General features: G+C 43.1%; 1 protein-coding gene across 1 annotated transcript; it reads right to left on the bottom strand.

The window, feature by feature from the left end:
* Positions 1–38,322: 38,322 nt before the first annotated feature.
* On the bottom strand, positions 38,323–65,268 carry mapkap1 (MAPK associated protein 1). The gene is made up of 12 exons (XM_084034442.1): positions 65,078–65,268; positions 62,612–63,111; positions 58,613–58,702; positions 55,845–55,993; positions 50,771–50,943; positions 50,465–50,641; positions 49,656–49,765; positions 48,125–48,232; positions 43,496–43,636; positions 42,193–42,330; positions 41,321–41,418; positions 38,323–40,583 (listed from the first exon to the last, which is right to left on the bottom strand). Exons 2-12 carry the CDS (start codon positions 62,892–62,894, stop codon positions 40,461–40,463), a joined length of 1,590 nt encoding a protein of 529 aa, XP_083890568.1. The 5' UTR covers positions 62,895–63,111; positions 65,078–65,268; the 3' UTR covers positions 38,323–40,460.
* Between the last annotated feature and the right edge of the window lie 6,821 nt (positions 65,269–72,089).

The raw sequence follows: 72,089 nt of genomic DNA, 5'->3' as shown, positions 1-72,089 counted from the left end.
CTTGGTTTTAAGGACATTACATTTGGACAATACACATCTTTTGAATATCACTCTTTTGTTTTCAGCAACCCTCCCATACTCTGTTTAACAGTTTACAGACCACCAAAACATTGCACTTCTTTTATTTCAGATTTTTCAGAACTTCTCACAATCATTCACACAAACTACGAGAGGGTCATTATCTCAGGTGATTTTGATTTTTTTTAGATCCCATTCCCACTTCCTTTATTAAAACATTTTATAGCTCTTTTAAGGATGAGTTACTTAACATTGTAAATTACTCTCTTCAGATGGGTGTTTTTCCTACAGCACTTAAGACTGCCACAGTCAACCCCCTTCTGAAGAGAAACAATTTAGATCCCTCCATACTAAATAATTACAGACCAGTATCCAATCTACCATTTTTAATCAAAATTTTAGAGAAACTTGTTTTTAATCAGTTAAATGATTTTATGATAACCCATGAAACCTATGAAATGTACCAATCAGGTTTTAGGACAAACCATAGTACTGAGACTAGTAAAAAATGTTAACGACCTCAGGTTAAATTTGGACAGGACAAAACCATCTATTTTAGTACTTCTTGATTTAAGTGCAGCCTTTGATACAGTGGACCATTTAATTCTTTTAGACAGACTTCGCAACCAGGTTGGAATCTCTGGTACTGTTCTTAACTGGTTTAAATCTTATCTTACTGACAGAACATTTTTCGTGAGTATGGAAGGATACTCATCTAAGAGCTACAAAATTACCTGTGGTGTCCCGCAAGGCTAAATTTTAGGTCCAACACTTTTTAACCTATACATGCTGCCACTTGGGAACGTCATCAGGAAGCACGGCATCAACTTCCACAGTTATGCTGATGACACACAGCTGTATATCGCCGTGTCTCCTGATGACCCAGGGCCAAACATTTTCTTCAGCTCAACCAGGACAAAACCGGAGGTCTGATTTATTGGTTCTGAAGCTCAAAGACAGATGATTAATACAAAATTGAATGCCCTGGCATTAAAACCGGCTAACCAAGTAAAAAACCTCGGTGTCATTTTCAATTCAGACCACAGTTTTAACCCACACATCAGAAACATAACTAAGACAGCTTTTTATCATCTAAAAAACATTGCCAGAGTGAGACCGTTCCTCTCCCAAGCCAGTACACAGACACTAATGCATGCTTTTATCACCTGCCGCATTGATTATTGCAACGCTCTACTTTCTGGTCTCCCAAAAAAGAACTTAGCTCAGTTACAACTTCTCCAAAACTCTGCAGCACGAGTGTTAACTAAGACCAGAAAGAGAGCACACATCACACCAATTTTAAAGTCTCTGCACTGGCTACCTGTCTGCTTCAGGATTGATTTTAAGATCCTTTTATTCATATTTAAAGCTCTTAATGGCCTTGGCCCAACCTATTTATCAGATTTGCTTTTGTCGTATGAACCCTCCAGGGCCCTCCGGTCCCCTGTTCACGGCCTTTTAACCATCCCAAAAGTGAGAACAAAAACTCACGGCGAGGCCGCCTTTCAAAACCGCGGTCCACGTTTGTGGAACAGCCTACCAGAGGACCTGAGGGCACTGGAGAATGTTGATACTTACCTACCTTTTTAGGCTGGCTTTTAGCTGAATTCTATTTATTTATTGTTTTTTATCCTGCTTAAACCTGGTTTTATTCTCTTTATATATTCACTTTCTATTCATTTATTTATTTTAATAATCTTGTTTTATCTTGTTTTACTTTATTTATGATTATTTATTTTCTGACTTTTAAACCTCTTTTTTTTTCTTCTTAGTTAGTTTTAGAGCTTTATTTTATTTATTTTACTGCCTCTAGTGTCTCCTCAGTGAAATACATAGATGATAGCGTTTCCTCAGTTCCTCGGTTCTGCAACACCTGTTGTTAATGCCCTGTTTCATTTATCACTATTTATTTATTTATTAGTACTCACTTGTGTGTCACGTGTGTGTGTGTAACTGTTGCTGCTGCTGCTTTTAATTTCTGTAAAGCACTTTGAGTTACATTAACATGTATGAAAAGCGCTCTACAAATAAAGTTTGATTGATTGATTGATTGATATGGCAGCTGAGACATTAACCTATTTTCTGCACTCCTAACTTCATGGCTGTCTTTTTTCCAAAGAGTGGTTCACCCTTTCCTTTTCCCTGCCTTGTTACCTATTGTGATTTCTAGTGTTGTAGTCAAGACCGAGACCAAGACATTACCGAGACCAGAGAGTACCGAGACCGAGACAAGACCAAGACTTTTAGAGGTCGAGACCGAGACAAGACCAAGACCATATATATCAAAGGAAAAACAACAAAATGGGAGTTTTTTAAAAATACATTTAATTTAAGTTTGCTCTTAAATAAATGCAACAACAAAAACAATATTTGTGCTGTTGTTTTCATAGCAGCACAATGAATGAAATAAATCTCAAGTCATAGCAAACGTGTCGTGTTTCACTTTTTTGAAAAAGTTCAAATTATCAAAACTGCATTGACCTGACAAGTCACAATAAACCTTTCATTTCAGAGAGAAAAAATTGAATTAAAAAGTAAAGAGTCGGTACCAGCTAAATTAAATGAGCTGTGTGAAAAAGATGACATTTCAGTAAGGTATTTTTTGTTAACATTCTTGAACATTGGTCTTTCCTTCATGAAATTACAACATTAATTAATCAGGAACAGTTGAACTAAAAATGATGTAATGCCAAGCCTGAACATCATGTGATAACAAATCACCCCTAAAAGTCTGAGCTCAACAATAACAGTAAACTCATAAAGGGCTTGTTGCTGAAGACCTCAAAGGTACAGTTTCTTTCCATTTAAGCTAAGATTTAAGAAGAGCTTGGTTGCATTTCAGAAACATGAGAAACTGCAGCATTCTGTGACCTAAACGTGCACGATGGGGTCTCATGATGATGCCTCCTCTACTAAAAACCCTCTCAACTGGTGCAGAGGATGCGGGTACTGACAGCACCTTCAGTGCCAAGTTGTGGAGTTGTGGGAATCTGTCTTGGTTTTTGTACCAGAAGACAAGTGCATTGTCAGTGTCAGTGTCCTGGATGGCATCAAAGTATTTGCTTATCTGTGTACTGATGCTTGAACCCTGGCCTGAGCTGCGCTTTTTGAGAGCTTTGTAGCGAGTAAGAAGGTGTGGGCATTTGGCTGGAGGTGAATCACTGGATGGATCTCCATCTGTGGCTCCGGCTTCGCACTCTTCACCCTCACTGTTCATCAAGTTCTCAACCTCAGAGATCAAAGTGTCTGAAAAATACAAGCAAATGAAAGAAAATTACTGAATTAGATAGAAAGAAACAGTGATACAGTGTCAGCAGGTATCAAATAATTAACTTAACAATATGTTGTTTAGAACAAGCTTATTCTCTAAAGGTGAATTACAAAGATGGTATCAGAGTTTTACAATATGAAATTAAAACCTAATAAATTCCACTACAAGGCTAAATTAGAATTTTGATGTAAAATGTACGTGTGTATAGCCTACCTGTCAGTTTTTTCTTCAGATCCTCTCTGAAGCTCTTGGTTGCTGGTGCATTTTGCCCATTTGCAACATCCAGATCCACCCAGTTTAATCCAAATTGTGGGTCAAGCATTGTTAGCCAAAAAGTACACATTGTGGCTGAACGGTTCCTCTCCCCCACTGTCTTCGGTCATGTTTGTTTTGGCAAAGATTCCACTGAATCTTCTCATCAGAGACTGACGGAGGGCCTTTACTATAGGCCGACACTGTATTCGTGTCTCCTCCATCTTCACAAGATGTGTATGCAAGTCCAGAACAGTTGGTACCACCATGCTAATGGTAACTGCCTTTTCACCCTCTGTCAGGTCTGTTGCCTCCGAGAACGGTGCGAGAATTGAGGTCAACTCCTTGAGCTGGTTCCACTCACGAGTGCTGAATACCACTTCTTCATAATCCTTGCTACACATTTCAGTCAGAGCTTTATGGTCCAGAGTTGTGAGGGCCTGCACTTGTTTGAAAGTGCTGTTCCACCGAGTGTTGTTTGCAGCTGGAATAGTCTTAGTAGAGTCTAATGCAGCCTCAAACTTGTCTCTGAACAATGCGCTGCTGTGCAACAGAGTTGAGAAGCGTGATGTTTTGGCAATGGCGCGAGAGATAGCTCTAACTTCCTTCATGCCGTCATTTACTACTAATTGCAGGGAATGAGCAAAACAAGAAATACGTTCACCTGATAACCAGGGTGGCTCTGTGTCTTCCATAGGATTCATGTCCTCCCACAGGTGCTCATCATCAAGGTTTTCCTCCTCACTCTCGCTGTCATCTGACTGCTGTTGTGGCATGCAAACTTTAAAAGCACACTTCATATTAGCAGCATTGTCTGTCACAATATAACTGATCTTCTGACGGATACCATATTCTTCAGTGATCTCCTCAAAGGCAGAGAAAATTCGCTCTCCGCTATGTTTGCCTGGGAAACGTCTACAGTCAAGCAGGAAGGATTCGAGGGCATAGCAATCCTTTGACTTGCTGCACAAATGAGCTGTTACTCCAAGGAAGGAGCGAAGCCTGCGATCAGACCAAATGTCAGTAGTTAAGGACACTGTTGATTTTGTCTTCAGCTTCTCCAAAACTGTCTCCTTAACTTGCTTTACCAAAACTGGTATATATTTTTCAGTAATTGTTCTTCTTGAGATTGGTGTGTACTTAGAATCCACAGTCTCAAGAAAGTGTTTAAAATGTTCATTTTCCACAAGGGACAGCGGCAGACAACACCCAATTATCACATCTTTGACAATGGCCTCACTGATGGCTTGCTGCCGTGGGGACTGTAGACTGTAGAGCTGCACTTTCAGGGCAAAGGAAGAGATAGTTGGCTGTGTCGCATCTGTCTGTTGTCCTGCCTTGTAGTCCAGGAACCTTAAATTTAGGGAAAATAAAATGATAAGGTGAAACAAACACCAAGAGAGAATTCTCTGAAATAATGGTTTAAGTTATGCAGAGAGAAAAGGTGTCAAAGTCTGTCAAATTTCCTAATTGATATGCAAATATTAAACAAAAAAATATGTAGATTTAAAAAAAGAAGAAGTGATTTCTCCACTTATAAGTACACTAGATTCAAATACTGTCCCCCCCTCCCTTTTTTCCCCAAAAAAGGTTAGTAAAGTAATTTAATTTATTTGCAGTTCAAATTTAATTAATTTAGTTGCTACCGGTATTTTAGTTTATTAATTTTGTTTGCCTTTAGATTTTCAATGCCATGTTAGGTGCTTTTTGATGAAAACTCTAAACAGGAAACAATACATAAATCTATATACATTGATCTATCTATCTATTAATAGACAGACAGAAATATAGATATATTTGTGCTTAGTACCAACACAACACACCATGCATCACTGTGATACTCATTCACTTTTTTATAAAATAAAATTAAACATCACTTTTAATTACTGCTTTTAAACTTCATGCATTAGCCTTACTTACCATGTTTTGAGTATATTGAATTAAGCTTTTTTATATATATACGTATATATTTATCAAACAAATATTAAATTATTTAACTGAGGAGTCTGTCACTCTAGTTTGTCTATTTTCTTTGACTGTTGTTTCTTAAAATTATCTGCCATAGCTATAGCTATTCGTTCAAAAATAATACACATAATGAAAACAGATTTAATGTGCAATTTGTTTTTGAAGCTAAATGCTATTGTAAGTTTGTAAGCTATACTTCTTTTGAAACAATGTGTTTTAAACCATTAATTTTCCCTGATTAATATTTCACCTATACATTAGGCTATTCCTCAATGCTTATTCTTTCTATACTAACACACACAACTCCAGTTTGACTTGACAAAGCCTCATGTCACACATTTTGGGGAAGAAATATGACCCATTTATTGATGTTGTTCTGTTATTGTGCTTTTGACAACAAAGCCATGCGAGTGAGCAAGCTAACTTAGCTGTAGCCTAATATAGTGCTTTGAAAATTAGCAAATAAATGCCTAAAATGACCATGGAAAGAGTTAAGCTTATTTTTTCGCTTATTTTCTCTGGATGGGGGAGTTGAAATTTACCAGACTTTTGATATAACGTGTAGCTAATGTTAAACTTTGCATGGCTAACTGTTATTAGCTAACCTGTCTCTATGTTTCCTCTCCAGGTGACGGTAAAAATTTGAAGTGGTCCCCGCCGTTTCAGTGAGGAGGACTTTACAAAATTTGCACACGGCTGAGTGCTTTCGTTTACCTTCTTGAATGAACTCCTTGTGGAGAGTGAAGCCAAATTTAATAATTGCCGAGTTGGCAGACATCTCTCAGCCGCCTTCCTCCTGTCGACTCCCATAGACTTTAAAAGAGGCGCCGTCTCCACGTGCGCAGGAAAAAAACAACAACACTCTGTGCGCAGGGGGTGTGTCACTCTCTCACACTGACACCGGGCAGGTTGCAGCTGCAGCTGGGGGAAATCGTTACACTACCAATGATTTTAAGTTATGATTAGCTGTTTTGAGAAGGTCCTTTTTCACTCTTATCAGTAAAGCATGGACAAAAAGCCTATCAGCAATGGTCTCGACCGGTCTCGTTCAAAAACGAGACCGAGACAAGACCGAGTAAAAATGCCGTCGATACCAAGACGAGACCAAGAACCTAAAAAAATGGTCTTGAGACCGGTCTCGAGACCAAGACCGATCTCGCGTACTACAACACTAGTGATTTCACACTTGAATGCTCCTTTAACTGGAAGTGACAAACTTGATGAATATCCAAGTTACAAGTATACAATACAAGTTTCCAGTGTTGTATAGTAACGAAGTAAAAATACTTCGTTACTTTACTTAAGTAGTATTTTTTTATATTTGTACTTTACTTTACTACTTCTATTTCTGACGACTTTTACTTTTACTTCACTACATTTTCCGAAAAAAATCAGTACTTTTACTCCGTTACATTTACCTGAGCATCCTCGTTACTCGTTACAAAATAAGAAGGAACGTGACAGCCAATGGACAATCTTTGTTTTGTTGTAGTGGGACTAGTAGCCAATGATGTTGGGAGATACAGACCGCAAGACGTTATCATTGGTTTACCCCGTTGTGCGGCGGATGAAATCAGCGGCCAAATTTCAAATTAATGGTCGCATTGTCATGCTAGTAGTAGTCTCAGACAAGTCGGGTCTCTAATGTTAGCCTACTTGAAGAGAAGGAGGAAGACAGAGAAGCAAAATGTCAGAGATGGAGGAGGTGACTGAATCGGTGACTGAACCTGCTGCTGAAACAACCAGCATAGTGTTACTGTCAATCAGGCCCGGAGTGGCTAATCGGGAGGACCGGGACAATTCCCGGTGGGCCGGTCTGACTTTTGGGCCGCGAGGGCCGGTGTTCAATTATTATTTTTATTTATTTTTGTGCCGGTGTTCAGTCATGGCACTGAGTGGAGTGGGTATCACGTGTATGCGTCGCGGGGATTCCCGCAGGTAAATAGACACAAGAACCCAGCCGAACTCTCGGCCCTGATGCCCCCAGACCATGGTGAAAAGCCCGCGGTCCTCACTAAAACACAGGCTTGCTCAGGTCCACAAGAGTCCACACAGGCGGACTCTCCGTCGAACGCGAAACGCCAAGACGCGCCGCACGCAAACCAGCCGGGAAACAGACAGCTGAACACGGCCGAACTATGGGCACTTGTGCCCACAAGGCTGTGTGAAAATACACGGAATTACAAGGCTTTAGAGAACAGTGCGCTATTGTATGCTTAACATGTAAAGTTATAATTACATTATTTTAATATAATAGGTCGTGATCTAAAGTGGGCCGGTATGAAACTCCAGGGCTGAAAATGAGTCCCACTCCGGCCCTGCTGTCAATAGACTTTAATGGTGAAGCAAAGAGTGTGTTGTTCCACGCAGTGAAACTATACAGTCGAGGATTACGTTTTTGTTTGTTTGTTTTTGTTTTTTACTGCCCCTCGGCCCCTGAGCGTCTCCGTGGTCTAACGTGAGTGGGCTTGGCCTCTGCTAGCCAAAAACTGAACTCCTGGGTTATTGAATGATCTGTCTGTCTTTTTCTGGTGTTATTGGAGACCGTACCTGTGTTTGGAGAGTCCGAGTTTTGATATAGCAAACCAGCTGATGATGACAGTCAGACTAATTTACATAGTGGTAGTGTTATTAATAAGTTAGCTTTTAAATCATGCAGCTGAAATCGCTATGTTTAGTATTACCTGTGGCCACGAAGGAGTGTGTGAGTGGGCAAATTTCTGATTGCGTTTTATTAACAGTACTTTTTACTTTTGATACTTAAGTACAGTAAATACAAGCTACTTTTTTACTTTTACTCAAGTAATATTCTAGCAGGCAACTTTCACTTTTACTTGAGTAATTTTCCAGTAAGGTACTTTTACTTTTACTCAAGTATGGCTTTTGGGTACTTTATACAACACTGCAAGTTTCTCTGTTCTTTCATCAGCAGTGTTGGTTATAGTTACTTTGGAAAGTAGTTAGTTAGGTTTCAACGTTTCCATCAATTAAAAGTAATCAGTTACGTAACAGCGTTACCTGTGAAGAAAAGTAACGCGTTAGAGTACTCAATGCGTTACCAAAAATTAAAAGCCGTTTGCAGCGCCTCGCACATGCTGCAACTTAACTGACACACACACAGCCTCCTTTAAATGCACCGACAAGTTGTGACAATGATGAATAACGTCAGTCATCCAACCAAATGAACTCTGCAGGATAACAATAAAGACAGTTAGCAATATGCCACATAGCGCTTTATTAATTTGTAATTTTTTTTTATCACACAACATATGAATCAAAATCCAGGTAGCCTATATGAGCACCAAACAAGATTAGGTAACTCCTGAAATTTTTTTAACCCGAATGCAGTTATGAAAGTGCGCTTACTTGTAAACACAATCTGAGGTAAACAGGTAGCAGATTCAGATCCATTTAGAAATTAACGATCCAGTCAACGATCTAACAGACATTTTAACAGCTGGATCTATGTTGAACAAAAAGGATAACAGGCCGAATAAAATCGCTCACTGGCACACAGGCAAATGACAAATAGCCTAATGGCCGAATTAAAATACTATTCAAGTGTCACAGGCCTAAATTCACTTTACCATCGTCCACTTACATTTACTCTTCAAAGTAGTGATTAAAACCTAGCAGAAGAAGATTTTCGAAACGTCTGTCCGACAGTCGATTTCTCCTGTGAGTAAGAACGAGACTCCACGGGTGCGCTGGAGGGTGGTGGCGTATTGAAGCGCTGACACAGGTAACGTAGGTCAGCAGCAGGGCACAGACGCATCACAGCGCTGCGCCTCCGCTGACACATCCGCAGGTGGCAAAATGTGTCTGACAAAAAGCAGGCTGCAGTCGGGATTTTCCTTTCCGTATTCGGAGAAAGTCTTAAAATAACGGATTACTTTTTTAAAAAAATAACAAAGTTACTGATTGTTTGACGCACGAAACTAACGCGTTACGTAACACGAAAAAAGTAATTAGAGTACTCTAACGCGTTACTTTGTAACGCGTTACCCACAACACTGTTCATCAGATATGAACAGCATTGTAACTTTGTAACGCGTTACCCACAACACTGTTCATCAGATATGAACAGCATTTTATCTTCTTTTTTTTTAATCTTTTCTGCTTTAAGTCTCTCTCATACATTTTCTCCCATCACATTACTTGTAGAACCAGAATCCACTAACATTTTCAAGTCTATTCCCCCCACACAAAAGGTAAGTCTCTTGTCAACAATGTTCACATTTTGTTTCTTTGATCCTTTTGAGCGGCATATTTTTGAGAAGTGATCTTTTCCATTGGTGGAGTTTGCATGTTCTCCCTGTGTTAGCGTGGGTTGTCTCTGGGTTCTCCGGCTTCCTCCCACAGTCCAAAGACATGCAGGATGGGGAAAGGTTAATCAATGACTCTAAATTTCGGTGTGAATATGAACGTGAATGATTATTTGTCTCTACATGTCGGCCCTGTGATAGACTGGTGTCCTGTCCAGGGTGTACCCTGCCTTCACCCAATGACAGCTGGGATCAGCTCCAGCCCCCCCCCCCCCCCCCTGCGACCCTGAAAACGGGATAAGAGGTAGACAGTGGATGGATGGATGGATCTTTTCCATTGCATATGTGAAATGCCTGTCCATGTGCAGGGCAGTTGGGATCTTTTCCCATGTGATCAGAGTGTTGTAGCCAATTTGTGTGTGTGTGTGTGTGTGAGTGAATGTGGGTGTGTCGGTGGTGAGGCACTGTGGTTGCTGTGGGTTACCTGCGCACCTGTGGACATGGGTGGTTGATTGGTCACAGAGGTTAGATGAGGGAGACACATTTCAGGAGTGACTGGGAAATCATGATCAGAGAAGCCACACAGTTTTTCAACCGTGTCTGTGTGTGATGGCTGAATGGGTTTTGTATCACAATGTAGTGTTTTTGTATGAGTTAATTTTAAGTCTATTGGCACCCGACCTTTTGTAGATGCCTTTTTAAAGATTTAATGATTAATAAAGTGTCAAACTCATTCCCCATGGAGGACCTCAATTTTGTAACACACCAGCATGAGTTGGAAACAACTTCAGATTCCCTCAAGTGGCCTTTTTGTAGTTAGATTGCCACTACATTTTGTTGAAAAACTTGTTGAAAAAGCTTCTTGCTGCACTCCACCCTATGCCATGCCAGCTGATTCCAATCAAGTGGATGCATGCAGACAAAGAAAGCCTGGCCAAAGTAACGCTGAAGAATCACGGTAGGACTGATTGAGAATTGTTAAGCCGTGTGGAAGAGATTGGCCTTCTCACAAAAAGGATACAGGTAAATCCTGCTACAATTCAAAATAAAGCCTCCGGCCTTTAAATCAGTCAAAATTGATGACGTGGCAGCAGCTGTCAATCAAGGTGAAAAGGAAATTGAACGTGATAAAAGATCAGTCAAACTCACAGTTAAAGCACTGGAAGCAAAAATAATACCACAACAAAAGGAAAGGAATCTCAGAATAAAGAAACTACATAAATTAACAAAGGAAGTTCAGCAATTAATGACTTCAAAGGAAAATGTGTCTGAGGTGCAAACAATGCGTGAAGTGTTCTTAAAGCTGTGTATGGAAACCAATGAGTTGCAACAATCATTGAAATCAATGTTACCTGAGGATGAAATGTCAAAACAAGATGAATGGTATGAACCTCGAATGCAAAATAATAAAGAAATAATACAAAAAATGGAAAGGTGGTTGCTTGATAAAAAGGAGCATGATGACGATGATGAAGTTGAAAGATACAATGAAGCTGCTGCTGGAAATGCAAATGGACTTAATGATGATTATGATGATGCTGCAAATACAAACTTGCTTGATAATGCTGCTGTTTCTGTGGTCAATGATGATATTGCTCCTGGCGACAGCATTTCTAACATTGGTCGTAAAACATGTTCATCAGCTGGCCGCTCCAGCCACAGGTCTTCAACATCCTCTGCGTGTTTAAAGGCAGAGGCTGAAAGGGCTGCTCTCCTTGCAATGGCAGCAGGCCTCAAAGAAAAACATGAACTGGAAGCCCAGGAGGAGCAAATCAGAAGGAAAAAGGAGCTTCTGGAATTGCAAAGTCAAATTGCTGCTCACACTGCAAAGGTTACTGTGTTGAAGTACAGAGAATCTGATGCTCAGAGCTCCAGAGCCTATTCAAATGGAATGAATTCGTATCTGGAAAGATCAAAACATAAATCATCTCTCAGACCCTCTGCTACAGAATTTGTTCCACAAGATTCAAACCATCAGTTCCATCATCCACCTATAGGAAGCAGCAAAGCTACAATGCCACTGGAGGCACAGCTCAAACATTCAAACCATCAGTTCCATCATCCACCTACAGGAAGCAGCAAACCTACAATGCCACTGGAGGCACAGTTCAAACAGCCACATCCACCGCTAGGAGGGAGCAAAGCTGCCATATCAATGGGTGCAAGACCCAAGGAAACATTTGCACATGGTGGACCAAGGGCTTATGTTCCAAATCCAAAACCAAGCATGTCTCAAGGATTTCAGGAAACATTTAATGTGCATCACATACAGGAACCCACCATGCATTTTACACAGGAATCTATTCAACGTACTGACTTAATGCAAACCGATGTGGATCAAGACAATCTGTTAACTATCATGCAACGGCAAAATGACATTACTGCCCTTCTGATACAGCAACAGTCCTCATTGTCACTCCCTCCAAGAGATATACCAACCTTTGATGGAGACCCACTTGAGTATAGTGCATTCATAAGAGCATTTCAGCACGGAGTAGAAGGAAAGGCTGCTAGCAGTATAGACTGCTTGTATTTCCTAGAACAATATACAAAAGGACAACCAAGAGAACTGGTTAAGAGCTGTCAACACATGCCACCTGACAGAGGATACCAAAGAGCAAAAGAACTTTTACTAGAACGCTTTGGAAATGAGCAAAAAATAGCCAGTGCATACATGGAGAACGCTCTGGGATGGCCATCAGTAAAGTCGGAGGACATCAAGGCTTTGCAAGCTTTTTCATTGTTTCTCCGTGTTTGCTGTAATGCAATGGAGGATGTCAGTTACATGTCAGAGATGAACATGCCATCCAACATGCGTGCCATTATCCTGAAGCTACCCTATAAATTGAGGGACAAATGGAGAAACACTGCTTATGAGCTGCAGGAGAAGCACCACCGTCAAGCAGGCTTCAGTGACATTGTCAAATTCATTGAGAGACAAGTGTCTATTGTTTCTAATCCACTTTTTGGAAACATTCAGGACACAGCCATTTCATCACAAGATCATAAAATTGGAAACAAAGTCTCACAGGCTCGAATCAAGGGAAAAGGAAGTAGTTTTGCAACTTCTGTGGCAGCTGTCTATTCTAAACCTGTGACTCAAATGCAAAAGGAGAAAAACTTACCTGATAAATCAATAAAGGTGTCTTGTCTGCTGTGTGAAGAGGGTCACAAATTGGAGTTGTGTCCCAAAATGGAAAGGAAGTTGCATCGAGAGAAAATTGACTTCTTAAGAGAGAAAGGTGCTTGTTTCGGTTGTTTAACTGTTGGACACATGAGGGTCATTCCGTGTCATTTCATCAAATTTCTGAAAATCTTCCCACCTGACCATCTCAGAATGTCCTGAAAAAATTCAAGTACAAAGACACACTTGTTAATAGGACAAATCCAAAATATTAGGTCTCTACTGTCAATAGTTTTCTCATGTCCTGCAGGCATGGACCATGATTCCTCTCGGTGTGTACGGCCCCCAAAGGTAGCTTCTTCCTCACCTCAGATCTCGATGCCCAGCCATGTCTCCTCAGCAACAGTTAGTGTTTGTGTGTGGGTGTGTATTTGTGTGTGTATGTTTATGTGTGTGGGTGTGTATTTGTGTGTGTATGTTTATGTGTGTGGGTGTGTATGTCTCTGTGTATCTCTGTCTATATATTTGTGGGGGTGGGAGGTTTTGGTTTCGTGGTGTTCTTTGTTGCTCACATCTTGTTTTGTTTTTGTTTTGTTCGCTTTTATTTTTTGTGAGGCACTTTGTGCTACTATATGTATGAAAAGTGCCATATAAATAAAGTCTGATTTGATTTGATTTGATGAAACATCATTGAATGAAGGGTAGTTTAGACGGTTTTTGGCATCATGCTCTGAAAAGCCATTTTTAAACAGCAATATCTGGAAAACTATCTCACCTGTGGCCTTCAAAATTATTACAGAGTATATCTGTTACGAATAGCCTCCAGACATAAACAATCAGGGATGTAGCTCAATGATAACCTAGTATGGTAGGTACTTAAAATTAGGCTTTTTGAAATAAAGTGGTACATTTGAAGAGTGGCTGAGCTCTCATTTTTGCAGATAAAGGACTTCTATCACTTCTGCCTCTATCTCTGGTGTTAGCTTAAACATTCTACAAAATATGGTTTCTCTTAGATTATTAGTTTCACAGATATTAAGGCTCAAAAATGGAAGTAAACACATCTTTGCCCAACTTCAGAGTCATATTCCAAAAAACTGACAACACTTATCAGGTCCAAACTTACTTTTTTTGAAAGATCATATTCTTGTTAAAATCATATTTAAAAATTGGGAGGGTGTTTTGCCTCCATTTGTCGCAGTGATTTTTTAAAATCCTGATATTGGTGGGGTTTTTGTGGCCGTTTTTGGTACTGCATGTCTTATTATCCTACAAGTAAACATCACAGCAGGGCAATTCAAATGTGTTTTTTACCATTTACCAAAGACTTACATGTGACTAAATGCTACTGATAAATTTAGCCTCACGAAAACATTAAAATGTAGCACAGTTGTAGTTACAGAGGCAATAAGTCCTTGAATGTGAGTTAAACATGCTGAAAGCAGCTTTTAATGTCTTATGAACAAATATAGCATAATATTGAAGACTGTACATTTTGTCATACTTTAAGTATATAAATTACACAACTAAATCAAATAATAATCTTAATTTGAGCATAAAGATTTTTCTACATTACAGTAGAAAAGTCTCCAAAGTTTGATATTGAATAACAGTTTGTCTTGTCTCTATGCTCTATGATTTGTCCTATTAACAAGTGCGTCTTTGTACTCAAATTTTTTCAGGACATTCTGAGATGGTCAGGTGGGAGGCATTTGATGAAATGACACGGAATGACCCATGAGCAAAGACTGTCATAGGCGTCTGTCTTGCAAAGTGTGTAACCTGAAGCGTCCTACCATCCTCCACATTCATTCAAAGAAAGAGATCAAACAAGAGGACACACAGCAGGAGACAACAGAGAACAGTCATGTAGTTCCTCCTAAGACATGCGGCCATATAGGGGCCGGACCACAGGATTATATCTTGGCAATTGTACCTGTACAGATCAAGGCCAACAAAGGCAGCAAGATACTCACCACGTATGCGTTCTTAGATCCCGGCAGCACTGCCACTTTCTGCTCTGAGCGACTCATGAGGGAGCTAAAGGTCAGAGGAAGAAGCGCCAAATTTCTCTTGAAAACAATGAACCAAGAAGGATTTGTGGACAGTCACATCATCTCAGGACTGGAGATAGCAGCACTCAATAGTAACACCTACTTCAAATTACCTGATGTGTACACACAGTGCAGGATGCCTGTGACCCGTGATAACATTCCACGGCAGGAAGAGTTAAGTGCCTGGTCTCATCTCAACTCTGTTGAAATTCCTGTCATTGATGCTGATGTGGAACTGCTAATCGGAACCCTGAGAGTGGTGTTTGATTGCGGTGCAAGTTTTAAAGGCACCTCTCTCAACAGACAGTTACTGCAGGGGCCGGACATGACAAATTCTCTGTTTGGAGTTCTGACAAGGTTTCGTCAAGAACCTATTGCAGTGATGGCGGATGTACAGGCAATGTATCACCAAGTCAACGTTGCAAAACAGGACATAGACTTCCTCCGCTTCCTTTGGTGGCCGAATGGCGATCTGGCACAACGTCTCACTGAGTACAGAATGACAGTTCATCTGTTTGGCACAATATCATCACCTAGCTGTGCTAGCTTTGCTTTAAGAAAGGTCACTGAGGACAACAAGGCAGCCTTTCCAGTATATGTCATTGATACCATCAAGCACAACTTTTATGTGGATGACTGCTTGAAGTCCTTGTCTTCAGAAACTGAAGCTACAGCGTTGGTGAGAGACCTGACAGCTGCATGTTGTTTGGGAGGCTTTCAGCTGGTAAAATGGATCAGCAATAACAGATCGGTGCTGGAATCCATTGAAGTGGAAAAGCGTGCCAAAGAAGTCAAAGAATTGGACTTTGACAGAGACAGTCTCCCTGTTGAGAGAACACTGGGGTTGCAGTGGTGCGCAGAAACCAACACCTTTAGGTTCAAGATGACAGTCCAAGAAAGACCATGCACAAGACGAGGTATTTTGTCTACTGTAAGTTCAGTGTATGACCCCATTGGATTTTTGGCCCCCTTTACCTTACCCGCCAGGTTGATGTTGCAAAACCTTTGTAGGCTGAGCTACAGTTGGGATGAGCCCATCCCTCAAAGCTACCAGCAGCAGTGGATCAGGTGGCTAGAAGATCTAAAAAGGCTCAGCATATTCAGCGTGCCACGATGCATCAAGCCCAAAGATTTCGGACAACTCATAAGTGCCCAGTTGCACAATTTTTCCGACGCCAGCGAGGATGGGTACAGCACGGTTTCCTACCTTCGTCTGCAGAATGAACAGAACCAGGTTCACCTGGCTTTCATCCTGGGAAAGGCACGAGTTGCTCCAGTAAAGAAAGTGACAATTCCTAGGATGGAACTAACAGCTGCTGTGCTTACAGTGAGGGTCGACAGGATGTTGAAAGCGGAGCTGCAGTTAAACCTGGAAAGTTCTATCTTCTGGACAGATAGTACAACTGTGTTAAAGTACATCGGGAATGAAACAAAGCGCTTTCACACCTTCGTGGCTAAAAGGATTTCTGCTATAAGAGAAGCTACTGTCATCTCACAATGGAGGTACGTGGACACCAAGCAGAACCCAGCTGATGAGGCCTCTCGTGGGGTCAAGGTTGAGTATCTTCTTACAACCAGCAGATGGATCCATGGCCCAGACTTTCTTTTCAAGAGTAAAGGAGAATGGCCCACTAACATTGTGGAGTCCACTTCCATCAGCAGTGGTGACCCAGAGGTTAAAGGAGAGGCCATAGTGAACACTGTGATCATCAAAGATGCACCAAAAGCAACAACTCAGCTACTGACCTACTCTTCTTCATGGAAAAGGTTAAAGACCTCAGTAGCCTGGTTTCTCCAATTGAAAAAAATGCTGCAGCTGTTGAGTCAGAAATCTGCCTTGTAGCAAGGAGGAGGGTGAAAGGAAGCAGGCGATGACATCACTGGAAGGAGGAGGAAGGGAGGTTAGAAATCAGACCACCTGTGAGAGTCTGGGAGGCGGGAAAATCAAACAAAGGAGAGCCTGAAAGGAGGAAGGAGGTCTGAACACGAGAAGTGAGAACATAAGGAAAGGAGGAAAAGAGTTTAAAGTAAAAGTGAAAAAAAAAGACTTTAACTGAGGAAAGCTGAGGAATCTGTATGTGGACCCAGGACTCGGGAAAAGGAACTGAATCCCTGGAGCAGGCGGATTTGTCACTGCTCGGACTCAGGCGTGGCTTTCTCTCCGGGTCGGAGGACAACCGTGTACCCCTGTATCAGCAGATAAGTCCCCTTTACCCCAAACTCTCCTGGCTTCTCCCTGTCTGACCTGAGAATTACTCCTGCGCTCTCTCTCTCTCCCTCCCCTACCTGACCCACACATACCCTATCTCCTACCTGCCCGGAACTGGATTCTCTTTTCCCCCTCCCTCCCCGACACACCTACATGCACCCTCCTATGAACTGAACTGAACTGAACTGCATTCACTCCCACACTCCCTCGCCTTCCCCGGAACAGACTGGCCCCCTGAAGACTCACATACAAACCCCTGTCCCTCCCCACATACACCCCTACACTCATACATACACCCACTTGGACTTCAGTTAAGCAGAGACTTTATTTAAGGAAACAGTCGGCATATTTACGTTTAATTTAAGTTCTGTGAATTGACTGTTTTACCTCCTGATTTATCCTGCTTGATCTGATTAATTTGCGTAATTCGTTAAACTGTTTGATGATGATGATGATGTTGATGGCTGTCTGAGAGACAATAAGAATCTTCACTTTACCATCCTTAACCTCCTTGAGTTTGATGTGTTTGAGTTTTGCTGATTAGATGATGTGACGTATGTAGCAGGGAAGCGAGCTGCTGGGTTTCTCTCCCTTAGGAAGTAATCGTTTACCATAAAAATCATAATATAAAAGTGACAGTCTGAACTTACTATTCTGCTGTCTGGCGCCCAACCTTTTATTCTACTTAGGGAGAGGCTTCTACGCTACAGAAATGGCGCCCAACGTGGGGCCCGAGCCATAAGCTCCTGCTTTATATTGCGTTAAAGGAGTAAGACATTTTTTTGTTGTGCCTGTCTTTTGGGTTCGTTTTGTGGGTTTCAGGTGCAGCCACTCTGCATCTGCTATTTGCAATGTTCAAATGTTTTCCATGCTGCTTCGACTGCTATTGAAATTTGTTTAAGGTGATGAACAAAGCGGTTGTGATGTATTCTGTGCCATAATTCATATTTCATATATTGCAACCCCAACCCCCCTCCCCACACGCACACACCCACCTTGCAGTATGGCTAAACAGAATTCTACGTTATCACCAAGTGTTTCCCTGGATACCCCTGCTAGGGGTCTGAATCATCTCGCAGAACAAACACAGAAAGGCTGGAACAGGATGCACACGGAAATGAAGGAGCAACATGTGGCTATTAAGGAGCTTACAACATACTTAAAGGGAAGCCAAGATTCTTCAAGGGGACAGATTAAAGATCTTGGGAATCAAATAAATACAAATCATCAACAACTTTATACTATGATTGCATCACTTAAAGAAGGTACGGAAACTGAAATGGATAAGCTTGTAAAAGGAGTCAAACGGATTGTGGAAGAGGAAGTGAAAGCCTCTGAAAAATCTGTGGTGTCTGTGGTTCGCTTCATGGTGGAACAACTTCAGCTGGACGTCCAACAGGAGCTGAAAGGTTTCCACCAGAATACACAAGAATGTGTTCGTAAGTTGGCACAATCAGTGGAGACAAGTAGCGTTGAGCTGGCCAGGATGGCGACCAGCCTGAGGGAAACGGAGACTGAAAATAAGGAGCAGTTGGCACGGCTGGAACAGACCTCTTCTGGTCTGGAAGGACGGCTACAGTCATTCATGTCAGAGGTCAAATCTACCTCCTCTTCTTTAAGTTTTAAGGAGGCTTCTGACAAACCATCCCCAGCTATGGGTACAACCACACCTATAATGAAAAGTGATCATATCCGGCTGACCTTTCCCACCTATGGAGGGCCGGATGATGATCCTGATCCCCTTAATTATTTGTCAAAATGCCATGACTTTCTTGCCTTGCATCCTTTAATCGATTCTGATGTTCTGGCCACTTTCAGAACTGTCCTCCATGGCACTGCTCGTGACTGGTGGGAAATCGCCCGATTAGATGTCACTACTTGGAGCCAGTTTGAGACTGTCTTTTTGTCTGCCTTTCTTTCAGAAGACTATGAAGATGAGCTGGCTGAACGTGTCCGAACCAGCCGACAAAAAGAGAATGAATCCATCAGAGACTTTGCTTTTTCTTACCGAGCTCTCTGTAAACGATGGAAACCCTCTCTTACTGAGTCTGACATTGTTAAAAGGATCTTAAAAAACATAAAACCTCTTCTTGCTAGTCAGCTCAGGGGTCGAGTGGATTCTGTTGAGGAGCTAGTGCGTCTTGGTCATCAGTTTGAAAAGGACTTTGAGCAGCAACGTGAATACAATCGTAGAATGGGGACTCGAAATGTTCCTCCTTTTCACAAGCATGCTACCTTAGTGCAACCTACTGACAAACCGAGACCAGCTGTTTTGTGCTGGAGGTGTAAGGGAGACCATGCTCCTGGCTCTTGTCCACATTACCATTCACCTGGTGGCTCAGCTACCCCTTACCGGCAGCAGGGGCCGCCAAAACACCATCCCCGACCCCAAAAATCAAAAGGGTTGCCCGGAAATGGTTCGGTGTCAGTAGTGAAATCAAAGAACTCTCTCGCACCATCCTTTCAGCAAAAGCAAAATGTATCCTGTGCATCCATCCCCTTAACTCCATGTGCCCCACCTGAGACCTCTAGTCCCCAACAGCTCGTTGTCCCAGTTTCCATTGGTGCATGGCGTGGAAAGGCCATCGTGGACACAGGGGCTAGCTATACTCTCCTTCACGAGTATCTCTGGGTGGAGTTAGCAGGCTCCAAGGCGAACCTCCAACCCTGGACGGAAAGTCCACTGTACCTGGCGAATGGGGCGGCCGCCATTCCCATTGGATGGGGAAAACTGAGCATTGATCTTCAGGGAAGAGTGTGCACTCTACCTGTCGCTGTACTGGGACCAGAGGCTCTGGCTTATGGTATGGTGCTAGGCCTTGATTTCATCGCTAGTGTGGGGATGGTAATCACTGTAGTTGATAGAGCTTACAGTTTTGTGTCTGACCCTTCTGTAACCTACCCGTTTCAGCCAGGTAGTGCTTACTTCCCACAGCACACCTCTCGGCTGACAAAAAACAAGCCAGGCCAGTCACTTTCCCTGATCAGCTCTGTTCCACCTCCTATCCTCACTCTGGAACCAGTGCGAATGGAAGTGCAAGACTACATCAACATCGCTGTGTGTGGTGCTCACTTAAAGGAGGAAGGAAAACCACAATTACGGCATCTTCTGGAATCTAACCCACAGGTTTGTAACCATACACCTGGGAGAACTGATGTTCTGCAACACACCATCTACACCACTAACTGTGTGCCAATCAAACAGAGACCTTACAGAATGCCGGCTGCTAAGCAAGCCATTGTGGAGGAACAGTTAAGGGAGATGATCGCTGCTGGAGTTGTTGAACCCTCCCATTCTGGGTGGGCCTCTCCTGTAGTACTGCCTCCGAAGAAAGATGGTGGACACAGGTTTTGTGTTGATTTCCGGAAGGTCAATGCTGTCACAGAGACAGATGCCTATCCTCTCCCTAACATCAATGAAATTCTGGAGTCACTTTCGGGTTCCTCTCTGTTCTCCACAATAGATTTAAACAGCGGATACTGGCAGGTACCAATGGATCCTGATAGTAAAGCCAAGACTGCCTTCGTCACTCATGTCGGCCTGTATCATTTTAATGTCATGCCGTTTGGACTTAAAAATGCCCCGGCCACTTTCCAACGACTAATGGAAAAAGTCCTGGATGGTCTGCGTGGTGAAATCTGTTTCGTCTACATTGATGATATAATCGTGTACTCATCCTCTGTAACCCAACAGTTTGAGCGCTTACAGGCTGTAATGGATCGACTTCGCACCGCTAATCTCACTGTCAATCTAAAGAAATCTAGATTTTGCCGGCAAGAAATCAAATTTCTTGGGCACATCGTCTCGGGAAACGGAGTCAGTGCTGATCCGGACAAAGTTGAGGCAATTCGATCCTACCCTGTACCAACAAACCTGAAGGAAGTTCAGAGATTCCTAGGACTTGCGGGTTGGTACCATAAGTTCGTTCCCGACTTCTCAAAAGTCGCTCAACCTTTGAACGATCTTAAGAAAAAAGGGAGACCTTTCATTTGGAATCAAACCTGTCAGCACTAGGGATGCACCGAAATGAAAATTGGTGGCCGAAGCCGAAGCCGAATAAAATTTAAACGCTTGGCCGAAGGCCGAATACCGAATACCGAATAATGAATGCGGTTTTTCACAATTTTTTTTATATTGCATAAATAGCCTTAGACATGTTTTTCAAATAAAGTAAATTTTTATTGAATATTGACATTTTTTTTAATATTCCAGTAGCCTTTGCTTTTCAAAAAAAGCACAAAGTTTTTCATTTATATTAGGCCTTCAAACAAAACATGCATTCAAAAAAAAAAATAAAGTGCATTAAAGTGGATAAACCCACAACAAATGAATTATTGTCCTTTTGGCAAAAGTCTGCTTAGCCACAGTAGATAGCTAATAATGTAAACAGAAGGCTCAAGTAAATCTCAATAAGTGTGTGCTTGTAACCTCATACACTTATACAGGTACACAACATATCCAGGCCAGAACAGATTTGTCAATAACAGTACTTCAGCTTCAGAATAAAAAGAACAACACTGTCATACATCTCCGGTAAGCACACATCAGAGAAATACCGTCTGCTCGGTATCGTGTAACGGGGCTCAATGTGCTCCATGAGTCTCCGAAAGCCAATGTCCTCCACAACACTAAACGGTTGATCATCCAAAGCCATAAACTCCATTACCTTCTTTGTAATTCCGTTTGCTTTGGCACTGTCAGTCGCAAACTTTTTCGTCCTCTCAAAGACGTCGGCCACGGACGGGGTGGGCGTGGGCGTGCTCGTGCTGTGACCAGCTCTCCTTTCAGCTGCTGCTGCTGCAGCTGCAGCCGTCTCCCTCTCGTACTCGGCATGCTTTTCTGGGTGTTTGGCTTTTAAATGATAAATTAAAGCAGAAGTGCTAAAGGTCTTTGCTGAGGCACCTCCTCGAGATAGTTTGGCTGAACATTCGTTGCAAACTGCAATTCTTTTGTCACTTTCCGACACTTTAAAATATCTCCACACTGCTGACATTTTTCCGAAGGCGCCGGGTTACGACGTCACCGCGTCAAAAAAAAAAAATTGCGTCATTGCGTCACACGCCACTATTCGGCCTTGCTTTTAACTCATTCCACCGAAGGCCGAATGTGGCTTTTTTTGCCATTTTCGGCCGAATATATTCGGTTACCGATTATTCGGTGCATCCCTAGTCAGCACGCTTTCGATCAGCTGAAGTCCTGTCTGATCTCTCCCCCTATCTTAGGGCATCCTAACCCAGAACTTCCCTTCTCCGTGTATACTGACGCCAGTGACATTGGATTAGGAGCTGTGTTGACCCAGAAGGACCACACCGATGGTGAAGTAGTTCTCGCTTATGCTAGTAGAACGTTAAACCGAGCGGAAAAGAACTATTCGGCAACAGAAAAAGAATGTCTTGCAATCATTTGGGCTCTAGAACGATGGCAGCATTATCTGGAACCAAAGCTCTTCACTGTTGTCACGGACCACTCTGCCTTAAAATGGGTCCTCTCCTCAACGAAAACCACGAGTCGGCTGATCAGGTGGGCACTAAGGCTGCAACGTTTTGATTTCATTGTGGAATACCGGAAAGGAAAGCTAAACAGTGCTCCTGATGCTCTTTCCCGGATCCCTCCTCAGGTCCAGTGTGGTCTGTACTCTAAAAAAACGGACGAAAACATATCCCTATCTCTTGAAAGGGTTTGGACAGAACAACATCAGGACAAAAAAGTGGAGGTAATCTCGAGGCAATTGGCTGAAAAGAACAGAAAGGTCGAACAGGAGTTTGCGGTCGTGGAGGACAAACTATATCATAAAAAGCAGCTAACTGAACACCAATTCCACTACCGGCTTTACATCCCCCTCAGTCTTGTTCATGAAATCCTCAAGAATTATCATGAAAGCCCTTTGAGTGGACATGCAGGCATCTTCAAGACCTATAAAAGGCTGTATGAAGTAGCCTATTGGCCTGGGATGTGGTCGGATGTAAAAGCCTTCATCAGGCAGTGTACGGTCTGTCAAAGTTTGAAAGCAGGCAATCAGAAACCCGCCGGCAAAATTCAGCAGACCCGTGTCTCCGGGCCCAACGAGATGTTGGGCATTGATCTCATGGGACCCCTACCCAAAAGTCCGCAACGGCACGAATATTTATTGGTAGTGGTTGACTATTATACCCGCTGGGTCGAGTTTTCCCCTCTACGGACGGCTACAGCCCAAACGGTTGCTCGCTTCCTGAGGACTGAGATCTTCACACGATGGGGAGTACCGGATCACATTTTATCGGATCGAGGACGTCAGTTTGTGTCGGAGGTCTTCCGGGAACTCTGTGCAAAATGGACTGTAAAACCCAAACTCACCACCGCATACCATCCCCAGACAAATCTGACTGAAAGAGTAAATCGTACTCTAAAGGGTATGATCGCTTCTTACGTGGATGACAGCCATGCTAAATGGGACCAACTCCTTCCGGAGTTCCGGTTTGCCATTAACTCTGCAGTCCAAGAAACTACAGGGGTCACCCCTGCTGAACTGCATATCGGCCGGAAGCTTAGCAGCCCGTTGGATAAAGTTCTACAAGGAAAAGTTTATTCCCCAGATGCACCTGCCTATGATGTCGTCCAGCAGCTGTCGCAATTTAAAGCAAATGTGGAGGAAAACATAAAGAAAGCGAAACAAAGGCAACTGAGAAGTTATAACAAGACTCGCCGTGATGTTGATTTCCGACCCAAACAGCGAGTGTGGGTTAGGAATTTTCCTCAGTCACATGCTCAGCGAAAGTTCACGGCTAAGCTGGCGAAGAAATGGAAAGGCCCCTATAGGGTGGTCCAACAATTAGGACCCCTGAACTACCGTGTCGTTCTGGAAGATACGGGTGGGGATGTAAGGACGGTCCATGTCTGTAATCTGAAGCCTTTCTATCCGAGTGCGGAGGACTTGGAACGCCTGGAAAAACAAAAGATACTAGACATCTTCCAGGAAAGTTCAGAGGAGGAGGATTTCGTCGGATTCTTGGAGTGACACTCTGTGCGACCACTAGACGTGGTCTTGTCGATGGGAGGAGGAGTGTAGCAAGGAGGAGGGTGAAAGGAAGCAGGCGATGACATCACTGGAAGGAGGAGGAAGGGAGGTTAGAAATCAGACCACCTGTGAGAGTCTGGGAGGCGGGAAAATCAAACAAAGGAGAGCCTGAAAGGAGGAAGGAGGTCTGAACACGAGAAGTGAGAACATAAGGAAAGGAGGAAAAGAGTTTAAAGTAAAAGTGAAAAAAAAAGACTTTAACTGAGGAAAGCTGAGGAATCTGTATGTGGACCCAGGACTCGGGAAAAGGAACTGAATCCCTGGAGCAGGCGGATTTGTCACTGCTCGGACTCAGGCGTGGCTTTCTCTCCGGGTCGGAGGACAACCGTGTACCCCTGTATCAGCAGATAAGTCCCCTTTACCCCAAACTCTCCTGGCTTCTCCCTGTCTGACCTGAGAATTACTCCTGCGCTCTCTCTCTCTCCCTCCCCTACCTGACCCACACATACCCTATCTCCTACCTGCCCGGAACTGGATTCTCTTTTCCCCCTCCCTCCCCCACACACCTACATGCACCCTCCTATGAACTGAACTGAACTGAACTGCATTCACTCCCACACTCCCTCGCCTTCCCCGGAACAGACTGGCCCCCTGAAGACTCACATACAAACCCCTGTCCCTCCCCACATACACCCCTACACTCATACATACACCCACTTGGACTTCAGTTAAGCAGAGACTTTATTTAAGGAAACAGTCGGCATATTTACGTTTAATTTAAGTTCTGTGAATTGACTGTTTTACCTCCTGATTTATCCTGCTTGATCTGATTAATTTGCGTAATTCGTTAAACTGTTTGATGATGATGATGATGTTGATGGCTGTCTGAGAGACAATAAGAATCTTCACTTTACCATCCTTAACCTCCTTGAGTTTGATGTGTTTGAGTTTTGCTGATTAGATGATGTGACGTATGTAGCAGGGAAGCGAGCTGCTGGGTTTCTCTCCCTTAGGAAGTAATCGTTTACCATAAAAATCATAATATAAAAGTGACAGTCTGAACTTACTATTCTGCTGTCTGGCGCCCAACCTTTTATTCTACTTAGGGAGAGGCTTCTACGCTACAGCCTTCTACCTGGCAAAGATCAACTCTTCTGCCTCCAACCCCAGGAAACTCTTCTCCGTGTTCTCCTCCCTCCTCACCCCTCCTACCCCTCCGCCCCCTTCCTTCCTTACTGCCGATGACTTTGCTACTTACTTTACCAAGAAAGTAAATTACATCAGCTCCTCATTTACGCCTATTCCCTCCCAGAAGACATCTCCCCCAACCCTCAACTCGGATGGTCTTACCAGCTTTACCCCCCTCACCTCTGAAGATGTTCACGCACTTGTTACATCTAACCGTGCCACCACCTGCTCCCTCGACCCGATCCCCTCCTCTCTTCTCCAAGACATCTCACACGACATCTTGCCATTCCTCACCACCCTGATCAACTCCTCCCTCACCTCAGGTGTCATTCCAGCGGATTTTAAGACAGCTACCGTGAAGCCTCTCCTTAAAAAACCCACCCTAGACGCTACTGACATCCAAAGCTACAGACCTGTATCTCTTCTTTCATTCCTCTCTAAAACCTTGGAACGTGCCGCCTACAACCAACTGTCATCCTATCTCTCGCTGAACAACCTCCTAGACCCTAATCAATCAGGATTCAGGACTGCTCACTCCACTGAGATGGCCCTCCTCACAGTGACCGAGTCCCTGCGAGACGCCAGAGCCTCGTCTCACTCCTCTGTTCTCGTTCTCCTCGACCTATCTGCTGCGTTCGACACAGTCAATCACCAAATCCTCCTCTCCACTCTGGCTGAACTTGGTATAACTGACTCTGCTCTCGCCTGGTTTACATCATACCTGACAAATCGCACCTTTCAGGTCACATGGAATGGCTCTATGTCCAAACCCTGTTCTCTGGACACGGGTGTCCCTCAAGGCTCAGTATTAGGACCGCTTCTGTTCTCACTATACACCAGATCACTAGGTTCTGTTATCACATCGCATGGATTCTCCTACCATTGCTACGCAGATGACACCCAGCTGTTCCTCTCTTTTCCCCCGTCCTCTGACACCCACATTGCAACTCGCATCTCGGACTGTCTGGCTGACATCTCTGTCTGGACAACTGCACATCACCTCAAGCTTAACCGAACCGGAAACCGAACTCCTCTTCATCCCAGGGAAAGACTGCCCTCGCATGGACCTGTCGGTCACTTTCGAGGGCATCACAGTATTGCCGTCGTCAACTGCAAGGAACCTGGGTGTAATCCTCGATGACCAACTATCCTGCACCCCCAACATCACTGCTATGGCCCGATCCTGGCTCCCTGTTGCAGCACGCATCCAATTCAAGACGATGACACTGGCCTTCAGGGCCATCAATGGAACGGCACCCATCTACCTTCAAACACTGGTCAAACCTCATGCCCCGAAGCGAGCACTTCGCTCCTCTACTTCAGCTGGCCGGCTGGTACCACCATCGCTGAAATCAAACAAATGTCGCTCAGCAAAGTCCAGACTCTTCTCTGTTCTGGCGCCTCAGTGGTGGAACGAACTCCCGACTAATGTCAGGACAGCTGAGTCATTTGCCAATTTCCGAAAAAGGCTCAAAACTCACCTGTTCAGACTTCACCTCGACTAGCATGACACCCCCCCCCCCCCCCCCCCCCCCCCCAAAAAAAAAACCCTTACCTATAGCACTCTGATCGTAGCACTGTTGCTCTTGAACTACTAGTTTACTCAGATGAGGACCTAACACTTGTTCTATTTTTAGCTCTTACTTTATCGGCAATGATTCGTTGTGGTTTCCTTGTTTCCTTCTTTTGACAAATGTACTTATTGTAAGTCGCTTTGGACAAAAGCGTCTGCTAAATGACCTAAATGTAATGTAAATGTAAATGTAAGAGGAAAGAAATAGAAGCTTCGGTGTCGAGCAATGGGCTTGACACAATTCAGCAAAAGAATGAAGTTGAAAGAACCATGAGAGCATTCAGAGCCACACTGGGTGGTCAAACCTTGTCGCTCGAAGACACTTCAGCAGCTGAAAGTGCCATCATTCAGTATTGCCAACTAGAAAGGTTCAGTGGTGAAATAGCAGCACTGAAAAGTGGAACATCTGGAGTGAAGAAAAGCAGTCACATTTACAAACTCGACCCAGTGCTGGAAAATGGGCTTTTGAGAGTGGGAGGACGGCTCAGCAAAGCAGCTATGCCAGATGACATGAAACATCCAGTCATTCTTGCTAAAGATCAGCACATCTCCATTCTCATCATACGCCACATTCATGAACAGCTGGGACATTGTGGAAGAAATCACCTGCTTTCCAGACTTCGCCAACGTTATTGGATCACTAACGCAAATTCTGCTGTCAGAAGGCTCCTTTCTTCTTGTGTCATGTGTAGACGCTACAGGGGAAAGCTGGGGGAACAAAAGATGGCAGATTTGCCAAAAGAGACTTCAACCTGACCTCCCACCATTCACAAATGTGGGTGTTGATTATTTTGGCCCTTTTGAGGTGAAGGCAGGCCGCAGCCTCATTAAACGCTACGGCGTCTTATTCACTTGTATGGCCAGTAGGGCTGTGCATTTGGAAATGACATATTCTTTGGACACCAGTTCTTGCATCAATGCACTGCGCAGATTCATTTCTAGAAGAGGCCAAGTCTCACATCTCAGGTCAGATAACGGAACCAACTTTGTGGGGCAGAACGTGAACTGAGAGAAGCTCTGTCTGCACTTAACCACAAGAAAATTCAAGGTGCATTACTTCAGTCTGGAGTGAAATGGAGCTTCAACACTCCTGCTGCATCCCATCATGGAGGAGTATGGGAAAGAATCATTCGAATGGTCCGAAGGGTACTGAACTCTGTACTTCAGCAGCAACACACAGACGATGAAGGATTGCAAACTCTTCTGTGCGAGGTGGAAGCCATACTGAATGATCGTCCCCTCACAAAAATCTCAGATGATCCTAATGATTTGGAACCCTTGACTCCAAATCACATCCTTTTGTTGAAAGGCAAACCTGCTCTACCGCCTGGCCTTTTTGAGAAAAGCGACCTTTACTCCAGACGACGTTGGAGGCAAGTTCAATTTCTTGCGGATCTCTTCTGGCACAGATGGATTCGGGAGTACCTACCTCTGTTACAGGAGCGACAACAGTGGATGAAGGACAAGAGAAACTTTGTTGCAGGAGATATTGTGCTTGTGGCGGACTCAACTGCTCCTCGCGGATCCTGGTTGTTAGGGAGGATACTGCAGACCTTTCCGGGCACAGGAGGACTCGTGCGGTCTGTCAAAGTACAGACCAAGTACAGCACATTGGAGCGACCGATCACGAAGATCTGTCTTCTGCTGGAAGCTGATGAAACTCTTGTAGAGACTCACGTCATACCTTAGCATCAAGTTTGACCCTATGGACATGTGAACATTACCAACTGCGATAAAAAAAGAAAAAAAAATGTATTATTGTAATTGGCTTCAGTTGTTCTATTGTGTTGAATTGTTATGTTATTATACAGTAACAATTAGGGGCCGGTGTGTTGTAGCCAATTTTGATCTGTGTGTGTGTGTGTGTGTGTGTGAGTGAATGTGGGTGTGTCGGTGGTGAGGCACTGTGGTTGCTGTGGGTTACCTGCACACCTGTGGACATGGGTGGTTGATTGGTCACAGAGGTTAGATGAGGGAGACACATTTCAGGAGTGACTGGGAAATCATGATCAGAGAAGCCACACAGTTTTTCAACCGTGTCTGTGTGTGATGGCTGAATGGGTTTTGTATCACAATGTAGTGTTTTTGTATGAGTTAATTTTAAGTCTATTGGCACCCGAGCTTTTGTAGATGCCTTTTTAAAGATTTAATGATTAATAAAGTGTCAAACTCATTCCCCATGGAGGACCTCAATTTTGTAACACACCAGCATGAGTTGGAAACGACTTCAGATTCCCTCAAGTGGCCTTTTTGTAGTTAGATTGCCACTACACAGAGTAACCACATTTGTTGCATTTTCTGCTTTGGCAAATTCTTTGTCCCTCATTTTTCCACTTACTTTGTACTTCCCTCCGTGTGATGAACCGTTTCTGTCTCCCTCCTGTCACCAGTCAGAGACATAGCTGTCATCTGTTCCTCAATTCGTTCACACTGTGAGGCCAAGTCTAACGTTCGGGTGAGTGTTACAGTTTTTCTCCATTGGTTTGGCTCTTTTCTTGAAACAGAAATTACATTCTCAAAACAACATGGACAAATCTCCAAACCACTTGGCAATTGTCCACAACAGAATTGCATTTCTCATTCATTAATCAAATTGCAATTGTCTTAGTACATGTCTCAATATCTCATTACATCTTTGCAAATGATTAAGTACAGGTAGCCTACATTTAGCACAATTTCCAAGTGAATAGATCTTGTTGATCTAAACTGATTGTCGATTCTCAGTCTAATGGTTGTTCTCTTCAAAACATGTCAGCATCATTTCATTGTGTAAGTCATCACTTGCACAATAGTCTGATCAATTGTCAAAATTAGTCAAGAACATAATACCATGAATACCATACATGAATCTCTTGGAACGTTTGATAAATTGAGTACAGTAATTCAGGTGAAACTAGAACTTGACTAACAAAGGAGGAGTTTCACTCATCTCAGATGACCAATCAAATCGTATGTTTAGTTACCTGACAGGTGCTGTCTATGATTGTGAATGCTGCCAAACATATACAGTATATATATAAAGGTTGACCAGGACCAGTACCATTTCTGAACATGGAGGCACCTGGCCAAGCAAATGAACAAGGGCAACTGCCTGCTCCATGAAGAAGAAGAGGAAGAGGAGTAAGGGTGCGTGGTGGTGGAATAGGGGGAAGAGGCCGAGTAGCACGAAGACACCATGTTGTCCCGGATGAAATTCGGGCCACAATTATAGACCATGTTGTCAACCACCGTCTCACAATGGTGGAGGTAGGTCGCAGAGTGCAGCCTAATGTGCCTCGCTCTACAGTCTCCTCCATCATCCAAACCTTTCGCAGGGAAAACAGGTATGTACTCATATCAGTCAATAATTGAATTATATGTTGTATACTGTAGGACTGGACACTGTGCATAAAGCAAGAAATGTGCATTTACCTATTCATTTAGTGTGCGTGTGTGTGTGTTATAGCCCTGCAGTAATGTACCTCAATGGGATACAGTAGTATTCCAGTCACTGTTCAGTGATGCATTAGAATAGTGGTAAAAAGTAAAGTACTCTTACCGTAAAATCCTATTTTTTTTTTCAGTTTTACACACAATTGTATTCTGTTAGCTAGATAAAAAAAAACGAATACAGTAACCATTGTCAATGAAGGACTGGGCTAAGACTTAGTGGTGGACATGAGGGATATTTCAATTGTCCTCTGCCATAGTGACAAAACATCTAAACATTTTGAATTGCAGTGCTTACACAATGCCAAAGGGACAATGCATTTTGGGGGCACTGACTATTTATATGAGAAAGGAATTTAGATTTGACACATGAGCGAACTGTTTTGGGAGAGATATGAGCTTTTGCAGGTGAACCATGGTGTTGTGCTGAACCATCCAGGTTATTTTGGCAAATGCACCAAGAGTGTTGAGAACGTCCGGTCTGTTTCGAGAAATGAGCCAAAGCAATTGAGAAGGATCTTTTGTCTTTTGGGGGCACTGACTATTTATATGGGAAAGGAATTTAGTTTTGAAGCATGAGTGAACCGTTTTGGGAGAGATATGAGCTTTTGCAAGTGAACTATGGTGTTGTGCTGAACTGTAAGACTGTTTTGCCAAATGATCTTAGAGTTTTGAGAATGTAATTTCTGTTTCAAGAAATGAGCCAAACCAATGGAGAAAAACTGTAATCCATGCCCCTCCTCCAGTCTACTTACTCAGAATTGCGTCTCTTATCTGGTTATCTGTATCTGCTTGAAAATCACAGTCTCTTGCAGTCTATCTCAGGCATGTAGAAAATTGTTGCACAGTCTCATCTTGTGTCTGACACAACTTGTGAAACGTCAAACGCTGTATTGACTCGTGGAACGAAGTATGTGTTTAGCGCTCCCACCGCAGCCGTGCAGTCTGTTGCTGCTCACGAGGTGCAAAAGTAGAGCCCTTCTTCTCTGTTTTGTGACATCTGTCGCATCATGGGTAATGATTAGTCCTTTACCATCCGCATATAACTCAAACGATGTGGTCCTAGCGTAGCCTGCCCGTCTAGCATGCAAACGGCTGAAGTCCTGACTTTTACATATTTGCTGAAACTCGAGCTAGCTTACTTGTGTAGTTCTTTTCTTCAAAGTCCGACGTCCTCGTCACCATTGTTGTGTGCCTATCTTAATACTAGATAGTGCCTCCTGAATTGAATCATGACATCAAGCTTCTGCTTTCACTGACTTTATTGTCTAACCACGAACTGTTACATCTTCCCACCTTCTGCCTATATCCATGTGTTCTTCCTACACACGTGATCTGTCTAACCCAATGACAAAAGGTTCCTAACTGAAGAAGTGAACCAGAAGTAAACAAGTGGCCACCATGATAAGAGCGGCCACTCCTTAACCCAGTGACGTATTCCCCCGAGGTCAAGGAAAAGGAGTTAGGACCTATGTTTTGACTATTCGACTGCAACTGAGGACTCGCTGCATGGATCACTCCGTGAAAGCTCCGCCATAACAATAGACTCTCGTAGCCTGACAGATTGAGTGAATCTGCTTCCTCGAAACTTAAACCACTGATATTTAGGGAGTGGATTAGACTTCAACAGCATAAATCATCCTTTTAAAAAAAGATAATAAATAATAAAATACAATTTCATTTTAATGAAAATACTTTCTTTTTTTTTACTTTGGACACATTACAATGACAATAACATAAATATAATTAGAGTTAAAATAATTAATAATAATTATAGTGTTAACCTTATTTTCAACAAACTCAAATGACTCAAGTCACCCGGATCAGTTTGGTGATTGACACAGAGATCCGTGAGTCAGCACACTGACTCGGATTTACCACCTCTAGTATTGAGTGAGGGATCCCTCTACCGGACCCCAGAGGCATTACCAACAGAGCAATGAACAATTAACCCTTAACTTGCTGCAGTCTTAACAGTGACCATTACACAAGTACACATCTGAAACCAAATTGAAATTGCATGTGCTGAAACTAGAATATTACAATATTGACTATCCATCCATCCATCCATTGTCTACCGCTTATCCTGTATTCAGGGTCGCGGGGGTCCAGCTGTCATTGGGCGAAGGCAGGGTACACCCTGGACAGGTCGCCAGTCTATCGCAGGGCCAACATGTAGAGACAAACAACCATTCACAGTCACATTCACAACTAAGGGCAATTAAGAGTCATCAATTAACCTATCCCCATCCTTGGACTGTGGGAGGAAGCCGGAGAACCCGGAGAGAACCCACGCTTACACGGGGAGAACATGCAAACTCCACACAGAAGGAACCCGGGGCCGACCCGGGAATCGAACCCAGGACCCTCTTGCTGTGAGGCGAGAGTGCTACCCACTATACCACCGTGCAGCCCCTACAATATTGACTAAACATGAATTAATATTCTGTCTGGCACACATGAAAGTCATTGTTAAATATGCTAATAGGCATTTGTTTGTTTCGTTTGTTTTCGTGGGCTGACTGATATGGACATAACTTTTGACCAAAGACAAAATGAAAAGAGTGTTTACTCACAATTTCATGTCAGAATGACTGTTTTGAAAAAGGCCTGTTAGGTAACACACGCCTTCCCTGCCCCCTACACTGTAGGTTAGAGATATAGTACACTGAAAAAAGAGCTAATGCTGGTTGGATGCCCTCGCACAGGATATGACAGTCCTACAGTCACACGCTCTGTTCCTCCTGAAAAGTGAAATTAGAGTAATTTCAGTGTTGATTGAAAACCTTGTACATTCTTGCTGATTATTGTTAATTCTAACATGCTGTGAAAACATGAAATGAAAGTTCTAAGCTGTTCAAGCAGCCTAAAGCCGAAGTTATGTTTCCGCGTTGACACAACACAAGGGGGCTTAAAGCTGGGGTATGTAATGTTGGAAAGCTAGCAAGAGAGCTAGCAAGATTTGAAAATAGCACCTCCTCCTGCCTCCTCTAAGTCTCCCCCCCCCCCACCTCCCGTCAGTGAGTCCGTCCAAGCTGATTCTTCCGGCATCAGCGAGAGGTGAAGGCTGTGCACGCGCGCTTAGGCGGGGAGGGCGGGTGCAGAACTAGACATGAAGGCATCTGATTGTTTTTTTACTCCGACCAATCCGCGCCCTTCGGTGCGAGGGGCGCAGATTGGTTGTTTGTTTTCTCAGTCCCACGGCGGCCACAGAGCTCTGTTTAATTCAGTTCCTTTTCCTGATGACATAATGTACTGATCCCTCTGAAATTAGACAGGCCATTTCACCCAGTATAACAAAAAGTGCTTCTGAACAGGATTACATACCCCATCTTTAAGCCTCATTTATGCTCTACGCTAGACACACATACGGACGGAGTCTTCTGTCCATTCCCTGCGTACATTTCGTCCGTATTTCTGTCCACATCCTGCAAGCTTGCGGATGCGTACCGATACGGACCAAACGTTTGGTTGACTTTTGTGATGTGTATCTGCAGTTTGAAAAAATTTAAGCTACGACAATTTGCAATTGCTAAACTAAAAAAAGGGATATTTTGGCTGTAGAGCATAACCAAGCGCAAGTCTTTAACCAATTAGGAACTAGCTATTGGTACCCACCCGTCATATCTACCAAAGATAGTCTTTTTATGCAAAAGTACTTTGTGTTCCTCATGTTTCATTACTGAGCAGTGGGTGAGATGCATCCTGGTTGCTCAGATAGTTTGTTAGAACAACACACTGACAGGGCAAGATACACTTTTTATTTGGCAAAAGCTAAAGTGATAAAGGGGTCAAATTGTACATGACAAACTTAATCTAAGGACCCACTTAGAATGTCACTAGTCCTATAACCAGTATGGAATGTAGTGTAACGTGTGTGGGAGCAGACCCAAATGCAGCACACGTAGGCAGGCAGACAGTTGGTAATGACTTTTATTGTACACTTTGAAAAAGGACAGTTCACAGATGACACCGTAGACAGTTCTTGCTGCCGGGAATGATGCCACCAACCTACGAGGAACACGCCGCGTGAGGCGACCGGAAACAATATGCCAGGCAGTGCCGGGTGGCGTAGGCAGCCCGCCAACACACGGGAATAGTCTCTTGCCTATACGTAGTACCGCGGAGATCCGAGTGGCCGGAGGATAATTCCGTAACCAAGAGGATCGTGGAACTAGGTCTATCCAATTGATCCAACTTGAACACAGAACTGCCCACTCGCCGGTGCGTTCGACGGTCCGTTGCGTCGCTGCCGGAGTTGGTGGGTGCAGTCGAATAGTCAAAAAATAAGGTCCTAACTCCTATTCCTAACTCCTATTCCTTGACCTCTGGGGAAAACGTCACGGGGTTAAGGAAAGGCGATAGGAGAACGCAAAAGGACTTAGGAATAGTCGACCGCGGTGCTCAGAGAATCCGACCGGACTTTCACTATCTACGTCATTAAAACGCGGCCGCTGATGATTGACAGCTGATGATCGGCACCGGCGATTGACGTGCGTCTGCACTGGAGAAAATAATGGACTACAAAAAGCGCATCGTCCACTTCTCCACATGTTGGTTTTATAAACAGCTGGTTCACTGACCAGCTTCAGGTCCAGCAGCTCCTCCTTCCTGTTTGACCGTTGTTTTATTTACGTTTCATTTGTGGTTTTAGTTTCGTTTTTGTCAAACATTTGTAACATGATTGAAATAAATAAAAAAAAAACATTCAATTATTATCACTGTCCACACATTTATTATCACTATTCCAATTGCTATATGTCTGCATGAAAGTCGTTGTTAAATATGTAAATGCACATATCGTTTGTTTTCATTAACGGCCGAGGTGTGCGGCACTTTAAATGTTGCTCTCGCAAAGAATTGTGGGTCGGCGTAATCTCCTTTCCTATGGCATAGGAAGGTCCGTTGCATCCTATGCTAAAGGAGGTCTGAAAGGAAGCATTGGAGCTCCTTTCCTTTGCATTTAGAGAATTCAAACAGCTCTTATCATGGCGGCCACTTGTTTACTTCCGGGTCACTTCTTCAGTTAGGAACCTTCCTAAGCAAAAAAGACTATTCGACTGCACCCGGTGTGTCTGTACCATGACGTTTTTGAAGCGTACCAACGTCACTCCTGTCTAGTACGGCATCAAGGCAGCTACAGACCCGAAGATGACATGATTACACGGGTTGGCCAAACGAACAAGCTTGGAATAAATATTTATGACAGCTTGCGTTCGCCGATTACTTGGATGCCCCCCCCCCCGAAATATTTTTATTGCAGATCTCCATGAATCACAAAAATGACCTTTTTCGGAACAAAAACGGCGAATTTCGCCGAAAGGTGACAAGTTTGCATCCCTGTCACCAGAGACCCCATAATACTACGTTATATATGATAATAATAAAATTTGATATAATATTATCACATTACTTCCAAGCACTGTCGCCTCACAGCAAGAGGGTCGCGGGTTCGATTCCCCGGTCGGGCCCGGGTTCCTTCTGTGTGGAGTTTGCATGTTCGCCCCGTGTAAGCGTGGGTTCTCCGGCTTCCTCCCACAGTCCAAAGACATGCAGGATGGGGATAGGTTAATTGATTACTCTAAAATTGCCCGTAGGTGTGAATGTGCGTGTGAATGGTTGTTTGTCTCTACGTGTCAGCCCTGCGATAGACTGGCGTCCTGTCCAGGGTGTACCCTGCCTTCGCCCAATGACAGCTGGGATCGGCTCCAGCCCCAGCGACCCTGAATACAGGATAAGCGGTAGACAATGGATGGATGGATGGACATTACTTCCAGTCACTACATGATCTTATTGCAATTTTAAACATTTTGCAATGTGCCGAGTACGATAACATATATCGCAATATATTATACCTTTTCTAACTGCAAATTATGCAGTTTGTCTAAAATGAAGAATCAAAAAGTTTTCACTTCGTTCATCTCACGTAAATCATTTAATTGCAGCAAAATGGCTTTGAAGTCAAGCAGACTGACCAACATTCATATAAACTTGTCATAAATTTGCATCATGCATCTGACAAAATGAACTGACGGATATACAGCCTAAATAGTCCAAATCCCACTGACAACTCCACCATCTAGTGGACTGAAGAAGCAATTGGAACCAAAATGTTTTTTTTTAATATTTTCAATATTAATAATATAGTTAATACATTAAAAAGATTTATATTTGGAGTCCGTGTATCGTTACAACTTTGCCCACAATATATAGCAACACTATGCTGTATTGATTAGTTCCAACTGCATATGTAAACATGTCTGTCTATGCAGCACCCGATGTAGCGTAAACAGAACCACGTTCACATCTGGTATATCATACAAAGTCAGACTGCTGAAGCTGGACCGGAATTTGTCATCCACTTTTACAATGTGGTCACTCTACAAAGTGATCGCCTCACGCTTCAAATATGGACAAAAGGAATGACAACAGCAACCAAGAACACCTTCAGCATACATACATGTGGCATGTGAGTGTAGCATTAAAATCTAGCATAGGTTAAGATAGGGAAGCTGGCACAGTCATTACATCCACTGAGTGTGATGGTTGTTGCCTGTGAGAAGTTGTATTCATTATTATATGTCTGACATTATGGGAAGAGTCTAGCTGAAGGAGTCCTTTATTTCTGAAATCTCTAATAAAGGGTGTAGCTGGATAAAACACATCAGGTAAAATAACACTACATTTGTGATGGAACATAGCATAGCTAGCTTGTCGTGTGTTGTGTGAGACGACAGATATAGTTCACTGAGCGGTTCCACACTAAACTAAATGATACTACAACTTACCTATGACAAACTGAGACTTGACAATTCATTTTAAATTGACAAATACAATGTGTAATTCATGGCACATTTTAAACAGGATCAAAAATGTATTTCTCTCTCAATCAGACCACCTCTCTCTTGTTCTCTCACCCAAGTATTCACCACTCATCCAGTGTGAAACCCACAGTGAAAACAATAAAAGGGTGGCCTGAGGGAACTGACTCTGTGCTACAGGACCGGTTCAAACACACAAATTGGAATATGTTTGCCACACAAACAACCTGTCACCACCACACAGACATCAACAGCTATGCTTCCTCTGTACTGGACTACATCTCCTCCACCATAGACAGCAACAACACCCAGAAACAGATCACCATGTACCCAAATCAGAAACCCCTGGATGAACAAGGATGTCCACCTCCTGCTGAAGGCTCGCAACATCGGCATCAGATTGGGAGATGCACAAGCCTACAGTACAGCCAGGGCTGACCGGAAGCGGGGCATCAAGAAGGACAGGCAACCCTACAAGTCCGGCGTACCACAAGGCTGTGTGATGAGCCCATTCCTCTACACCCTCTCCCTCTTCACCCACGACTGCAGGCCTGAACATGGTACCAACAATTCCATCATCAAGTTTGTTTTCTGAGTCGGCCTACAGGGAGGAGGTGGGTCGTCTGGTTGTGTGGTGCGAGCACGGCAACCTGCTGCTCAACACCAATAAAACAAAAGAGCTCATTGTGGACTTCAGGAGGAAGGCTGTCATACACCACACCATCCACATCAACGGTGTGGTGGTGGAGCGTGTGACCAGCTTCAAATTCCTGGCGATCGACATATCGGAAGACCTCTCCTGGGCCACCAACTGCTCCAACCTGGTCAAGAAAACTCACCAGCGCCTCTTTTTCCTGAGGACCCTGAAGAAGAACCATCCTTGTGAGCTTCTACCACTGCACCATCGAGAGCATCCTCACCAACTGTATCACGGTTTGGTGAGGTCCTTTCTGTGTTGAGTTTCCTATCATCAAAGACGTGCGTGTTACGAATCAGGTCAGGTTGGCCCATAGTGGCGGTAGCTGCAGTCACAGCGGCTCAGGACTAATCCTCCATCTGTACAATATTGTTGTACAATAAAAACACCTTTTCGATAGTCAGATTTCACAACAGGACTTGAGCGGGACTTGGACACAATAAACAGACCAGCTTAAGTGAAAGGTAAAGAAAGAAGTTTAATTTCTAAAATCATTACAGAATCTTTTTTTCAGACATTGATAATAATAATCTGAGATAGTCAGTGGCAGAAACAAGCACTTTGAGTGGATGTAACATTACATTGATGCTGCTCACTTGCCCTTGCAGCTCCTTTTGCAATTCTGACTAAACTCAATACTGGTACAATTTTTAAAATTGTTGTCACTGTAGGTCACTGTGAAAAACAATACCAATACCCAAGTTACCGTAAGATCAAACTATCCTTAAAGGGGAACCCTGTGGAGTGTAAGCAGTTATATCTACATTGAATCTTTCTTACCAATGTGCATTGGATGGATGAAAACTGGAAATACTTTGTTGTATGGTGGCAATGTAAAATAAATAACTGGCCAATCAGAGTGGAATACATGAATAATGTTCCATGCAAAAGTCCTTGTTAGCTTCAAGCAGAGGATCAACAAGAGCCCTTCTGACTCTGTGTGTGTGTGTGTGTAAGTATTTCTAAACTAGTGGCAAAAAACTCCATAGGGCACCTTTAAGGTATGAAACTGGGGGTGTGTGTTTGATTGACTCAGACATTGTGTTTGCTTGAACAACCTTAGCTCTACTGCAGATCTGGGTTTTCTAGCATCAAAAGAACCTTGTAGTATACAGCTGTGTCATTGAAGCTTTCATGTGAGGTTTAGATTTGGTTTATTAGATCCATCTCACTGAAACCTATTAACCTTTCCTTCAATGAAGGTTCTAGTTTGTGTTGTCCATGCCATTCATATCAACAGGGGTAAACACCTGTCAGAATAATACAAAATATGAATCAAAGCTGAATCATCACTTTTAATCGCAGGTCACACCTAATAAACTGACCACTGAGTGTAGATAACTAATTGCTGTGTAAAAGACATAGTGGAGTAATGTCTACCTGAGCAGAGAATTAAGTCACTCTCCCTCTGTGTGTGTTGTTATCCAAGCTTCTCTTTGCTTCATTGACGTAGCCAGGCCAGTCGTTGTGAATTCTAGTGGATGTGAGTGTCGCAGTAGCGTACGCTAGCCCATCGGTTCCCCCTCACAAAACCAAGGATAGCTGTCAGCACTGCTGCAGTTGTTTGCACTGTTAGCTGCAAGCTGTCGGTTCAAGCGTCACCATGTTGAGATGCAATAGAAACGCTCCCAATCTCGCATATAGCTCCTTTAACAGAGCAATATACGGCTTTCAGGGCATCTTTATGGCAGCAAACTATTAGCTATGTAAAGACGTTGTGGAGTAATGTCTACCTCAGCAGAGAATTAAGTCTCTCGCCCACTGTTTGTTGTTGTCCAGGCTCCTCCTTGTTTTCTTGACATAGCCGGGCTGGCCACACATGTTGTTACTGCATGTGAGCGTATAACACTGCCAAGTTCACGGCTGCTCAACTGCACTGCTCTCATTTGGTTGTTACAGCTGATAATAGCAACAGTGTTGTCGCAGAAACGTAGTGCCTTAGCTCTATGTTGGCGCTATTAGCGCTGTTAGCACCTAACTATGACTTAACTATGAGCCGCTGGCTCAGACGTCGCCAAGTTGAGAGGCAATCAGAATGCTCCCAACCTCGAATTATGCACCTTTAAGGATTTTCTATCTGGATTCAAGGCAGAAGGGTATTGAACTGGGTATTTCATTTCTATAATATAATTTCTTGAATGTAAAAAGGTCTGTGTAAAAAGATGTGAAGGTTTTCTTTGCATCTTGTTAGGTTGAATCTGTTATAGATGGAGGACAGAAGCAAAGATTTAGCATGTTGCTTTGTTTGTTGTGTAATCTATACAAATCCATCCTGGTGGACAGAGCTCATATTCAGAGGCAGTGAATGAACAAGAACCGACATTGACATGGCAGTCAGAACTCTGTTCCACGATTCTACAGAGACGAATCGTTAGGTTATTGTTGGTCGTGGACCCCTTCACCCACCGACTCTCAGAGGCTTCCACCTTTGTTCAGCTGACGACAAACTTCCTGGTCCGTGTTCTGCCCTCTGACTTGACTTTGCTGTCACGCTCAGCTTCTGTTCAGCCGGATGCCGTCCAAGTATGACACCGACAGGCCTTGATACTGCGTCCGCCTGTGCATATCGACAGTTGGCTCAACAGCTTCAGTCTGTTTACTGGCCAGACTTTTTCTCCTTCTGGAAACTGAAGCTAGTCCGGCGGCTCAGTTTCCGCTGCTTCTGGGCAAAGTAATCAGCCCGAGAGGTGCTGGCCCGGGACTCCAGGATATAGTTCACCTGAAAATAAACATTCAGGAGAAGTTTGAAAATATTCACATGAAACATAGACATTCACTGGCCTTTACCATAAATACTATGAAATAAAGACTTTACATCATTGAAATGATGACTTTGACCATTTTTTCTATACAGTCTATGGCCATGACGCATTAACTGTCATGTGTGTGTACGCTCCAAAATCGGATATTTCTCACATCATTTCCTATCAGCCAGACCACATGTGAGGTGGCCTGGCTTACATTGAGTTCAGAGCTCAGTGAGGTGTGGACTTTTATTGTGAAGAATTGATAGGAAATTAAATGTGACTTTTCACTGTTCAACAGCTGCTCCTCGTACTACAAAATATATATCTAATCGTGATCAGGCAGGCGTAGACAAACCCATGCAGACCAGTGATGGGACGAGATAAGATTATATCGTGGATTGGGAGAAAAAACACTCACTATAAGTTAGTTGTGGTGAATTTTCATTTTTGGGATAATCCTAAATATCCTCATGAGTGACTTTAAAATGCTGTCTAGTTCTCTTATCACATGGAGAAGTAAAAATTAGAGCCTGAAAAAAATCCAGGAAATATGAAACAAAAATAGGCTCATGTAATAAAAAACAGGTAGATATTTGCCATTTTTAATTACAATGAACTACCGCCGGTATATATTTTTCTGGTACGTATGTTTTGATGGAGCGTCTTAGGAAAGAGAATGCTGCAGCACAGACATCCGGCCAGAACTCACCTTTAGCACTATTTCATTAACAGTAGCAGCATCAGACTCAAAGTAGAGTGGCTTGTAGTCATGGTTGCTGAGATAAGTGAGCTTAAATATTGCATGACCTGTAACACAGAGGAAAAAATGACAAAGGATGTTTATTGACAATGGACAAGAGAAATGATGCACAGCTCACACGCATCACCCCTTCTCTTCCTGCCTGTCTGTCTTCAGTCATGTGGAGAAACCAGAGACTGTCTGTGGTCCAAACAACAATGTCACTGCTATAGTTATGTCTAGATGATGTTATTCTGAGTGTTGATCGAGTAGCTAAGATGTTAGCATAGATGGCTCCAATCAATTTTCATCCATTTATTACAATACAAGCAGAGCTAAATTGTTTATTTTGGGTTCCTCCAGCTGTAGTAAACCAGCCGACAAATGATCCTGTGAATAAACATAAATGTGTCCGCTGTCAAACCTGCATGAGTAACGCAAAGGCAAAAAGTTGCTTTGCGTTTGGTGTGGACAGACTGGGATGAACAGTCTGCCATGAGAGCTGGGAAGTGTCTATCTGCTGCATTGAGATCATGTAGCTACACAACAACTACTAAATGGATGTTACGGTTACAGTTATTTGAAGGACAGGTCACGGTCATGTGTTGCCTTCATCTTAATGAATAAAAAACACATTTTTGGGGGAAAACCATGTAGATGTATGTTTTTAGTGTTCCTTGTTCTCAATTGTAGCATTTGTCTTCACACAGTGAAGCGCTACGCAAAACCGTTGACTTCTGCAATGTGCTGAGCATATTCTGGACATGTGCAAACATGTACTGAGAAAGAAAATGGTTTTGAGTATGGATATCATGTATAGATGTGGTCCACAGTCCACTCACTGGGGCTTCTCTCCTCTACAAGGTCACAGGCACAGAGGTGGTCCGAGTCGATAGAGATGGGTTTCTGTCGGATCCAGAACTTCGTACTGGCCTTCTGATTGGTGACGGGATCGATCTCTACTTTCTCTCCTGAAATGCCTGGAGGTACAGTTGTGTTCATGAAAAGGAGACATATTTCACATTTCCACAGTATGTTTTCAACCAGATTATGGACAAACTTAAGTGCTGCATTTGTGTTATTTCTATGCCATGCTGGCGGCAACAATTGGAAAAATCGTCATGAAATGAGGTACAAGCAGGCAGTTCCACACATGATGAATTTGAATACATTTGGTGATGCCCTTTGACTTTTGCCAATTACTTTATCTACAAAATACCTGCAAAACAAGAAAAGCAAGAAAATCAAGCAGCCCTGCCTTTTATGTTTAGTGCCAAGTGGCAAATCTCAGCATGGTAACACACTAAACTAAAATGGTAAACATGGTAAACATCAGCACTTTAGCACTATTACTGCTAAACTTGGGCTTTCCTTTTGAAGTGTAATTGGCAGTCATTGGTCTACTTAGTGGTCGACATGAAGTGACCTCTCGACTTGTGTGAAATGTCGGGCGGTGCAGGACTGATAAAGGATTTGTCCCCAGATAACTTGCACATCAACTTGCTCATCCAGTGATGTAGAAAAAGGAGAATTGTCTGCAGCGTGAATTTCAACCAGAGCTGGATATAAAACAGATGGTGCTGAACTGTGTAGGTTGTGAGGTAGCACTGTGGGGATTTTGTGAAATCCTCATAGCCTGTCTTAAACCTGACCTTTTGTCACATTACATCCTGAACATTTAAATAAATTCAATCTTTTTTCTCCAGCAATATTTACACATTATACCCTCAGCATCAAATAAAAGTGATAATAGCATTTCAAACATTATTAAAATCATATTAAACTACCTGGATAAGTGATCAGCCCCTTAAACCCAGCTGACAACCAACCAAAGTGTCTGGGTGTTGTGGATTGATTCACACCCAAATTTAAGTGCAAAGTATTTGAAATCTATATATTGTGTTATAAATAGACAGTGACTGCCCTGTACTGCTTTACTCAGCAGTAAAGTCGTTTCCACTTGGCAGCCTATACTTCTTCTACTAGGTTAAGTACTGGCTGTTCAGTCGATTTACCATTCCCTAGGTAGCTACGGCTGATGGAATCAATCAGGTGAAATAATTCAAACTCATTTTGTGCAACTTTTGAAGCTGGGGAAGAATGTGTTTCACAGCCTGTAATAATAAAGCAGTAAGCAGCATGTACCTAGCTGGACATCTGTGGTGAAGCGTAGCTTGTGGATCATGCTGATCTTGAAGGACTTATAGTGGTGACTGCTCAACATGTCTTGGACTGTGGTGATGTCGATGGGTGGGTCTTCCTCAGAGCTCTCCTCGCCCCTGGAGCCTGCAGACAGGAGAGAAAGGTCACTCACAAAAACAAGCAGAAGTCATCCAAAAATATTCTACTGTGTTTGAAGGAGATCTGGAGAGACTGGGGCATATGTGTTGCACCATGTTAACTGGGTGTTGCTCCATGAGTCACACACAGGAAGAGGTGGGCTGGTCATTAAGGTGAAGTTTCAAGAACAATTTTGACAAATCTTTCACACCAGAGCCAGCCGAGTAAAATGCAGTGTAGCGAGTCTACAGACTGATGATTCTTGAGAATCACACAGAAGATCCACTGAGCTCACCCAATTTTCCAGGCGGCTCATCACAACCCCATGGCAGGTCACCTCGGTTATGATAAAACACTGAACCGGATCGTGGCTCGATTTTACTGGCCGGGCATTCGGGCAGATGTAAGTCGGTGGTGTGCATCCTGCCGCGAATGTCAGCTGGTCAACCCGCCGGCCACCCCAAAAGCACCATTGTGCCCCTTACCCCTAATGGAGGTTCCTTTTGATAAAATTGCCATGGACCTCATCGGTCCATTAGACCGGAGCGCACGGGGATATCGCTTAGTATTAGTCCTAGTGGACTATGCAATGCGCTATCCCGAGGCAGTGCCCCTGCGCACCATCTCTGCAAAATTGTTGCACAGGCGCTGTTTCAAGTCATCTCCCGAGTCGGGATCCCGAAAGAGATCCTGACTGATCAGGGCACATCGTTTATGTCACGTACACTACGCGAACTATACGAATTGTTGGGCGTCCGTTCAATCCGGACTAGTGTATACCATCCCCAGACCGACGGCCTGGTGGAGCGGTTCAATAAGACCCTAAAGAACATGATTCGTAAGTTTGTGCACAAAGATAGCCGTAATTGGGATAAATGGTTGGAACCTCTGTTGTTTGCAGTGCGGGAGGTTCCCCAAGCCTCCATGGGGTTTTCCCCCTTTGAACTCCTGTTCGGCAGAAAACCCCGGGGTGTCTTGGACCTGGTTACGGAAAGCTGGGAGACGGGTCCAAGCACCAGCAAAAACGAGGTAAAGCACGTCCTTGACCTGCGAGCAAAGCTCCAAGCACTGGGTAAGTTATTACGAGAGGAGCGTCACCGACAGCTGTACGACAGAGGCCAAACTTAGACAGTTTAAGTGCTTGTATTTCTCCCCTCATCTAGCTCCAAATGCTAGATGAGGGGAGAAATACACTTGGCGCTTGCCACTTGGCGCCCTTGCTCGCCAAGTCACAAGGGCCCTTTGTGGTCACACTGCAAGTGGGGGATGTTGACTATGAGGTGGTGCGTTCTGACAGGGGTCGGGCCACACAGATTTACCACCTCGACCTCCTTAAAGCCTGGAGGGAGGTGACGCCTGTTTCTCTGGCAACCATGGTGGGCGAGGGGGATGAGTTGGGACCGGAGGTGGCTAATTCAAACTGGTCCCAACTGATGACCATCTCTTGCCGAGCCAGAGAGCGGACGTGGCCTCGTTGCAGCAGCGTTATGCTGATGTGTTCTCTCCCCTGCCGGGACGCACCTGCCTCATACACCACCACATAGAAACACAGGTGTGACAGTCCGGTCTCGACCCTATCGGCTGCCGGAACACAAGAGGGAAATTGTTCGGGCGGAGCTTCAGGCCATGTTGCAGATGGGAGTGATAGAAGAGTCCAACAGTGACTGGTGCTGCCCCATCGTGCTGGTTCGCAAGTCCGATGGGTCAATACGGTTCTGTGTGGACTACCGCAGGGTCAACGAGGTGTCCAAATTCGATGCCTATCCAATGCCCCAGGTCGACGAACTCCTGGATCGGCTGGGCAAGGCTCGCGTTTATACGACGCTGGATTTGACCAAGGGCTACTGGCAGATTCCCTTGTCACCAGATTCCAAGGAAAAGAAGACAGCCTTCTCCACTCCGCAAGGTTTGTACCAGTTTGTTACACTTCCGTTTGGATTGTTTGAGGCCCCGGCCACATTCCATCGCCTCATGGACACATGGAGAACTGTGAATCTCACATGCAGCTGCAGTCTGCCTCACACCAGATCAACAGTCATGCCACTTTTAATTCCTTTTTTTAAATTCCTCTCATTTCAGCCTGGACACAAAGGGAGGAGGAGAGATGGCACACATCTCCACATGCACCTCACACAGCTGTCACTTGAACTCTGCCATAAACATTATAACTTCAGTGTTTGTTCTCTGATCTGCTCCAAACTTTCCACACTTGATAAGAGTTCCTTCCTGAACACATCTGCACTTTGATATTCACTCACAGTCAGAGCGCCACCTACTGGCGACAGGAAATGTCATTGATTTTGTGACTTTTTCCAAGTTAAAGCCACACCTGAATCTTTTTAACTAATTCCTCTCATTTCAGCCTGGACACAGAGGGAGGAGGAGAGATGGCACACTTCACATGCACCACACACAGCTGTCAGTTGAACTCTGCCATAAACATCCAAACTATTATAACTTCAGTGTTTCTTCTCTGATCTGCTCCAACGCTTGATTAGAGTTCCTTCCTGAACACATCTGCAGTTTGATATTCACTCACAGTCAGAGCGCCACCTACTGGCAACAGGAAATATCATTGATTTTGTGACTTTTTCCAAGTTAAAGCCACAGCGGATTTTTTTTATAACTAATTCCTCTCATTTCAGCTTGCAAGGAGGACACAGGGGGAGGAGGAGAGGTCACACTAGGGGGAGGAGGAGAGATGTCAGGAAGGCATGAACATGTGTGTATGTGACAGACGGATGGCTTTGAATGTCAATCGCTTGTGTCTAAACTTGCGCCATGAGGAGGTGGCCGCTGCACAGGTAGGCGGCTGCCACGCGTGTGAATGCAGGCACTCCACGACCGCACGTGACAGACGGATGCCTTTCGGTGTCGATCGCTTGTGTCTCGACTTGCGCCACGAGAGGCGGCCGCGCCTGTGACCGCAGGCAGTCCACGACCGCATAAGAGCGAGGGCTCGTCATGACACTGCTCGCAGTTTTAATTATATTTGCATTCAACATTTTCGTTCAACCAGAGTGTATTTAAGATCACAAGGAGAAAGTGACTTAGAAATGTGCCGGTTGATGGAAATGATCCAAAATGAGGGGGCGGAAAAATATGGCTGGAAAATGATGAGCATCACATTAATAGCTACAGATACTGTAAAACATTATTATTAACGACATATGAGTGCATAATGTTTTATTTTGTCAAGTAAAATATAAGTTATAGGTTTACTCAACAGCTTAATAGTTCATAGAAATTCAGGTAGAAATAGGTTAACTCAGAGTTCCACAGCTTATCAAAAACAATCCTCCCCCCACAGGGGGTCCCCCCCACTTTGCATTCACACTGCTCCAGCCCAGGTTGTACATAAGTCATCACGTCCTAATACTACACACGCATGGATTGATGTTGTTTTGAAGGCGCGCCGTCTCTGCATATATTTCTCGACAACACTCGACCTGCATCAGCGCATGTGAGCACGAGCAGATCTGTGCGAGCAGGCAGTGCGAGCGCAGCGGATTTTGGACGGAGGTACACACAGCGGCATTTTATTATAAATGTACCGGTTCGGTACCGGTCCGGTTCCGCTCACACCACGAGTCTGAAGATTGCAGCAGTTTATCAAAATACAGAGTCAACTTTCCGTGTTTTCAAAGTAGAAAGCGCCATTGTGGTGGTTCAGCGAGGTGGAACGGCATCGGAACAACATCAAGCGCTTACACGAAGAACGTAGCGGGAGCACGCTGCGAGGATTGTTGTGGCCGCGCGTCTTGCGGAGCAGGTCTACACTGTGCGCTCCTAATGTAAATGATTATTGATTTATGAATGAATTGATAGGTGGCTTATTTTTGGCATATTGATTTTTTTCCTGCCTGTACAATGGTAGGGGAAACACTGCGGCGAATATCGCCAGTATAACGATTTTTTTGTTTTGTTTTGTTTTTTGAAGACGTTTGTTCTTAAGGCAATCGCCTTAACAGGAAAGCACTGCGGGAAACCCTGTAGTTGTAATTCACAATATCATTCCGATAATCATCAAAATATTAAAATGGAACTTAAACATACGGCATCAAGATAAAACATAAATATTTTTTGAAAATTTGTAATAATCTTAAATAAGATGATTATAAATCATACACTCCTGCTGCATAGAGAAAGATAAATAAAGAAAATGTATTTTTGTAGACATTTTTTTAAATCATAATCACTATTATTTACTTCTCTTCCATGATAGCAAACTCAAGCTTTTTAAAGTGACTTTTGATAATATTTATGATTATCCCAATGATGGAAATTCACAACGATTAACGTATAATTACAATTAATAGAATCTGGTCCCTTACCTGACTTCTGAGTGGAAATAAATATAAATCTCATTTTGTGTAACATACTTGGGAGTGATTCATTCTTTTAGTCCAAAGGATCCTAAGGAGGTAAATCCCTCTCAGATAACACGTGAAGTGAACCAGCTGTGTTGTGGTGGTGACCAATGAGATGACTTACTATTTTCTCTGACTAGGCAGAACTCCAGGGTGCTCTGGCTCTCCAGTGTTGAGTCCAGGTCCACTGAGACGTTTGGCTCCGTCTGCTTCTCCAGACGATACATGGGCCCTGTTGGAAAATGATGGAGCCAGACAACAGCAACACATCTTAGCCGTTTTAAAGTTTTAGAGTTTGTTCTTGTCGATGCTGCACAGCTCAAATAACGGTAACCTGAATTTAAATGTCGTCTACAGATGATTGGGCTCGGACCGCTTTGCAGATGGCGTTTGTGTGTGATGTCTGGTTAAATGGTTTGGGAGATTTTGACCTCCAGTTTGCACTTCTTGCATATACACTATATGCAGACTGTTTCTACAAACATTTGTGAAAGAATGGGTTCACTCTCAGGAGTTCAGTGAATTCCAGCTTAGTACTGTAATAGGATGCCACCTGTGCAACAAGTCCAGTCGTGAAATGTCCTCCCTCCTAAATATTCCACAGTCAACTGTCAGTGGGATTATAACAAAGCGGAAGTGATTGGGAACGACAGCAAGCGAGTCTGGGTTTGGCGGTTGCCAGGACAACGGTACTTGTCTGACTGCATTGTGCCACATGTAGTTTGGTGGAGGGGGATTATGGTGTGGTTTGTTGTTCAGGAGCTGGGCTTGGCCCCTTAGTTCCAGTGAAAGGAACTCTGAAGGCTTCAGCCAAGAGATGTTGGACAATTCCATGCTCCCAACATTGTGGAACAGTTTGGGGATGGCCCCTTCCAACATGCCTGTGCACCAGTGCACAAAGCAAGGTCCATAAAGACATGGATGAGATAGTTTGGTGTGGATGAACTTTACTGGCCTGCACAGAATCCTGACCTCAACCCGATAGAACACCTTTGGGATGAATTAGAGTGGAGACTGAGAGCCAGACCTTCCCGTCCAACATCAGTGTGTGACCTCACAAATACACTTCTGGAAGAATGGTCAAAAAGTCCCATAAACACACTCCTAAACCTTGTGGAAAGTCTTCCAGAAGAGTTGAAGCTGTTATAGCTGCAAAGGGTGGACTGACGTCATATTAAACACTATGGATTAAGAATGGGATGTCACTTAAGTTCACATGCCAGTCAAGGCAGGTGAGCGAATACTTCTGGCAATATAGTGTATGTGGCTTTGCTTTTGTCCATTCTCCTCTGTCCACATACAGCTGCCTTCAGGCCTGATGGTGCTTTCAGGGGAGCAGGTTCTGCATGTTTTAGTCCACCGTGAGTGCGTGTTTAGGAATCCTCCTTTAGGAAACAGCAGCAGGACTCTAGACTTTAGACTTTAGACAACCATATATAGACAGTATGTTGATGATAAATGCAAAATTAGTGTTATGTCAGAGACTGAGGTGTCGGTTCAAACTAGAATAGACCCTTCTTTGTGGTCCACTGTGTACGAGGGTGTACCTAAACAAACGCACAGCACCAACGTGCTAACAAACATATGAAGATTTAATGTCCTTAATTGGTCTATAATAAAGGGAGAGGGTGGTAAATGATCAAAAATATCATTACCCGAGCCTTTCTGTGAGCCTTTCCTCTTCTTGAGTGCTTTCTGGAGAAGTTCCTTCATGGTTACCTTCAGACTGTCCACAGGGATTAACGAAAAACCATGAGCAGCATTTCTAAAATGGAAGAAAACAACAAAATGTGATTAAAACGTCACTTAAACATACATTTTTCGACATACATACATTTTTGAGTCCTTTTTACTGAAAAAGAAATAATCACGCAAACTCAAATAAGGTAATCAAAAATTATAAGGTCTCAAATAAATTGTAACATTGTGTGAGTATGTTTTTTTTCTGACATGACACTTCTGGTACTCTATTTTTCATTTCTCTACCATAATAGCAAGCTAGACAGCTTTTTAAAGTCACTTGTCATGATATTTATGATGAACGAGGATTCCCCATGATTAACGTGTTATTATTATTTTTTTTTCGCTTTTCTCCCGATCCGTGATAAAAACGTATAAAATCCGTCCCCATCTGGGAGCCCTCCCACTGGACATTTTGAGCATCAAACGCTTAATTTCTTTATTTATTCTGGTGATTTTCTTTATGCACCAATTTATGGTGGAAAATGTGAAGAAAAACACAAAATTCAGCCTGCAGGTGACAAACCAAAATATAAAACTAAAATAGGCTACATTAAGGCTCCCAAGCACTCTGTATTGCTTTCATATATTAATTCTCCTGTGGATCATTTTACATTTTCATTTTATGTGCTCTCAGATTTGTGCATTTATGCAATCTTTGCTCTCCTGGTAAAAAAATATACAAACAAACAACAGTGCAGATGGTAGATAGCATACTGCTTACATTCGGACAAACAGCGACTGTCTGGAAGCCAGACCAGGAGAGGAGTATTTCTCCACCAAGGCCAGAGTGCTGAAACCAAACTTGTGGATCGGCTCATTGGAGTCCAGTGGAGGGAAGTCCGTGTCCACCTCGCCATCATCCTCAGCAATGTGGAGGCAGTAAGCGTTCACATTCTCACTGTGAACAGATGCGACGGAGACGTGCAGAGAAAGAGACATGTTGTCATGACGATGTTACGCAGGAATGAACATTGTAGGTTGCCGTACAACTGCCGTACAACTGCCGTTGAAATGCGTTTGTTCTCACTTGAGTTTGGGTTCTCTGCCCTCGCTTGTGTACTGCCAACAGATGAGGCCAATGAGGTCGTGGACGCGGGCATTGGCGATGGTCACCACTGTCATTGGATGGACTTTCTCCTGAGCCATCTGCATGGAGAGGTAGACGTCTATCTTCTTGGTGGCCGTTGTGCCGATGTGACCCTAAAAGGATGATGAGACAGTGAGGACACCATGTGTGAATATACACCAACTATGCTTCTATAAATGACTGCAGCTCATTTCTCTACGTAACGTATGTAAAACTTCACATCATGGAAATATTCAATTTTCTTGAAATAAAAGTTTATTAAACAGTGTGTAAATGACAAAATGTATTAGTTCACTGTTAACCAACAAGTTGGTAACATCGAAAGAAAGTAAACACTCACAAACTGATTTATTATATTTTTATCACATTTCAAAAGTTTAATTTAACTATTAACTATTGGATTTTTTTGTCATACAATTTGGGACTTTTGAGATACTGAATGTGTATGAAAATTTAAAATAATACATTTTTAAAAACCACGTTCTTGCTAACTCCTCCTACACCGTTGATACGATTCCGATCAAATTTTGTGTGGATCAGCAAAAGACCAAGCTGATCAAAGGTTTTGTAGAAACACTGCATGTACGTCTTATTTTTTCTGCTTCTAAAGCAGCTACCGTAGAAGCACCTTCATTGGTCCATTTTTCTCTCAGTACAGGGGTGAAAGACATAATTAAGTCGGAGGCATTAACAAAACCAGCACTACTGATAGCATAGTGTAAAAGTGACAGCATAGACATATTATTTTATTATTTTCTTTACAGGGTAGATCAACAGTTAATCATAAAGCAGAAGTTGTCTGCGGAACTGCTGTTTTTTTAATTTTTTTATTGACAACCCACGACAAAAAACCCAAGACATTTATAAAAGAGCCACAGCGGGTGGGGTTTAGAGTTTAGCTTCTCTACCCGAGGCCGACCTGTGTTTCCCGCCACTACCCTCGGGCCTGATCGGGCCAGGCCTTTGATCAAGCATTTGTGTTTGTTCGTTTTTTGTTTTTGTTTTTTTAATCATTGCTCTATTGGCCTAATCTGAGAAGAAGGCTAGGCCATAAACATTAAATATTATTGGCTATATGTTTAGCAGAGTAGCTCTACGTTAGGGCTTGGACTTTTGCCCAAAAATCATATTCGAAGTTCGTTTGTTTATTAATATTTATATTTGAATATATATTAATAATATTTTGACCATTAAATGCCTTCAATAAGACCTATATGGTATGGTATCGTACTTAAGTTGTATATGTTTTGTCCACCAGAGGGCAGTGTATCAGTCAAAGTCAATAGGCAGGCAACGATTTCAGAACCTTTATTTATTTAAGGTCAGACATAAACTGTGTATGCATTCGGTTTCATCAAAATAAAGATAAATAAGCCATCAAAAATAAAGTCAAATAAGCCAGTCAGGCTAAACTGAAAAGACAAAATAAAGGTAGGCCTAAAAACAAAACCCCATCCTACCAGCCATTAACGGCCCATTAACAAATTGTTTCGCTCACATAAAGATCTGGTTGGCTGCAGTTTATTTGGCTACAGACTTAGTTATTCGCCAAAAACACCAGGGCCCTCATTTATAAAACTGTGCGTAGGATCCTAACAAAGTGTACGTACGCCAAAAAGCCAAAGTTTGCGTGCGCCAAAAAAAAATCAGATTTATAAAACTGTGCGCACGCAAGCTGTACGCAATGTTCCCTTTATAAATCACAGGATCACCTACAAGTGTGCGTACCTGAATCCCGCCCTGTACACGCCCACATTTTACTATGTTAATGAGCCGGCATGCAATCGTTTCCGTGTGGTGAATCACGGCGACAGGCCAGAAAAATAGCGAAGAAACGGAGAAAGAGACACTTGTTGGGGGAGGTGGAGGCCCGGACAATAATTTAATTTAGTGGTCACAGCAGCGGGATCACGAATAAAAAGACGCAGTGCGAGTGGCAACACATTGCTGCTGCAGTCAACGGCGTCAGTGGGACAGAGCGGACGGTGATCTGAAGGTAAATGACATCTTTCCGCTCCTAACATGGATTTAATGTATTGCTAGAGTATTTGAGGAAGTGTGATTTTGATGTGACTTTGACGGGGATTGTGTCTGAAAAGGAGGGAGACACAGACGCGACTGAGACCGAGGGATAAGGGTGAATAGATTTTAAACTCTTATTGTATATAAAACAAAACGTTAAATCGTTTCTGTCCTTCCAGAGTCTGCAGCGTGTGGCGTAGAGGAGGGTGACGGTGAGGAGGGTGATGTGAGGAGGGTGATGTGAGGAGGGTGACGGGCTCTCGGCACAGCGTCCGGGTCCTGCGCAAAGCAGCAGCGCACCCCGGAGGCATGGCACTTCAAGCGGTCGGGTGCTCACTAATGCCATCCTGCAACTTCAACGAGACACAATCACCACCATCAACAACGTTGCAGATGAGCTACGGCAAACGCGCACTGTGATTAATAAAATAATACGTTTACAATGAACATTGATTGTTGTCTTCCTTATATAACAAACGCATAACATCCTCACGGATTCTTGCGCCCTGTTGATACCCCTCCAGTCGGGCAGGGGGGCGTGGCTCGGGGTCATCGATACATTTGCACTCTCCACGCTCCACGACTGAGCGCTCATTATAGCGCATTTCCTCTGCGTTCTGGTGGTTTAAAAACGAGGATAAAGTGTAACAAGTATACGATGGCTTAATGGCTGTATGTATGTGCGTTGATGATATATGCACATAAATAAGGAGAATGTTTAGTTATTCCCGCTGTGTTCTACAGTGATCTAATGGAGGATATTTATTGTATGTATTACATGCATTTGGGCCGTCTCCTCCTCCTGTGGTGATCTTGATTTAAGATACAAGTCAGATTTTAAAAAGGTGTTAATATGAAAAAAACTATCACTCATTAAAAACGTCAAAAACATTGCTGGAGTTCATCATGATAACGCAGATCTAACGTATGATATGGAGTGTAATTAAATGTGTGCGAGTCATCAAAAATATATAGTTCTTCTCACGTTTACTGCTGATTCCCTTCCAGTCTCCAGAATGTGCGTACCGGTACGCATGCCTCAGAGTTTGCTTACGGGTACGCACACTTTCCCGTCAAGTTTGGTTTTTATAGATCACAACATTTGCGTGGAAAGTGCAAGCTTTATAAATGAGGGCCCAGGTGATTCACATGTTCAGACATTATCGCGGCCGTCCGTGCCGACTGTTCAGCGGGGTTTGTTTGCCTATTTACGGCCAGTATTCCGGGTGGCGCATCTTAAGAGTTTACGGTTCTCGGGACCGAGCGCGAGTGCGGGCTCCTCGGGGGCTGTTGTCGATGTTGACGCGGCCATTGTTCTGCAAAATTGGCGCAAACCAGGATGCTAACGTCACCTAAAGGAGCCCAGATGACCAATGATAGCCTTGCTAATGAGCTCGCGATTCACACAACTTCACCAGGCGTGAAAAAGCCTCGGAATCTGAATTGAAAACAACGTTCAAGCAAAGACATTTACAAAAAATAATGTCCATAACAGGTTCGAATATTAAGGGCTGCCTAATATGCGTTCGAATATATATATATATTTTTTGATATTCTAATTATATTCGAATAACGAAGTTCGGAGTCAAAGCCCTAGTCTACGTAACAAATGTGTACAAAGTTACAAGTAAAAAAAAGAAAGACGCTACACAGCGCACTACTCCGCATCATTCATAACGGTTCTGCTCTGTGCAGCTAAATCAAAGAATAAAGGAGTTACGCATGCTGTGAATGTGCATGGGGGTGCAACACAATTAGGGTTGTCACAAGAACCAATACTTCGGTACCAATTCGATGCCGACACGAAAAAAATAATTCGATACTTGCTTTTTTCTGGTAACGTTAGAACCGAATATACAACTTTTCACTCGGCGAGCCGTGTTGATTCTTGGCGGAACTGACGGGGGCAGTATACGCGTGTGAGCAGCACAGCGCAGTAAGCGGCGCTGAATAAGAAAACTTGCCGTCTTCGAAAAAAATGGCTTCAGCAGGTGGGAGCGAAAGCACAACAACAAGACAGATGCGAAGAGTCGCGTGTGGAAATATTTAGCATTCGAGGCGGATGAATCCGGAGCAATTCTTGATTCAAACAAGCCGACATGCAAAAAGTGCCTTATAAGCACAGTATTGTTTGTATACTGGATGGCTATAGGTCTGTTGGCAGCTGGTACTGCAATTTAAATTCTGTGCATAAAGATCTTAAAGCACAGTGGTGTTAAATACTTGACAGTTTAAAGCAGTTTTCAATAAATTAGTGAATTTAAAAGTACATGGGTCCTGTTGTTTTTTTTTTTAAATTGTGGTATCGAATTAGTATCGAGAATCGTGGAAATTCACAGGTATTGGTATCGACTACTGAAATTCTGGTATCGTGACAACCCTAAACACAATAGCGAAATACTGCGTGTTATTTTAATGATGCTTTGTTTTAAAATTGCAGTAGGCCTATCCTAATCACTAACTCGTGCAAGTTTGACCGCAGGATCAGTTGTATTTATTTGGGGGATCAATTGTGTTTATTCACGTCATCTCACACTAGAGGCGACAGAGAGGAGGGGAGCTTACCTCCATGTAGAAACCGACAATGTTTCATCCATCATGGCTGAAACAACCACTCTTTTTGCTTTGTACATGTTGTGGAAGTGCCAGATGCGACAATGAAACAGTGTGCTGTCTGAATTCATAACATATAATGCTCTAGATGTGCATATTGCAGAGTTTGTGGTGCAAGTTTGAGGGCAAGGTGGATACAACACAACTCTTTGTCGTAATTTGATAACCACTAATAAATAAAACTATTTGTATAAAAGGGACAGTAACTGGCCGTGAAGTGAACATATTAGCATTGAACCATAGAGTTTTGACTAAAATAACATTTAGTCATATTTCAATCATCATTATTTATTTTTAAATCCAGTTTTAGCTGACTAAATACAAGATTTTTATTTTATAAAGATACAAATAAAGAGGAATAAAATGTAGAATAACTCACCTTGCCATCAAACTTTGAGTACTCGTTGAAGGGGTTGTTCAGCTGCTGAGGACACTGCTCCAGCCGTAGTGAAAGAGTCGACTTGGAACCTGTTGCTCGTGGCTTTTCTTTAAAGTCTCGCTTTTCAAACAAGGACCCCAGATCCTCCACTGGACAGAAAGTATATGTGTGTATGTATATGTATATGTATATGTACACTCACCGGCCACTTTATTAGGTACACCTGTCCAACTGCTCGTTAACGCAAATTTCTAATCAGCCAATCACATGGCAGCAACTCAATGCATTTAGGCATGTAGACATGGTCAAGACGATCTGCTGAAGTCCAAACCGAGCATCAGAATGGGGAAGAAAGGTGATTTAAGTGACTTTGAACGTGGCATGGTTGTTGGTGCCAGACGGGCTGGTGTGTGTGTGTGTGTGTGTGTGTGTGTGTGTGTGTGTGTGTACACATACATACGTATACACACACACACGCGCACACACACACACACACACACACACACACACACACACACACACACATATGTATGTATATATAAAAAAGTTAGCTCTTCATCATGCTGTTCACATGTTGACATCATGAAACCAAGACGACACGTTACGATGGATCAACAGTACCTTGCAATCAAACAGGATGTTGTCAAAGTGAAGTGACCACTGAGCTTCAAGAGTCACAGCAGGTTGCAACAGAGATACAGAGAGACTGGAAGAGTCCCAGAAAGGCATAGAAGTAGTAGAAATCAGCGTGGTCTGCAAGCTAGACGACCTGCAAGGGTACCCGACCACACCGCCAGGCACAGTCTTGCAGTCTTGCATGGGTCAAAGAGCATTCATGCTGGACGAGGGACCAGTGGGCCTCAGTGCTGTCCTCTGATGAAAGTTGATTCACGCTGAGTAGAAATGATGGCCGCCAATGATGTTGGAGACGTCAAGAGCAGCGCTATGCATTAGCCACTGTTGTCACAAGACACAATATATCCAAGAATTTTACCTCTTCTCTGGATATTTCCTCAGTTTCCTTGCTGGTCATGATTGTACTATTTGACCAGTAGCTCCTCTAGGTTTACAATGGATGTTCAATTGGCAGCAGCATCAGGGCAGCAATTTTCATCCCTAATTGTCTCCTCTAAGGGGACCATAGATGACCCACCCCAGTAGGGTCCTCACAGCATATGGTCCATCTCCTTGGCTGTTGACCAGCTCCCAAGGTTCCAATACCTTTGAAGCATTTGTCCCAATGAGTAGATCAATGTCAGAGTTTATTTCATGAATCTTGATATCCTTCAAGTAAGACCATTCTGTCAGGTCTTCTTGTCTGGGAATATTGAGCTGGGAAACAGGCATGGTCTTATGTGTGAACACATCAGATAGTTGAATACATCTTTGTCCAGACTCAATATTTCCAAACCTGAAATTTGGTCACTGGTCACAGGCTTCACATGGTGCGCAAAAGAACATTGGTCTTTTGTCCTGCAACGTTGAGCCTTCTCATCAAGCTTTCAGTGCAAAAGGTAGATGAACTTCCATGATCCAGAAATGCATATGTATGTAACATTAGCCCCTTTTAGACACACAATTCTGCCATAATGGTGGAAAGGCGAGTCAAAATATACCGCGGACCGGACCGTTTAGATAGAACTTTGTTTGCGCTGTAACACCGCAACGGTGTCTGCATTTAGATAGAAATCCGGCTTTGCAGAAAGAGTGAGACGTCCCACTGCGCAGCCGGTGTTTTGCTTATGGACTCGTCAGCCGTGTGACGTATTCAATGAGCGTCAGAAATCTGATTAGCTCGATGCATCAAAAGAACTATGAAAGGTGACGACTCTTCAACCGCAAGTGAAGTTGCTGTGCATCATAAACATGTGGATGCATATAATGGCAGCTTGATATGAGCAACTACCGGCGTTTTATCTTCTTCAGATCTACGCTTTGAGCTTGTTAAATCCACTGGCAGCGTGTCGCCCTGGAAACACATTCACCACGTCACGTCTTTCACGCCTTGGGTCCTCGGAGCATTTAGATAGAACGTCGTATCAAGTCGTATCTCCTCGTATCTCCTCTGATGCGGCTCTGTTACTACCTCTGTTGCTATCTCAGAGGCGTAATATTCTGTTACGCCTTTCAGCCTCGACAAGCGTTTAGACTGACGACGGGCGGAATAACGGTGGAATACTCCAGCAATGAACCCTTGCGGCTCTTTACTTGGATAAGATGCAGGTTTCATCACCGGCCCCAATATGCTCACAAGCATGAGTTGAAAGAACTGCCGATTAGTGCTGCTCCGCCTCGTCTGTCTGAGTCTTGCATTTGCATTTGCATTTGTTTGTCATTGAAGGGTTAGGGTTAGGCAACCCTTCGGATTTGAAATAGTATTTATTTGTAAACAGAACTGGTCAGCGGTTGATTGGAATGCCAGAGTTGGCCCCCGGTTCGCCACTTGAATAGGCCTGTCAACACATTTGCCTTGCTAGCATTTGAGGTCATGACCCCACGTTGGGAACAGCAGGCATCAGTTCTGATCAAGGTCTAATTATGGTTTCAAGATGTTTTGTATAACATTATAGAGGATGTCATAAAAAATAGTTTGAACATTCAGATTTCTCAGAAGCATTTCTATTCAGAATAAAGTTACTTAAAAACTTCACTATGCACAAAAACAGACAAAGTGAATCGTAGGGTAATTCTACAATATAGGTAAACAAGTACAGCGTTGCTATTAGTTTTTATATATAAATAAAATGAAATATAATGAGAAATATTACCTGATTGGGAGTTTGACCTCTCTTTCCATTGAACATTTTTACATTTGATTTGGTTCTGCCGTTCTTTCCGTAACCTTTCAAGTCTTTGCGCTGAAAAGAAAGAACCACTTTTAGATTTCAGTAACAGGCAAAAGTAGTTGCTAAAAACCTGGTGAAATAGAACAAATCCTTATTATATACACCACAGGACTAAAATAACAGTACAATGTGCTTCAAATATCTATCTTTGAGAGCCATATAAGAAGAACAGGACACTTGTTTTCGGGAAGACACGCTCACTCTCTGCCATGAGATATTCAGTCACACACACAAATATGTATAGTGCAAACACCAAAAAGAGCTAACATCAAATATGAATGTATACTGTGTTAAACGGTTTGTTGTTCAGACTACAGCTGAAAACAGACATGGTTCATGAAAGATGGGCACCAGTAAAAGCAAAAATAAAATTCCTGAAAAATAAATAAATATAGAAAATAGAGATGACTATAAGTATGGCAATGCTCGTATTCAATGCCAGACTTATAGTCATCTCTATTTTTCAGGAATTTTATTTTTGTACTTGTAGTGTGATCTGGAACACCTATGTGCCTTAACTTGTTCCTGTAACCTGTTTCGGGTAAAAAGGCCATTTATGGGAATGTTTACTATTGCAGTTACTATAAAATAAAAGTATTGATTATATGTACTGCTCAGAATAAGGAAATATGAAATGACCCTTACTAAACATAAAAATTACATAGATATTGGACCAAAAGGGACCAGGAACTGAACCAGGTGCAGCTGCTAGTACATCACTGCCTTGTTATTGGTTGTATAAACGGTGTGCTGTATATTGTTGAATAAAAAGTTTGTTTAAAAAATGGTTTGTTATTCATCCCTCTTACCAGCAGCCCCGGGTTTCTCACGGCTGTCTTGGAGTCCTGATGAGACAGCCACCACAGGTCAGTACTCAATCTCAAGTCTGAAAGTCTCAGAGGATTGCAGCCGTCTACCCACAACCCAGAACCACAACCAGCACTCCACCAAATGTACTGCAAATCTCAAGAGAGTCAAAAAGAGACATGCTGTCTACCTTTGGACTCTCTAGATCACCAAAACCATATTTACCTTCAAATTAAAACACCTCAATGTAGTGGCAAATAGATTCACAATCTTTTCATTTGATTCAAACTCACTATACTCAACTTCAAAATGTCATACACCCCCACATCATTTGACAACGGATTGAGTGACTTACCTAAAACAAAAAACAGGTCTAAAAACAAGCAATACTTGTCTCCTTTTATAAAGCATGCATCAACGTTAACGTTATTGTCCCTGAGGGGAAGTAACATTTAGGTTGACATTGAGAAATGTGGTAAACAATAAGGACAGTCTGCTTACTAAAAGGATTGATTGATGATTAAATCTGGGGTAAAAAAAATAAAATAATAAACACTTTTGGAAATAGCCAAGAACTAAGAGGAGTACATGTCATCTCTGATGAAAGCTGCACAAATCAGCAGTACAAATTGCAGCAAAATGGTGATGGGTAAAGACAAAGCTGTAGAGCAGTAGAGCAAGCCAACCATTCAAATGTCCTGGAAACAGGAGTTTAGTAGTGTTAGAGGATGTGGGTGGGATTAATTTACTAAACATGACAATTCACTTTGGGCTTTTTTTGATAGGCACTAATAAATGAAACAATTGGTACTTTTGAACATAGTCTGCTTAATAATGCTAGGAGACACTATTGAATTACATCTGTCGAAGAGAAAGTAATGCAAACAGCATGGGAACCAAGACAGAACCTTGGGGAACACTGCAAGACACAAGTTTAAGTTCAGAAGAGGCATAGTGATGAAGAGTAACTGAGAATGTCTGAAACGTAAGAAGAGACCCACTCCAAAGCTGATAAAGACAAAGATACCTGCCCACTGTCCGAGCCTCTCAACCGAGATACAGTGGTCAACGGGATCAAAAGCAGCAATGAGCTCTAGTAGTACCAATGCAGAACGTTCTCCTGCACTACCATGCATTAAACCAGTGGTTTTCAAACAGGCGAGTAGGGCCGCATGATTCCCACGATGTGAAAAACGCGGACGGAATCACGGAATTTGATAACAAAAATGTAATCAAATGTAAAACGCGGAAATTCGCTGAATTTATAAAAAATGGGGTTTCCTCGAACATTCTAAGTGTCACGCACCTAAGCTGAAAGAGAAAAAGAAAAAAAAAACATGTTGAGAGTCTCTACTGTGTTTTAGTGTAATTAACGGGAACACTGCTGAGTCATTCCATGCCAACTCAGCCACCCATGTACATGACACCTCTCAGATTTTGCTGAAAAGCAGTGAAAATATGCCTTATGTTATCAAACATAGGAATCTGAAGTTTCAGTTCAATATCTCAAAAGGTTTGCCCGTGGTGTCCATTTGAACTTCAAGTGCCACACTCCTTTTTGACACATTGAAATTTCGCATTTCATTTTTTGGCATTTTTGGCGGCCCATAACTTATCTTCTTATAGTGATAGAAGGCTGAACATTGGTGTGTTAGTTCATTGTAGTTTGTACTACACAATCAGAATCAACATTCCTTACTGTTTGGGTGAGAGGTGGGTCACCAAAATCCAACAGTAAGGAATGTTGACTCGGTTTTGTGTAGTACAGGCTACAATGAACTACCACACCAGCCTTCTTTCACTATTAGAAGATAAGTTAAGGGCCTCCAAAAATGCCAAAAAATGAAATGAGAAATTCCAATGTGTCAAAAAGGGGTGTGGCACTTGAAATTCAAATGGACACCACGGGCAAACCTTTTGAGATATTGACCCGAAACTTCAGATTATTTTGTTTGATAACATAAGGCATATTTTCACCGCTTTTCAGCAAAATCTGAGGGGTACCATGTACATGGTACCACGATATTGGCTGTTTTCACATGGAATGACCGTGCTTCATCCAGCGCCTCTGCTCTCCGTCTGTTTCACCGAGGGGCGGGGCTGACAGAGAGAGAGAGAGAGAGAGAGAGAGAGAGAGAGAGAGAGAGATTATTCTAACTTTTCTCTGAGTTTTGTCAACTTAAGAATGATTCGACCCTCAAGAATCCGTGTGATGAGAAGCTACAAACAGCATCTCACATCAGAAATGTTTAGAAATGAACTGATTCACAACTGAAAGTGAAACTTAAATAGCAGCAAGTGGATCGACGGATGCGCTGACTTTAGACATGGTGAAAGTTGGGGGGTGGTGGTATATTGTGACTCCTCCATAAATGATTGCACTACATTTGCATATTTATGCACATGTTCATGGTCTCTGAATGACAAGGAATTATAATTAGAACTACTAGAATGTTTCTTCAATAGATTGCTCATTTTTTCTGATATTTTCTTCTTGATTTATTGAATTTTGATCCATCAACCATATGATTGGACAGCATTTGATGAAAAAAAAATATCTTTTAAATTCTAAAACATAAAATTGAAGTGAAAAATGTCAACAGAAAACACGGAATTTTGGAAAAAAAAATCAAACGGAATCTGGAAAATGAAAACTGATTTCATACAGGGGAGGGGGGGGGGGGGGGGGGGCGTGACATTGTCACTGCAGAAAAAGTTTGGGAACCACTGCATTAAACTGAGACTCGTATAAGTGAGTGCTCATATAAGAAATAGGCTGCTTAGCAACTTCTCATGGGACGATATGAAAAATTCATCTCACGATTATCCTGGCTAAATTGATTTAAAATTATGTAGCACTGGCATGCATAACCATGTCATTCAAATCCATTGCAAGTGATGATCTACTTACCTCATAGCAATGAATTAAATTCACACAGTGAACTGCAATCCCACCCCACTAGTTCCACTTGTGTTGCAACAACCTTCAATAGCACAAAATTTGGCAGGAGCCTCACTTTGCCACTGGCCCAGATTAGACCCACAAACCCCCTCCAAAACAACAGCAGGACAGGCTTTCTGGCACTAACAGCCAGAGCCCAGAGATGAGCATACCTGTGTTGGAACGCCGACGGATGCCAAAGTCCCAGCTGGAGGTGATGTCCATGGACTGGGAGAGGTCGCAGGCGTGATTGTCTGTCACGCTGCTGCCCCCCTCGCTCAAGGAGCCCGACCCTGTTGACCCACAGCTGCTGCCAGGCACCAGAGCCAGCTGGCACTTCTCCAGATCCACATCCTGGTCAATAAGGACCATCTCACACATTCCTGTATCATCACTGGTCACATGAGACTGTCTGATGTGGGCCAGGATAATGGCTGGGTTGTCCAAGAAAGCCATCTCGTCTGCGTTCTAGAGTGGCTGATGGCTCTGGAGGATTTCTGTTTGTCTCACCCTTCTTGCCTGTATTCCGGCTGATCCCTTTAGCTTTTCTTTCAGTTTCTCTCTGAGAGTCTTAAAGTAGTGGCAGATGACAAGTGGAGAGCAGTCATCTTTTCCATGTCCTCTACTTATGATTCTTTATTCACTCTGCTCCGAGACAGAAAAGTGCCAGTACCTGTTTGGAGTGAAATAACAGTTTTTACAATGGTGCAGGCTGTTGTGGGACACAACTTCTGTTTGACACGTTACAAACATGTAGTGGAAACCAGAGCTTGAACAACTTTGGCCCCGATCACACCGAGATATGTCGTCATAGACTGTAGAAGTGGACATAGTCATGGTGATCCATGATGATCACCCATTGGTTTGTGGACTTGCCGAGTGTGGCATTTAAGCTGTTGCCATTGTGGATTTTAGCCGTTGTCATCTTGGAATTTTTGCAACCAGAGAACGGAAGTGATCATATTTCAATTGTGGAGGAGCAACGGGTAGTCCTGATGAACACAAACGGCAGATATAACATTGCTGTATCTGGCTCCATCTGGTGTTTGCTTCATAATTTAAGGTATATGTTACAGCTAAGATTAAAGTCATCTTAGTTGCTAATTTCATCGGTAACATGGTAGCGACGCCATTGTTGCGACGCCATTGTTGCAAAGCCGTGGCCTTTTTGGGGTGATTGTTGAGGATTATGTTGCCTGATTTCACAGCAGATTTTTAAAAGAAGAAAGGCCAAACTAGTGCATTTTAAAATGAAATTATGTTATCGTCAGATCGGCTTTAAAAATGACTGAAACTGAGAACCATAAAAATGCTGAATAATCAAACAGATTCATCGAACAAATTTAGCTAAATATCGGTGGACCACTGGCCATTAACATTTGGTTGGTCAATCTAGTGTTCATTTCATCAAAACATAAATGGTGGTTGGCAGGCTTACCTGACATGGTAGCCAGCTGCCATCAGTATGACTGTGTGTGTTTGTGTGTGTGTTTGTGTGTGAGTGTGAGTGTGAGTGAGAGTGTGAGTGTGAGTGAGAGAGAGAGAGAGAGAGAGAGAGAGAATGGGTGAATGAAAGGCAACAACTGTAAAGGCTTGCAAGTCCAAAATACCTAGTTCACACTTTAGCCCTGATTTTCTTCTCCCAGACATTGCAGCTTCCAGACGATCAGTTCAGAGGCAAATCAGTGTGGGCTCGGTGCATTGAAAAAGTAAATAATCTACCATTCAACATGTCATAATTAAATGCTGGATAATATCACTGACTTGGGCCATACAGGGTAATGCTGACTAGCTTGAAGCCACGCAACAATCAAAACCATGATGTGATTTAGCGGTTCAACTATACTGACAGGTTTGAGACTAAGGTTTGAGGTTAAGGCAAATGGCCTCTTCCAAAAAAGAACGGACTGTCCTGAGTATGTACACTGTGAACACAAAGATGTTATTAATTTCAACACGGACAGCTGGGAGTAAGGGCAAAACAATCCCGTCCTATGGTGTTACATTAGCCTGGCTGAGGTTAGCATGTTACACTCACAAGGACTTTGCCCATTTCCAGCAAATAATACATACCAGATATACCATATAATAAAACATAGTGTTGCAATCATATTTAATTGTGTGAGGGCCTTTATTTATTTTTTAAGAACCAGTTATTTGCCACATATAGCTTCTCGTACTGATGCTAGCTGCAGCGAATGCAAAGCTGCAGTCGGATGTCAAAGTTGTCAAGTTTGCTTTACAAATAACAGACCATTTACGTACATGTTGACAGCATTAACATCAGCTCCTCTAAAATAATTGCTTTATCTATACCCTGTAACACTCCTAGCAACTTCCAACCAACAACCTGATTAATCAGCGACGTAGAGCCGGTAACATTTAGCTAGTTTGACGTTAGCTGAATCTCGCTAACTTTAAACTCCTACACACTAGCTAAGTCCTCATGAACCTCCTAAAGTTTGCAGCTTTAATAGGATTAAGACTGTTTAATTAATGTTTTACTATTTAGTTCGCAAGCTTGTTTATGCTTACATAACTGAGGCGTTCTTTGATTAGCTGACTTTAGTTAGCTGCTATCGTGGCCTGCCAGAGTATCTGTTGTTTAACGTTAACGTTAGTTCATGACGGCGACCCACCTTTAGAAGTCACATCCGATATGGGAACAAATGACCACATTGCCCCGTTTTTTCACGCATACTCCCCGTAGTGACGGTAACTCTTTCCATTAGTTATAATGTACGAGTGCAATATCATAACTCAACTGCCATCCAATACAATCTGCTGTGCTTCTCATTAGCGAATCCAGTTTCATTTTTTCCATTTCCTTCTTCTTCTTCTTCTTCTTCTCCTGCTTCTTCTGCTGCTGCTGCTTCTTTTTCTTCTTCTTGGTAATTTCTGGCGGTTGACAACAGATTTTGGTGCATTACCGCCACCTTCTGGTATGGAGTGTGAATCGGGAGTTGATACACTATTAATAAATTAATTAAAAAAATTAGGAAAAATATGAATCCATTTCCATCGTCTACCGCTTATCCTATATTCAGGGCCGTGGGGGGGTGGAGCCAATCCCAGCTGTCATTGGGCGAATGCAGGGTACACCTGGACAGGTAACCAGTCCATATACCTCGAAATGGCAACAAACACAACTAATTGAACACAAATCAATCTTAGCCTTTGTTCCAGTGAGTTTACAGAAACAGATTACTGTCAAACCTGCTTTTGCAAAACTTGCTCAAAAACAGCAGTGTTGGCATGGAGTAGTGATAAAACGAGAGTTAACATCGGACCTGCGTTTCAAAGGTGGCGTGATCTAAGGGATTTCAAAGGGCATGAATTCGAGGGGAAGGAGCTCGGTGGATATGGGGGACGAGCGTGGACAAATCCACCAGACTTGCCGACTGGGACTTTAACAATGTATCTGCAGTACCCCTTTGAGCCACACATAGGAGCCAGAATGTTCGTATTGTTCGAATGTGTAGCCTGCTTAGGTATATCATTGAATCTAAAGCCCTTTTTAGACAGACGATTCCGCTTTAATGGCGGAAAGGCGAGTCAAAATATGTCGCGAACCGGAGCGTTTAGATATAACTAAACCAAGAAAGGTGAACTTTTGTTCGTCTCTCATATTTACACGACTCTTCAACCCCAAGTGAAGTTGCTGTTCATCATAAACGTGGATGTGTATACGTTGAATCCGGCATGTCGCCCTTACCGCGTCTTCACTACGTCACTACTTTTCCACCTCGGGTGCTCGGAGCGTTTAGATAGCACGCCGTATCGCCTCGTCTCGCCTCTGTGGCTCTGTGACGACCTCCTTCGGCGTCCCAAGCCCCTTTTAGACTGCCGTTATTCCGCCCCGTCATCAGTCTAAACGCTTGCCGAGGCGGAAAGGCGTAACAGAATTGCCTCTGAGACTGCAACGGAGGTCGTCACAAAGCCACATCAGGCGATACGGTGTGCCATCAAAACACTCCGAGCACCCGACGGCAACGTAACATGCTAAATGGCCTGTTCAGACTGCACCTTTCCGTTGATGGTCCCGTGCCGGACGAGGGAAGGCGTGTCTGGTTCATGGGGGAAATGCCTTTGTGGACGCAGCCAGCAGCCATTGAAATAATTTCCCGCTAGCCGGCTAATTCAGGCTACGTCTAGCTTCCATATTATTATCGTGCAAAATGGATCCCGTTATAGCCAGAAGAGTGCTGCTACGTGTTTTCGTAATTCAGTCCCTGTATATAAACACAGGAACTGATCGTAAAGAACCGAGGCCTGTACTCCTCAGCGAGTTGAACATAGGTACACACAGGTATCTTCCAGTTATCCAGCTTAAGTAACCCTAACAAAGGCAATCAGAGATAAATGGCCTCATTTATATAGCGCTTTTGTCCAAAGCGCTTTACAGTAATGACTGACATTCACACATTCACACACCGATGGCGGAGTCAACCATGCAGGGCGACAGCCAGCTCGTCAGGAGCAATTGGGGTGAGGTGTCTTGCTCAGGGACACCAGGCACTCAGCTAGGAGGAGCCGGGGATCGAACTGGCAAAGCAGAGCGGCATATTTCATGTGCGAGGTGCAAACCACAATCTTACAGAAATACAAAGAATTAAAACTTAATACATGCAAAAAGCAACAGTTTCATCTGCCAAATGTAAAAAATAAAATAAATATGCTGATTGCTCAGTAGTCCCAACCGCAATGATGAACCTTTCTTCGATGTTTACATCAGCTTTTAACATGTGCTTTCCCGGTTGTAGCCTACCAATACGGTGATTTGTCAGAGTAGTTTATTTGCATATTTGCCTGAAAAGTTGAACTTTTCTCAACTTTTTTTCACGCGTGCGAGGCAAGCAATGCAGTGGAGCGGACCCACAATTCATTTCGGCGTAACATGACGCAAACCAGTGCAAAGTCAACAAGGTCCGTCAACCGAAAGGTACAGTCTGAACGCGCCCTCACTCGTTCCGCAAAGCCAGAGTGCTATCTAAACACAGACACCGTTGCGGTGTTACGCTGCAAACAAAGTTCTATATAAATGGTTTGCAGCATCTTTTGACTCGCCTTTCCGCCATTACGGCAGAACAGTCTGTCTAAAAGGGGCTTCAGAGGCCTAATATTCTGTTACGCCTGCCATGGACTGGCGTCCTGTCCAGGGTGTACCCTGCCTTCGCCCAATGACAGCTGGGATTGGCTCCAGCCCCCGCGCAACCCTTTTACTACTCCTTTTTTGAGGTAATATGAGGTGATGCAGAAGTGGCAGTAAATATGATCAGGAAGGTTTCCTTTATACACAACTTCGCTCTTCTCACGAACCATAGATTGGGAACTGGGTCACGATGGTTTGGTATTTTTAAGAAGTTGGTCCTCAGACATTTGTGTGTTTGAGAAAGTTTGATTGTGCACATGTTTGTTTAGAGTTTTAAAGACATAATTTAACATGTTTCTATCTTATATTAATGAAGAGGTTGTTTTCAGGCCTCTTATGAAATGTTTACAGTATATTAACAGCATCATGTGACTGTGAGAGGCCCGGACTCACGGCATTCAGCTTAATGTAACCTACTAGACCCGTCAATGCTTGAACTGTGGACAGATATAACACAGACACATAATTTCAGCTCGGAGGAGTTAATGTCTCGTTCAAACCAAACACAAAGTAAAGGCTGTTGTGTCCATCCCCACCCAAGATAACATCATCTAGACAGAAATACAACATAATTGTTATTTGCACCACAGACTCACCCACACACTCAGGTTTATACACATTTGAGGTACTGTTGTAGAGCTCTGGGGGACCACAGGGGGCATTAGCTCAGGAGGTAGACACCTCCTGCCAGCCAGCTCCTGACGAGCTGGCTGTTGCCCTGCGTGGTTGACTCCGCCGTCGGTGTATGAATGTGTGCGTGAATGGGTGAATGTCAGTCATTACTGTAAAGCGCTTTGGATAAAAGCTATATAAATGAGGACCATTTACCAGAGATGGATGTAGTATTAGTTTTCTCCCTTTCGGATTCAGCGACATCGCATCTTTGCATTGACGATCATGCCACAAGAATATTTCACAACATTTGGTGTGAACACAGCAGAATGCATAAAATAATTACAAACATATTAATAATACTATACTTATTAATTAATTATTCATTATTAAAGAAAACATTATTATTATTCAATATTAATACATTATTATTATTAATAATCATTCATACTTTTATGAATGAAAAAGTTCTGTTTATTTGCCACTAGGACAGATTGAGCTTGAAAATCCTAAAAATAAAGGTGATTCTAATCTAAAACCACATAATTAAACAACCATGCCAACAATAAACAAGAGGGTAACCCAAACATTTCCAGCTCCACCAAAAACATGTAAATCATGCCAATAAGGCCCTGCAATATAATATTTTCACAACATTTAAGTCAGGATGCGATCTTATTGCGATTTTAAACATTTTGCAATATCCTGAGCATAACATGTCACGATAAACTGTGATATATCTTAACTTCTTTTCAACAGCAAATTAAGCAGTTTGTTAACATCTGTTTCATCTCGATTAGATTTTTACTTGGTTCATCTCACTTCAATCATTTTTATTATAGCAAAATTAGTTTTCAGTCAAGCAGACAGACGCACATGAAAACTTAAAAATATAATTAATATTATATCTGTCCAACTGAACTGACTGGGTGCTCGCCGGCGAGCTCCAAGTCAGTTCAGTTGCTAGTTTTGAGTCTTCCTTAATACAGCATGATGTTCATTAAGTAAAAGACCATAAAGCAGGTAATGCTTTTAGGGTGTTGCTACCTTGTGATTGACGGGTCATTACCATTGCGTCACTACCGTCTCTACCTCGAATAATGGAAGCTAACTTTGTTAACAGATTCAGAAGCCATATGCAGCCAGATGCAGTAAGGTTGCCTTTTGTGGTGCTGCTCTGCCAGTTGTGTTCGTCGCTCCTCGACAGCCCAATTCCTTCATTGGTTGCAAAAATTCAAATTTGTCATGGCCAAAATGCCAAAGTCGAGGCTTCGAGACAGTAGTCCTCAAACCAATGGGTGATGTCCGATGACTGTCCACTACTTATATATAGTCTATGATCTGAACTCAAGACCCCTCTACAAGATTGGCCCTCAATATCAGATAATGATGCAGGTGTTGTCTTATGGCCCTTACATTTCAGGTTATAACGTGATTTGGTGGTGCATAGAAAACGGCATTCACAAATACATCTACAATTAAAACTGCAAGCAGTATCGTGACGGGCCCTCGCTCATATGCGGTCGTGGATTGGCTGCGGTCACACGGCAGCGTCGCAGCCGCCTCCCTGTGCTGCGGCCGCCTCCTCGTGGCGCAAGTTTAGACACAAGCGATCGACATTCAAAGCCATTTATCTCCCTGACTGCTGTCTGAGGTGCGTGCTAAGTGTGGAGCAGACAAGACAATAAATAAAATCATTAGCAGGTGTGGAAAGTTTCATGACTGTTGATCTGGTGTGATCCAAAGTGAAACTACATTTCAGTCACAGAGCCCACACACATGTCCATGACTTCCTGACATCTCTCCTCCTTCCCCTAGTGTGACCCCTCCTCCTCCCCCTGTGTCCTCTCTGCAGGCTGAAATGAGAGGAATTAGTCCAAAAATAATCAGGTGTGGCTGTTACTTGGAAAAAGTCACAAAATCAGTGACATTTCCTGTCGCCAGTAGGTGGCGTTCTGACTGTGAGTCAACAGTGCAGACGTGTTCAGGGTGCTACTCTTGTGAATGTTTATGTATGCTGGCGTACACAGGCCTGATCTTAGTTCTCGGTTAGAAGAACTGCAGCTACTCCAGTGTGTTGATATCCCTCTTTATTCCACAAATGTACATACAGGAAGTGTCGAGTTGTGGTTCCCTTGGAATATATAGACAAATGAACAATAAACAAGTTAGTAATAATAATGATGATGAAGTAATACTGATTAAAGCAATGTCGCTAAACAGGTACATAATAATCTATTATTCAAGAAATACAGAGAATAACAAATAGTACCCTCTACTGGTCACAGAGGGGCGCTCAGACAGCGTCGTTACAGAGTAAACATATGAACTTAATCAAGCATAAATATCAGCAGATGTAAAACCCATCCTTAATATAACAAACACAATCCGATTATGATTATATGTTAAGAACATACTGTATACGCTGAAATGCAAACACATTAAAGGGATAGTTCAGAATTTTGGACCTAAGACCTATTTTCCAAGTGAGCCGGTGTGTTCGAGACGTCTGGAGACGTTTTCAAGAAATTTCATTCAGTTCTTCTAGTTGCCGAGTTCGCTTATGCTATGGCTAGCGCAAGTCAATGGTTCTTAGCTAGACAGGCATTAAAAACAGTCTTGGGGGGCGATAGTGAGCATCGCATGGATTAGACGCTTTTCTGAGTGGCTCTGTACACCCTCGCTGAAATAACCTCCACAATCAACACTTGCACTACGACAGTTTAATTATGAGCAGCTCTGGAAGAAATAACGCCAAGGGGAAACCTCCAAACCCAAAACCAGCCACCAAGAAAGACGGTAAAGCTGCTTTTCTGGAAGACGACGATGCTAGCGGTGAGGCTAATGGCAGCCAAGCTAGACGTGCCAAACCAGCCCACACCGGCTGTCATCCTCGCAGCTATCGAGAAAATGGATGAAGACATGGGCACCAGATTCAATGCACTAGACTCAAAGCTTCACATAGTCCAAACTTCCCTGGCTGACCATGCATCACGCATTACTGACTTAGAAGGAAATGCAACCGATCACGAGACCCGCATAACAGATCTGGAGAAGCGGTGTGACCAGCTGATGGAAGCCAACAAAGCCACAAAACATAAGCTAATTGACCTTGAAAACCGGTCGAGGCGCTCGAACATCAAAATCACGGGCTTACCAGAAAAGGTTGAAAAGGGTAACCCGACGCAGTTCGTGGCGGAGTTCCTGACGCAACTTTTAGGGAAAAATAACTTCCCCAACGGACTTAAAGTGGACCGGGCGCACCGCATTGGTGCACAATCCTCGTCGGCACGGCCACGCACCATGATCGCCAAGATTCACCACCTTCCGGAGAAGGAGACCGTCCTGAAACTGGCCCGTCTACAATCCCCCCTGTCATTTAATGGAGCCCGGATCAGCGTATACCCAGATTTCTCACCCGAGGTATCTGAACAACGCCGAGCCTTTGATGGAGCGAAGAAGAAGCTGAGAGATGCCGGGATTAAACACGGGCTCCTTTTCCCTGCGCGCCTGATCTTCACCCACGGAACAGAGCAGAAGATATTCCAGACACCTGCAGACGCCGAAGCTTTCATAAACAGATTTATTACACCAGCCGCTGCGCCATAGCGGGCCGGAGCCACGGAGTCTGACCACCGCGCTGCTGCTCATAAGTGTGAACAACGAACTGTTTTTCTGGTTTCCCAGTTCTGTATAGAATTTACATTAGTTTTGCTCGGCTTATTCTGAGAGCAAGTGTTACGGACATTTGAGGGTGGATGGGGCCGTTTGATGAATCCACTGGTAAGGTATGATACTGATTTCTTCACCTAACAGTGTTAGTTATGATAGACGCTTCCTTGTAGTGTTTATCGGTCTCCCAATGTTTATGAGGGAATTCTTGTTCC

The sequence above is a fragment of the Eutrigla gurnardus genome (genome assembly GCF_963514095.1).
Source record: "Eutrigla gurnardus genome assembly, chromosome: 19".
Lineage (NCBI taxonomy): Eukaryota > Metazoa > Chordata > Actinopteri > Perciformes > Triglidae > Eutrigla > Eutrigla gurnardus.
Note: the sequence above shows the minus strand (reverse complement) of the source record. Positions and strands in the feature narration are given on the sequence as shown.

Coding starts and splice junctions, on each gene's coding strand:
- mapkap1 (XM_084034442.1), bottom strand. CDS start 62,894: ATGGCTTTCTTGGACAACCCAGCCATTATCCTGGCCCACATCAGACAG. Junction 43,637..48,124: donor CTGCCTAGTCAGAGAAAATA/GTAAGTCATCTC, acceptor TCCTGTCTGCAG/GCTCCAGGGGCGAGGAGAGC. Junction 42,331..43,495: donor CACCACAGATGTCCAGCTAG/GTACATGCTGCT, acceptor CTGTACCTCCAG/GCATTTCAGGAGAGAAAGTA.